We start from the raw sequence: 71532 nt of genomic DNA on the forward strand, positions 1-71532 counted from the left end.
CAACAGACTCTGGTTTTAGAGCACGGGACTGTAAGGGAGTCTCCTGTTTGGGAGATATATTCAAGGGAGAGGTCTTGATGTCTTTCAACAAATTAAGCCAGAAATATAGGATTCCTAATGGGGACCATTTCCGATACTTTCAGGTTAGGGATTATCGAGTTTTGAGAAGACTTGTAGCTCAGGTTGAGGTTCGCGATGTAGGTTTGCTTGCTTGCTTGCTGAGCTGGAAGGTTTGTTTTCAGATGTTTCGTTACCCTACTAGGTAGCATCCTCACGGAGTCTCCGTGCCAAGCATTGCTGATGATCCCTGCTTTTTATTTATAGGGATTAGGGATTACATACAGAAGAAGACCATGCTCTTCACTCAGGCCTACAAGTAGGATCTAGAACAGAGGGCTCCGCTGTTGGAGGTGCTCTCTCGGTTAGTACCATACACTATCTGCAGCAAGGGAACACCTTGGATATGGAGAGATTAAATGGGGTCTGGAATCAGGAGTATGGGGAAGAAATTTCATCAGACATTTGGGAAGATATATGCGGGAATGTAAAGAAAATCTCAATATGCAATAAAGCACAAGCTATGCAATTGAAGATCCTTCATTGGTGCCATATGGCACAAGAGAAGTTCGCAAAGTTTAAGACAGGATCTTCTTCGAAATGTCCCAAAATGTAAAATTACACAATGCTTTTGGTCCTGCTACAAGATTTGTGAATACTGGGGGGCCATAGTGAATGAGCCGGAGAAGATCCTGGGAATTGAAGTTAAGGCAGATCCGGTATCCCTTCTTTTGGGTCTACTGAATCTGCCCTCTCTGCGTGAGCATGGGAAGCAGTTATTTAACCTTCTTACACACTGAGAGGAAGAACATTCTAATGAACTGGATATTAGAAAAACCTCTGGGTCTTGAAAGGTGGCACAGAGTTGTGATGGAGCACGTCCCAAGATTACCTGACAAGTATGGTGCGCCATAGAACAGAACAAATTTTTAAGACATGGTAGCCCTTTCCTGAATTACATAGACACAGCCCTATCGGCGATACTGATTAGGGCCTTTATATAACCATGAGAGCTGTATATAGTGGTCGGAGGCCCCAGCAGGGTGCAGGCCCAGTAAATATGGGTATAATAACTACTGCTCCCGTGGACGGGAGCTTTGGTAGAGGTGTGGTGAGTGAAGGATTTAATTGTAATTTAATACTACTTCACTTAACCCAAATTAAAATAAATTTATTAAGTAAATGAGACAATTGTATCCTGAAGAATAGCAGGCAGTCTATTGTTAATATTGCTGTAACAAAGAAATAATATCACAATCTTCTTGTATTTCTGTGCTTTTATAAGTTTTACTCTTTTTAAAAAAAGGACCTCCCCTACCTCCTCCGGCTGTAGGCACAAGCTCCCCCCCCCCCACTATTCCTGAGCAGCCCTACCCTCTCTCTGGCCATTCTCATGTGATGGCAGAATGCCTTAGGGTTTTCCTTAATCCTACCCACCAACACTTTTTCATGCTCCCTTCTAGCTCTCCTAAGGCCATTCTTCAGTTTCTTCCTGGCTACCTTGTAACCCTCTAGAGCCCTGTCTGATCTTAATTGTTCTTCAAAAGTTCTGCTGAATCATTCTGGTGTTGAAAGAAAGAAAATTGTATAAGCATCCAAGTTCGTGATGTGACATTATTGATAATTCAACAGATTCTTTCATCTCCAACTTTGATAATACCTCTGGAGACCTCACATCTGTAGCCTGCCTTCTAATAAGTAGCAGCTCTCCTGTTCCTTGTTACATCTGGAGTTAGCTGTCCATTTAAAACAGCCTGTTCTTCAATAAACCAGTTTACTTCAGGGCATTCCTTATGCCAACAGACTTCATTAAAAATGGGTAATGAGGTAACATTATCAAGCATTGTTCGTTACGGTCTCCCAGGCAACAGCATGTTTATGTTCCTCCAACTCCTCCTTTTTGTGGATGGTTAATTCACACGTTACTTCAGTTCCTTTATAACACCTTCTCCTGGTCCCTTTCATCTCTATTACAAACAGAGTTATTGCTGATTCTTTCAAATCATGAACATTTAAAGTTTTGAAGTTTACACTGTCCCAGTTCCCTCATCTAAATCATTAATACACAGTGAACCGTTGGATTTAATCACTGCTCCACGCAGCACCCCAGTGGGGAGAGCCTAACACTCAGGGACAAAAAAAACACCCATTTATTCCTCCTGTATTTCCTGTTTGCCAATCATCTTACCAACATCTTCCAACAACCCATTATGAAAATGTAAAAACCATTCCATATTTCCAAGGTGTCCTAAAGTAAAATTCAAGATACTGGCAAGGAACACAGAAAATAGCTTTATATTAATGCCATTAAAGGGGTTCTCTCATTGAGAACAACCCCAACCCTTCTTACTAAAAATGCAGTTAAATTAGCAATTTAAAAAGTGTATAAAGAACATATTTCTGTGCATGATAAACTATGAAAGCAGCCATCAATATAAAAGATTAAAACACTGATGTCCAAGCATCTTCACAGGTCAATTTGGGAAGTTGCATAGAATTAATACTCCAGGTGTTGGGTTTCCTAGGATTGTGTCATGGGTTATACCCCGTTGCACAGTTATTACTTTGGTGTGTTGTAGTAATTCAAATATTTGTTGAAAGTCAAAGAATATATCCAGTTTAAAAACATTAAAATACATATCCAGCAGTAGATAGCATCATGTTCTGAAAAGTATTCTGTCATCATCTACTTCTCACAGCAAGAAAAGTCACAGGCTTCTGGAAGTGGGACCGGACGCATTTAGTGCACTATGTTGTACCTGAAATCATAAGGGACAAAAATAAAAATCAGATCAAGGCATCCAACTGATTGTAAACAAGTTGATAAATTGTTGTTTGAATTCATTTATGGGATTGGGAGTTGTTGGTGAGATCAGTTAATTTCTGGAGCAGTCCATGTGCTGTTCACAGTTGCATTATGGTGGCTCGAAGGAGCATGCTTTTATTTGAAATTCAGGGTAGGTTTTGAAAGTGGGCTTGAAGTAGTTGCTCTCAAACATCTACTGCCTGCTAATTCTAAAGTGTATGTCACTGCTCAGAGTATGCCATCAGAGAAGACCCGAGTGGTTGCTAGAGTGCATCTCAGAGATACTATGAATTTCAATCACTGTGTATGAGCAGAGGAGAAAGTGAATATTTTCTGTGGTGGATGGGATGCAGGTCAAGCAGTCTCTTTTATCTAAGAAGGTGTCAAGCTTCATAAATGTTAGAGCTACAATCAGCCAGGCAAATGAGAAGTATCTTATCAATGCAGATGGTCTAGAGATTTGGGAAGTGTCAGGAAGTGAGTTACGCATACACCATACTCAGCCTCTGTCCTGTTCTTTCAGCTTTGGTATTCAGATAACCAGTTAATAATAACGTCCAGGAATGCTGATAGTGGGCAATTCAGCACTCCATGACGTTACCATTGCTAAGTGGAGATGGATAGTTTCTCCTTTCAGAGGTGGTCATCATCGGACATTTAAACAGTGACCCAGAGAGCTCTCAACATTGATGCGGTGCTGCCAATGTTGGACTGGGTGGACAAAGTAAGTAGTCACACAACACCAGGTTATGTTCCAACAGGTTTATTTGAAATCACAAGCTTTCAGAGCACTATTCCTTTGGTAGGTGGATTCAGGTGAGCTCTGAAAGCTTGTGATTTCAAATAAACTTGACTTCTGACATTCTGAACATTTAAGAGGTTCCGGAATCATTCTTACTGCATCAAGTCAAACATGGGCATGGGACCTCCTGCTATCACTTATCACCCTCCTTTTGCTAATGAGTTAATACTTCTTCACTTTGACTATTACTTTGAGGGTAAAAGGGGCTCAGAAAATAGTGTTTTTCAATATCCACCAAGGTGGGCGGCACGATGGCACAGTGGTTAGCACTGCTGCCTCACAGTGCCAGAGACCCGGGTTCAATTCCCGCCTCAGGCGACTGTGTGGAGTTTGCACGTTCTCCCCATGTCTGCGTGGGTTTCCTCCGGGTGCTCCGGTTTCCTCCCACAGTCCAAAAATGTGCGGGTCAGGTGAATTGACCATGCTAAATTGTCTGTAGTGTCAGGTAAGGGGTGAGTGTAGGGGTATGGGTGAGTTGCACTTCGGCAAGTCGGTGTGGACTAGTTGGGCCGAAGTAAGTAATTACTGTAAGTAATCTAATCTAATCTAAAAAAAAAGAAAGAGTGACTCAAGTAGTACATGTGACAGTTAGCCGAAGCTTTTAGAATATTTCTACTGTTTCAGGACTGTGACAGATAGTATGAAAACCAAAATGAGTGTTTTTAAAAAAGAAACTTACTTGCTGTAAGGGCACCTATCAATGACTGAATTGGCAGGAGTGAGAAGACCATAATTTGTCTACAAAGTTTGTGCGAAGATTTGTAGCTCGGGTGCTTGTTGTAGTGGTTCTGTTCGCCGAGCTGGAAGTTTTTGTTGCAAACGTTTCGTCCCCTGGCTAGGCGACATCATCAGTGCTGTGGAGCCTCCAGCGAAGCGCTTCTTTGATGTTTCTTCTGGTATTTATAGTGGTCTGTCCTTGCTGCTTCCGGGTGTCAGTTTCAGCTGTCCGCTGTAGAGGTTGGTATATTGGGTCCAGGTCGATGTGTTTGTTGATGGAGTTTGTGGATGAATGCCATGCCTCTATGATAGTGGTGTTTTCCCAGTCGAATTCATGTTGCTTGTTGTCCGAGTGTGTGGCTACTAGGGATAGCTGGTCGTGTCGTTTAGTGGCTAGTTGGGTAGTCCATAAAATCTGGGGGTGTTGTTGCTTTCCGGTTTCATTCTTCGTAGGTCCGCTTTGGTTATCTGTCCGTTTTTTTGTAGATTCCTTAGTGTGTTATTTATTCTATTGGTGAGTTGTGGTGTGGGGTCAGAATCCTTCATTTGGGACTACCCAAAGTACACAAACCAGACATCCCACTCAGACCCATAGTATCACTACCAGGGACACCAGCATACAAACTGGCCAAAGAACTACAACAGAAACTGAAACACCTGGTCAGCGGATCCAAACACTCCATACAATCAACACGGGAATTCTTGGACGCCATCAGGAATACACACATAGACAAAGAAGAAACCATGATCTCATTCGACGTGACGGCACTGTTCACTTCGATTGACAAAACCCTAGCCAGAGAAACAATAGCCAACCTACTGGACATACAGAACTGAAAACAGGAGGCGGAACCTATCAACAAAGACGGCATACTTAAACTACTGGACTTGTGCCTCACTACACACTTTACATTCAACAATCAGATATACGAACAAATCAACGGAACACCCATGGGATCACCAATCTCGGGACTCATAGCAGAGGCAGTTATGCAAAGGTTAGAACAAACAGCCCTACCACAAATTCAACCCAAACTCTGGGTCAGATATGTCGATGACACTTTCGTAATCATCAAAAACACGGAAATAGAAAAAACACACCGGATCATCAACGCCATACTCACAGGAATCCGATTCACGAGAGAAGTAGAAAAGGATAGCCAACTCCCATTCCTAGACGTGATAGTACAGAGAACACCAAACAGAGAATTCACCACAAGGGTACACAGGAAAACAACACACACAGACCAAGTCCTGAACTATGAAAGTAACCACCCCAACACACACAAACGAAGCTGCATCAGGACACTATTCAAAAGAGCCACAATACACTGCAGTACACCAGAACTGCGAAAAGAGGAAGAGGAACACCTATACAAGGTATTCGCCAAAAACAGATACCCGCACAACTTTATCAACAGATGCCTAAGAGATAGACCACGGAACGAGGACATGACACAACCAAAAGGACTAGCCACACTACCATACATCAGGAGCGTTTCAGAACTGACAGCCAGACTACTGCGACCCTTAGGACTTGTAACGGCACACAAACCAACAGCCACGCTCAGACAACAACTTACTAGAACGAAGGAGCCAATACCCAACATGAGCAAAACTAATGTAGTTTATAAAATACCATGCAAGGACTGCACAAAACACTATATAGGACAAACAGGAAGACAACTAACAATCCGCATACATGAACACCAACTAGCCACGAAACGACACGACCAGCTATCCCTAGTAGCCACACACTCAGACAACAAGCAACATGAATTCGACTGGGAAAACACCACTATCATAGGGCAAGCCAGACAGAGAACAGCTAGGGAATTCCTAGAGGCATGGCATTCATCCACAAACTCCATCAACACACACACATCGACCTGGACCCAATATACCAACCTCTACAGCGGACAGCTGAAACTGACACCCGGAAGCGGCAAGGAGAGACCACTATAAATGCCGGAAGAAACATCAAAGAAGCGCTTCGCAGGAGGCTCCAGAGTACTGATGATGTCTCCTAGCCAGGGGACGAAACGTTTGCAACAAAAACTTCCAGCTCGGCGAACAGAACCACTACAATAATTTGTCTACAGTCCAGCCTTCACGGATAAGGACATTTTCCATTGTGTTGTGTTTCGTAGCATTAAACAAAAAAAAACAGAACTTTGGATTCAGGAAATCAGAAGCAAAAAACAGAAATTGCTGGAAATACTCTGCAAGTCTGGCAGCATCTGTGGAGAGAAGCTCAAGTCAGAGTCAATGTTGGGAACTCCCAGGGTCACTCCTTTCCCACTGGATATTACTGCTTTCCCAGCTCTGGTGGACTTAGCCAGTCAGTTAAGTAGTCGGGCCCAGATATAGTGACAAGGCAGCCTGGGATACTGAAAAAAAATTATTATTATTTGAGAATGATTGTCATATTGTGCTTAAGTCTGACTTCTCTTTTTTTTTACAAGTCTCTATATATGAGCAAGGATGAATTTGCATAGTTGACTGCATTTGCCCTAGGATGATAAAGATGGTCCATCCCATTTCATTCTAAGATTGTTGTAGTGTTCTTGATACAACTCAGGTGATTTGTAAGAACTTTGTGTGTGTTTCCAAAATCCAGGGAGAAGACAACTGCGCCATTTTGGATTGCCACATAATTATCAATATTAACACTAACTTGCATTATATCAGAATTAGAGAATGAAAAGTTTTTCCTTGATGCATCTTTGCTGTTCCAAGATTTTTAAAAAATGAAAACAAATAAACACCATATACTACTTACCAAAATACAAATACAAGTATAACCACCAATACGCCAATCAGTGGAATATAATAAATACCTTGAAAAGACAAAAGTAGATTATATTGAAACTCAGACAAAATATTAACTTTTAATTATATATCTTGATGAAATGATGCTAAGGTAATTGCTTACTCAGTTTCCAAAATCAACTTTTAAAAAGAGTTCCGTGACCTTATTTTAAATCCCCGTAACCCCTCCCCCTGACATAACAGCTCTCCATTTCAGAAATGCTGGGTAAAAAAGGAGATACATGCACAAATTGGAACTGGTCAGAAACAATCTATACTCTACTATACTCCAAAAGCATGAATACTCACTGTACGAACTACCAAGGTACAACTGAGTCTCAATGTACAACAGAATAACATTTACTGAAAACCAAAAAAACTTAAATCTGAATCATAACCCGAAATGTGCCAACTTCTGATAAACGGATGTCAAGCCAAATGAACTATGAAACTGAATCCAAATCCTTTACTGATACTGGGTTACATATAATACATTTCCCAATGAAGGGCTTATGCCCGAAACGTCGAATTTCCTGTTCCTTGGATGCTGCCTGACCTGCTGCGCTTTTCCAGCAACACATTTTCAGCTCTGATCTCCAGCATCTGCAGACCTCACTTTCTCCTCCTACATATAAAATACAACATACATGTGTCTACCCTCTCCCTGCTGACACAGAATATTCCAGAAGACTCTTTTGCACAGTGTATTAATTAACTAAAACTATCAAACCAGCTCAAACAGCAGGCTTTCTTTTCTACCTTGATTTGGAGATACCGGTGTTGGACTGGGGTGTACAAAGTTAAAAATCACAACACCAGGTTATAGTCCAACAGGTTTAACTGGAAGCACTAGCTTTCGGAGTACCACTCCGATCCACCTGATGAAGGCACGACGCTCCGAAAGCTAGTGCGCTTCCAATTAAACCGTTGGACTATAACCTGGTGTTGTGTGATTTTTAATTTTTTATCTTCTTCTCCCTCCAAAGTGCAATAGGACAGGAATAACTCACCTGACTGCTCCTTAAAAGGGCATTGTAACAAAAGATGAATAATCAAACAAAATTTACAAACTTTATGTTAAAATTTGTTTTTATGGAATATTCTTTATACTCTTGAAACAAATGAATCAAAATCAAATTAAAACGTAATAGTCACTTAAAGAGCACCAATAAAAAAAATCAAATTAACCAAAAATTTAAATTTAAAAACTTTCTTGGAGGGGGCCAGGAACAAGGGAGGACAGATAATGCATTCTTGTATTGTCCACAAATTGCAGAAGATTTCAAGTAAACGAGATTGTTCTTTTATCTGGCTTCAAGGTACGTAGTCAATGCTCTTTACCTGGATACCGTTAACCTTGATACATTTAGCATATTATTAAAGATTTCTATTTCAATTTGTTTATAGAATTGTTATAATAGGCAGTGTTTGGAAAGTACATTTTAAAAAGAGTTACTACTTTCTGTTTAGAAGTAGTGGTTACATTATCATAATTTTTAAAGTGGGCAAAAGGGAGGACTGAAGATGCTGGATACCAGATGAAGGGCTTTTGCCCGAAACGTCAATTTTCCTGCTCCTCAGATGCTGCCTGACCTGCTGTGCTTTTTCAGTGTAAATTTTTAAAGTGATAATCACCATAGGATTATCTTAATCTTCAAAACAAGCAAGCTAAAAAGGTCAATAATTTTTGCTCTTCAAAAAAGAACCCAAAATGTACACAAACAGAAATTAAATCATTCATTGTTACTCATGAAGAGTTCAAAAACTCCAGCCTAGCTATTGTTAATTGCAGATGAGTGGTATCATTTTATCATGTGTCATGAGCTGGGTCAAAGTTAGCAATAGATTGGTGTTGAAAGAAATTGGATGCCAAATGCATAGCATACTATAAGACTCCCCACATCTTTTCTCTGAGCGAGACAGCATTTCTGTTATTAGTAGGAATGAATGCATAGATAACCAAAACCAATTTTTTTTTTTAAAAATCAACATTTCAAACAAAAGTACTACTGTTTATACAAGTTGTACACTTATGAAAAAAAACCCAGAAAACAAGCGTAAAATAGGATTTCTTCAAATGAGATTAAGATCAGAGGTCTCAAAAATATGCACTCAACTGGGCTTTACATCAGATGCACGGTGACATGATCATTGCTGAAATTTATTGTATGGAATTAAGCTAAGAAGCATTTGGAGAAACAAATTATTTAAGACAAATTAGCATAGATTTTGAAAAGGAAACCCAAGCTAAAAAATAATTAAAGGAAAAAATAGGGGTTAAATGGATTTTTTGAAAGTGTCTGTTAGGATACAATATTAGGATATTGTGAAAAAGAAAATTGCAAAACTAAAGAGGAGGGACATAGATGAGATGATGGTTAGAGAACAGAAAGCAAAGGGGTGTGGCTGAAAAGTTTCTCAGATTGCAAAGGTGAGTGGTGTTCCATTGCACGAGGTGTTGAGAACACACAAAGCACAAAGAACAAAGAAAATTTACAGCCCAGGAACAGGCCCTTCGGCCCTCCAAGCCGGAGCCGATCCAAATGTACTGTCTAAACCTGTTGTCCAATTCCCAAGCATCTGTATCCCTCTGCCCATCTGTCCAGATGCATCTTAAGTGAATCTACCATGCCTGCCTCTACTACCAGACACCCACCACCCTCGGTGTAAAGTACTTGTCACGTGTATCCCCCTTAAACTTTTCACCTCTCACCTTGAAAGTGTGACCGCTCGTTATTGAATCCTTCACTCTGGGAAAAATCTTATCTCCATCTCTATACCCTTCATGATTTTGTAGACCTCAATCAGGTCCACCCTCAATCTCCTTTTTTCTAATGAAAACAATCCTAACCGACTCAACCTCTCTTCATAGCTAGCACCTTCCATACTAGGCGACATCCTCATTAACCTTCTCTGTACCATCTCCAAAGTGTCCTCATCCCTTTGATAATGAGGTGACCAGAACAGTAATCTAAATGCGGCCAAGCCACTGTCTTACACGTATTCAGATCATCTATTTTTTCAAATAGATTTGTACTTTGTTATGCTACTTCTAGTAGTGGTTAGCCCTGCTGCTTCACAGTACCAGGAATCTGGGTTCAATTCAACCCTCAGATGACTGTCTGCACAGATTTTGCACATTCTCCCTGTGTCTGCGTGGGTTTCCTCCCTGTGCTCTGGCGTCCTCCTACAGTCCAAAGACCTGCAGGTTAGGTAGATTGGCCATGTAAATTGCCAATGGTGTTCAGCGTGATGCAGACTAGATGGATTAGTCAAGGGAAACGCCGGGTTATAAAAGGTAGGGGGCCGGTCTGGGTGGGATGTTCTTCGGAGGGTCAGTGTGGACTTAAGGTTAGATTAGATTCCCTACAGTGTGGAAACAGGTCCTTCAACCCAACAAGTCCACACTGACCCTCCGAACAGCAACCCACCCAGACCCATTCCCCTATATTCACCTCACACGAGGGGCAATTTAGCATGGCCAATTCACCTGACCTGCACATCTTTGGACCGTGGGAGGTAACCGGAAAACCCAGAGGAAACCCACGCAGGCACAGGGAAAAAAATGTGCAAACTCCACACAGAGTCGCCGGAGGCTGGAATCGAACCTGGGACTACGGTCTGTGTGAAATTTGCACATTCTCCCAGTGTTGGCGTGGGTTTCCTCTGGGTGCTCCGGTTTCCTCCCACCGTTCAAAGATGTGCAAGTCAGGTGAATTGGCCATGCTAAATAGCCCATAGTGTTAGGTGCATTAGTCAGAGGGAAATGGGTCTGGGTGTGTTACTCTTCGGAGGGTCGATGCGGACTGGTTGGGCCGAAGGGCCTGCTTCCACATTGTAGGGAATCTAATTTAATCTAAACTGGAAAACCTCTTGGTGCAAAATAGCTACATATGTTCCAACAACATCTAGCTGTGTTTCCACAATCAAGGTGCTTAACAGAGACATTGTAGAACAATACATGACACAGTTGCATACGGAGATATTAGATTTGTGAAATAATAATTGGAATGAATGGGAGTCAGGCAGTCCACAAGTTTAGTACCTTGCCACTGGACTCCGTATCAAGCCCCTCCACCACTAGTGGATCTAGATGCTACAGTACACACTATCCATAGGCACCACACACTAAGTCAGCAAACAAATTTCAACATTACCTCAAACATGTGGCCTCTACCATCAATACTTATCAGACCAGATAAGAGCAGAAATTGTATGGCAATAGCATTATCTCCAATTTTATATTAGTCGTTGCTGGATCCAAATCCAGGAAAGTGCTTCCACTGTGGAAACAGCACTATCACAGGTTCTGCTGTATGTCAGGAACAATGTATACATTAACCTCTAAGTTATATTCTGGGTGAAGAGCAGGAGACATGGTTTCAGTTTTATTTTAGAGTGCATATGGGCTTTGTGTCTAGGGTCTGAATGCCTCTATGTTGGCATGCATTTTAAACAGGTTTACTCCTTTGATGTGTAGAATTGGGGGTTGGCAGTTCAGTAGAAATAGAAGGATGTGAGGACTGCAGATGCTGGAGATCAGAGTCGAAGAGTGTGGTGCTGGAAAAACACAGCTGGTCAGGCAGCATGGGAGGAGCAAGAAAAAAAATAAATCGGCATTTTGGGCATAAGCCCATCACCAGGAATGAGGCTTGTGGGCCAAGGGGGCTGAGAGGTAAATGGGAAGGGGTGGGGGAAATGTGATAGGTAGATGAAGGTAGGAGTGGAAATAATCAGTTGGAGAGGAGGGTGAAGCAGGTAGGTGGGAAGGAAGATGGACAGGTAGGACCATTCAAGAGGGCTGTGCTAAGTTGGGAGGTTGGGACTAGAATAAGGTTGGGGGGTGGGGGGAGGAAATTAGGAAACTGGTGAAATCCACATTGATCTTGTGTGGTTGGAGGGTCCCAAGATGGAAGATGAGGCATTCTTCCTCCAGGCATCGGGTGGTTCGGGTTTGGCAGTGGAGGACGCCCAATCCCTGTGTGTCCTTAGTGGAGTTGGAGACAGAGTTAAAGTGCTCAGCCACAGGGCGGTGGGGTTGGTTGGTGTGGATGTCCCAGAGATGTTCTCTAAAAAAAAAAATCTGCAAGTTGGCATCCTGTCTCCCCAGTGTAGAGGAGACCACACCGGAAATTTACCTGTACTTGCATACATGTCATCTACTGCATCTGATGTGGTCTCCCCTATATCAGGGAGACAGGATGCCAACTCGCGGATCATTTCAGAGAACATCTCTGGGACATCCGCACCAACCAACCCCACCGCTCGGTAGCTGAACACTAACCCCCCCCTCCCACTCCGCCAAGGACACACAGGTCCTGGGCTCCTCCATTGCCAAGCCCTAACCACTTGGACGCCTGGAGGAAGAACACCTCATCTTCCGCCTGGAGACCCTCCAACCCCATGGGATCAATGCGGATTTCACCAGTTTCCCCATTTCCCCTCCCCCACACCTTACCCCAGTCCCAACTTGGCACTGCCCTCGAACAGTCCTACCAGTCCATCTTCCTTCCCACCTACCTGCTCCACGCTCCTCTCTGAACTACCATTTCCACCCCCACCTTCATCTACCTATTACATTCTCAGCCACCTTCCTCCCCAACACCATCCCCCTCCCATTTATCTCTCAGCCTACTTGGCCTGCAAGCCTTATTTCTGATGAAGGGCTTATACCCGAAATGTCGACTCTCCTGCTACCTGACCAGCTATGTTTTTTCAGCACAACACTACCAACTAGAAATAAAACCGGTATGGCTGTGGTTACCTCGGGATAGTAATCCGGAAACACAAACTGAAACCAGTCTGGATGTTTCTGTCAGTCAGTTAGTCTCTATGTGAACATGCTAGAGAGTAGAGGCAAGACAACTGCAGGTGTATTTTAAAGAACTCAAGTGCTTGCTCCCAGGTTAAAGTATTAGCAAGTTTACTTTGTAGTTTGTCTTAGATGTCTAGGGCAGAGGTAACAGGTGAAAAAAAGTGAACGCATAGACATTCACAAAGGAAACTGGTTGCAGAGTATCAGCCTGGCCTCAGTGCAAAAGAGTGCTGGGATTAAACGGCTAATGAGAGTTTGAATTCTTTCCAAACTTTTCTGTCTCTTTATATAATTCAGGCTTTTCTTGTTTCATAAATGTTTTATTCTTTACGTAAACCATACACTGGTGGAGTCTCTTCTGTGCATTTAGTAACAGATCTCCACTTAAAATAAAACCAGATTTTCACTTTGGGATCGGACTTGCCCAATATGGATATCAACCAGATTATAACATGGAGCTCAAATAATCTCCCCTTCTTCAGGCAGATTGGCAATAAATAAACCCATATTGCATAAATACCATAATTTTTTTTTTACAAAAAAGTGTAAATTCTTCATGCAACATTATGTAATGGAAGTAACAATTAAGTTCTTCTTTGAAAAACAACCATACAAACATAAATTTTGTGAATTTTAAATAAAGTGTCTTGTGCTGAGTAGTACTTCATTTTTGTTCACTTACATACGTGATAGCGGGTGGTCGGATTCTTCTCTATATATCTAGTTTCTTCCCCTTTATTCAGTCCTTTGTTCCCAACATGAAAGAAAACGCAAATTACAAGTGATACAATTCAAAGATTTATTTTAATGTGCATGCTCAGGCTAGGTGGGCATAGTGGGAATTCAAGCACAGAGGTGTTGGATATTTCTGATGAAACCCAGTAAATTTCAACAACAAAACTGTCAACAAGTGAATTGGGAGGCTCCACAAATGGATAAAATTACTCAAAAAAAAAGTTGGCAAGACTGAGTTTGATTTTTATATAATCAAAAAGGCTCACTTACCAGAAAAAACTATTCTTTTTTCATAAACCTGTGAAAAACATCAAAAAAGTTAATAAAATCACACTGTCCTGTGAATAAAACGCACATATGTTCAGTGAATCTGTATATAGCATAAAGCAATTCCTGACTGCTACACACCATCCAAACCATTTTCTTCCTGAAACTCAACATCAGTTTGTTAGATGAATTAACTAACATAGCCATGGCTCTAACTAATCTGGAATAGAGACAAACTTAATAGGGGAACATCACATTGGAGCAACTAACAGAATACTTCAGCCAAGATCTTGAAATAAAGGGGACCAAATACCTCAAATATTCATCTGGAATCCTGGTACAAAATTCAGCACATCCAATGTGATCTGATCGAGTTTCTGTAGATTTTTTAACACTGGCCAGAAACATTCACACTACAAACCAGACACAAGGGATTCCAGACAGCGTGCACTCATATCAAACAGGGTGCTGTCATGATCCATCTGGGCATGTGCAGTTGCTTCCATGAAGTCACCCCAAACTTAGAAAGTGACTATTCCAGCTATGGTTTCTGTCTCTCATCACTGTACACAAATGGAATGCATTTAGTAAGCACTCTTCGTCTAATGGCAACTGATGATAGTGGTGGCTAGGAAAGTTATTTCTTAAAAAAAAATCACTTATAAAACTTACCACTTACTCGACAGAAGTTTGCTATTCCCCATGAAAATTTTATGTCAATAGGAAAATTGTTAAGACTAGTCATTATATTCTTGAACCATTACTCCCCTGAGGACTTTATTTATATTCATTTTTAGTTTTCTGCAAGTAGCACAGAGAGAGATATGGGGTGCTCCATCTAGTGGTGGCGTTGATCATAAACTCAACCTTTAATTTATAATAGGAGAACGTGAGGACTGCAGGTGCTGGAGATCAGAATAGAGTGTGGTGCTAGAAAAGCACAGCAGGTCAGGCAGCATCCGAGGAGCAGAAGAATCGATGTTTCGGGCATAAGCTTTATTCCTGATGAAGGACTTATGCCCAAAACGTCGATTCTCCTGCTCCTCAGATGCTGCCCATCTGCTGTGCTTTTCTAGCACCACACTCTTGACTTTAAATTTATAATATACAAACTTCACTGAAGGCTGTACAAAGAACCTCGAATATCCAAAGGGCATGGGCGGGCAGCATTTTGTTCAGTTAATTGAATGCTGGATAACAATTCAGCCGAGCATCAGGATCTTGCGATCTTACCGGATAATCTGATATTCGGATAATCTCATACCGGATAATTGAGGCTCTTCTGTATTTCATTGTAAATCCTTAAAAAGGTCTCAAGGTGGTGGTGACAAGTTGCATTTCTAGTAATGTAAAGCTCTTTGCTAGGCGAGTTAAAGCACAAAATTTAGTAGAAAGTGTAACTAAATTTACACAAAAATCCTTCAAACAAAAAAAATTATAACAAATTTAAAAAGTAAAAGATGCAGGATATATCTGGACAGCATCTGTGGAGCTAGAAACAGAGACTGCATTTCAGATGGATGAATTTTTAAAAAATCAAAACTCCTCATTAAAATTTTTTGCAGTCAATGGAGAGAATTTCATGGCGTTTGGTCAGGATTAAAGCAAACACCTTCCCCAAAGAGCAACACTCAAGTGATTAAGTGCCTTATGTATCTTCAATTTCCTTTGTCTTTTTCTATGTTTATAAGACTGTGCAGACCAGAATCTCAAAACAACTTCCAAAACTTCTCAGAATCTTCACCTCTTTCCCATCTTTAAAAATTCTCCTTGAAAACCTCTAAATTGACCTTGGGTGGCCTATCCAGCTTTTTTGGCTCTGAACCAGATTTTGTCAAGTAGGAATGTTCTACTGTATAAAAGATAGATTTATAAATCTAAGCATGGAGGTATAATGTAATCAAAATTCTGTTTAAGACAGCAGCTGAATGCATGCAAACATCTGTACTAAGTGTTGTCGTAGATTTAAACACCTGATTAGCAGTCATCCAGTAACATTTGTCAATACACAAGATACAAACAGCTAAAACTGACTTATTGCTGTAGCAAATTCAACTAATTACGGTAACAAGATAACTGACCCAAAATCCTCAACTTGGGATAGAATGGAACAACAAAGACAAAAAGGATTACTTTTTTTAAAAAACCTTCAGAATTAGATTGTTGTTTCTTTCTTCAAAGAAAGTTGACAAGCAGTACTGACCTTTATGTAAACACAAACGTAAAACTGACAAAACAAAACAAAGCAAAAGCTTGAACATCAATACATTTTGCCAGAATAATTTGTTTTATTCGTACGAGAGAATGAACGTGTTGCTGGCTGGCCCATGTCCTCCCCATCCCCAATGGCCCTGCTGTCTGCTGCAGTACTTCGGTCCTTGAGACATCAATAATGTTGCAAAAGGAATTTTAGGAGTTTGACAAAAATGACAGTAAAGGAACATCAGTGTAGTTTCAAAACAGGATGGTGAGTGGTTTTAAGGGCAATTTACACGTGGTGTTCACATGCAGCTACTGCCCTTTTAGATGGTAAAGTTCACAGGTTCAGATGGTGCTATCAAAAGGAGCCTTGGGGAGTTGCTGCAGTACATTGTATAGATGTACAGTGGAAGCAGTGTACCATCAATGGTGAAAAGAAGGACTACTCAAAAGTGGAGTCACTTTGGGTCATGATCAAGTATTGTCATTGTTTTGTTATGGATGGTGTCAAGTTTCTTAAATGTTGTTAGAGTCACACCCATTCCATCACACTTCTGACTACTGCCTATAGATGGCAGACAAACATTTGGAGACAGGGGGCAGGTTCCACAGAACTCCTAGCCTTTGACCTGGTCTTGTGGCCACAGCACGTATACATTAGTCAAGTTGGTTAATGGTAACTGCCAGGATGTTGACAATGGGAGATTCAGCAATGATAATGACATTGAACATTAAGGGGCAATGGTTAACTTTTCTGTTGCTGGAGATAATCATTGGCTAGCATTCATACGATGCAAAAATTAATTGCCACTTATCAGTTCAAACCTGGATGTTGTCCATGAACACAGACTATTTCAGTCACAAATAGTGCTGACTATTGTGAAATCAGTGAGCATTCCCACTTCTGACATTGTATGGAGCCAAGATCATTGAAGCAATTGATAATTTTTAGATTAGATTAGATTACTTACAGTGTGGAAACAGGCCCTTCGGCCCAACAAGTCCACACCGACCCGCCGAAGCGCAACCCATCCAGACCCATTCCCCTACATTTGCCCCTAACATTACGGGCAATTTAGCATGGCCAATCCACCTAATCTGCACATTTTTTTTGGATTGTGGGAGGAAACCGGAGCACCCGGAGGAAACCCACGCAGACACGGGGAGAACGCGCAAACTCCACACGGTCAGTCGCTTGAGGCGGGAATTGAACCCGGGTCTCTGGCGCAGTAAAGAAACAGTGCTAACCACTGTGCCACCCACAATGATTGCGGCCAGGACTCTGCCTGGATTTGTGTGGTACAGTAGTAGTGTTTCTGCCTCTGAGACAAAAGATCAGGACTGAAGTCCCACTTGCTCCAGTTAATTGTCATAATGTGTCTAAACCAGTTGATTGAAAATGCCAAGAGCTGACTTCCTTTAGTGGGGAAGCAATGGGAGCTGGCTCTGGATCAGGAAAAAAAGGGTACGTGCTCTTGTGCTGATCATCAAGTGTAGTGCTGGAAAAGCACAGCAGGTCAGGCAGTATCCGGGGAGCAGGAGAACCGATGTTTCGGGCATAAACCCTTCATCAGGGATTGATAAATGAGACGTGAAGCAAATTGCAGAGAATGGCTTTGATCCATTGACATCAATTCTCCTGCTCCTCGGATGCTGCCTGACCAGCTGTGGTTTTCCAGCATCACGCTCTCGAATCTGATCTCCAGCATCTGCAGTCCTCACTTTTTCCTGCTTATGCTTATCTGTTGCTTTCCAATAATATCCTGGGCTTTTGTAGCAGTGTCCCTGGCTCTGAGCTAGGAAGCCTGGGCTCAAGTCCCACCTGCTCTAGATTTATGTAACAACATCTTTGTACCCTGAAGAGCTGCTATAGCAATGCCCTGTGTCCAAGATCAGGGACAACAATCAGTTTTGCTGGGAATCCTTAATGTCATACTCAGGGCAGTTACCGTTAGCATAAATCCAGTTCTTTTATCTATGATGAGACCTAGGCCACAATGATATCAGGAGCCAAGTGGGCAGACTGGAAGCCAATGAGTATTAGCTAATAGATTATTCCTTTGCTGCTTAATACACTGTTGATGATCCATTCCATAAATTTGTTTATGATCAAAAGTAGACTGATGATGACAACTGAAACATAACAGAACAACAAATCATAAGCATGTCAGCAGCTAGTACACAAATCCGAGATTATACCTTACTTCATTCTTAACTAAGAAAATTAACAAATATCAATTACAATAAGAGCCGACTAACCTCATTATTGTCAAAACAAGAAATGATAAGCTCCACTTGCGAGCATTTACTGAGAGTTAGCTGTTTGCCAGACACGCCCACACAGGGGGGGCGACACTGGGGTTTTGAAGAAGTTGCACTTGACGCAATTGCGATTTTCTGGGAGGAAAATGAAAAGTACATAGCTTATAGTTAAGTTGAAAGGACAAAGTATTTGTAGAACTTGAACAATTCCATAGATATTGGTATATTTTCTACTTAAAAAGGAGATAGTTCACATAAATGTTTTATTGCTGAAGAAAAGCTCACCGTAGGTAATTCAGTCCATTCTGCTTTACAATTCTCACTGAAGTTCAAGTGTGGAGGGACATGTACAACTATTGGATCCTCACAGAAATACGTTTCATTGTAGGTCTCAATGTAGCAACTGGCAACTTTAAACAAAAAAAGTATTAATGTCCCAAAATCGATTAATAACTTTCAATATTTTTAAGTCCACAAGCATTTGTATCTGTATATGGTTACTACTGCCCTCACTTTGATTTTAATGAAATGCAAGTGTCCTTCAACAAAAGTATATGGATAAATATTCATAGGAAGTTACATGTTCTCTGGTCAAGATAGAGGTGGTATGAGTTTATGGGGGAATTCCATAGAATTCACAGTGACAGCATGAGCTGGCAGCAAACCATGGCATGGGAACAAAGATGCACATCAAAGAAAGCAAGACATATTTGGTAGAAATATACAATTGGAATTTTCAATGGGCAAGCCTTTGTTTCTGCCATGTAGATGGGAATTGTGCAGAATCCCAAACAGAACACTCCAAGGTGGGGGGGGTGGGGGGGGGGGGGGGGGGGGGGGGGCCTTTTTGATAAGGGATAGCATTACAGCTGTGCTGAGGGAGGATATTCCGGAAATACATCCAGGGAAGTTATTTGGGTGGAACTGAGAAATAAGAAAGGGATGATCACCTTATTGGGATTGTATTATAGACCACTTAATAGTCAGAGGGAAATTGAGAAACATACAGATCTCAGCTATCTGTAAGAATAATAGGGTGGTTATGGTAGTGGATTTTAACTTTACAAACATCGACTGGGACTGCCGTAGTGTTAAAGGTTTAGATTAGATTAGATTCCCTACAGTGTGGAAACAAGCCCTTCGGTCCAACAAGTTTAGATGGAGAGGAATTTCTTAAGTGCATTCAAGACAATTTTCTGATTCAGTATGTGGATGTACCTACTAGAGAAGGTGTAAAACTTGACCTACTCTTGGGAAATAAGGCAGGGCAGGTGACTGAGGTGTCAGTGGGGGAGCACTTTGGGGCCAGTGACCATAATTCTATTTGATTTAAAATCGTGATGGAAAAGGATAGACCAGATCTAAAAGTTGAAGTTCTAAATTGGAGAAAGGCCAATTTTGACGGTATTAGGCAAGAACTTTTGAAAGCTGATTGGAGGCAGATGTTTGCAGGTAAAGGGACGGCTGGAAAATGGGAAGCCTTCAGAAATTAGATAACAAGAATCCAGCGAAAATATATTCCTGTCAGGGTGAAAGGAAAGGCTGGTAGGTGTAGGGAATGCTGGATAACTAAAGAAATTGAGGGTTTGGTTAAGACAACGAAGGAAGCATGTCAGGTATAGACAGGATAGATCAAGTGAATCCTTAGAAGAGTATAAAGAAAATCAGGAGGGCAAAAAGGGGACATGAGATAGCTTTGGTAAATAGAGTTAAGGAGAGTTCAAAGGGTTTTTACAAATATATTAATGACAAAAGGGTAACTCGGGAGAGAATAGGGCTCCTCAAAAGATCAGCAAGGTGGCCTTTGTGTGGAACCACAGAAAATGGGGGAGATACTAAATGAATGTTTTGCATCAGTATTTACTGTGGAAAAGGAGATAGAAGATATAGACTGTAGGGAAATAGATGGTGACATCTTGCAAAATGTCCAGATTACAGAGAAGGAAGTGCTGGATGTCTTGAAACGGGTAAAGGTAGATAAATCTCCAGGACCTGATCAGGTGTACCCGAGAACTCTGTGGGAAGCTAGAGAAGTGACTGCTGGGCCTCTTGCTGAGATATTTGCATCATCAATAGTCACAGCTAAGGTGCCGGAAGACCGGAGGTTGGCAAACGTGGTGCCACTGTTTAAGAAGGGTGGTAAAGACAAGCCAGGGAACTATAGACCGGTGAACCTGACCTCTGTGGTGGGTAAGTTGTTGGAAGGAATCCTGAGGGACAGGATGTACATGTATTTGGAAAGGCAAGGACTGATTCGGAATAGTCAACATGGCTTTGTGCGTGGGAAATCATGTCTCACAAACTTGATTGAGTTTTTTTGAAGAAGTAACAAAGAGGATTGATGAGGGTAGAGGGTATATGGACTTCAGTAAGGTGTTCGACAAGGTTCCCTATAGGAGACTAATTGGCAAGGTTAGATCTCATGGAATACAGGGAGATCTAGCTATTTGGATACAGAACTGGCTCAAAGATAGAAGACAGAGGGTGGTGGTGGAGGGTTGTTTTTCAGACTGGAGGCCTGTGACCAGTGGAGTGCCACAAGGATCGGTGCTGGGTCCTCTACTTTTTGTCGTTTACAGAAATGAGTTGGATGTGAGCATAAGAGGTACAGTTAGTAAGTTTGCAGATGACACCAACATTGGAGGTGTAGTGGACAGAGAAAAGGGTTACCTCAGATTATAACAGGATCTGGACCAGATGGGCCAATGGGCTAAGAAGTGGCAGATGGAGTTTAATTCAGATAAATGAAAGGTGATGCATTTTGGGAAAGCAAATCTTAGCAGGACTTGTACATTTAATAGTAAGGTCCTAGGGAGTGCTGCTGAACAAAGAGACCTTGGAGTGCAGGTTCATAGCTCCTTGAAAGTGAAGTTGCAGGTAGATAGCATACCAAATGCCTCCTTCACTATCCTTTCTTTTATTGGTCAGAGTATTGAATACAGGAGTTGGGAGGTCATATTACGGCTGAACAGGACATTGGTTAGGCCACTGTTGGAATATTGCGTGCAATTCTGGTCTCCTTCCTATCAGAAAGATGTTCTGAAATTTGGAAGAATTCAGAAAAGATTTACAAGAATGTTGCCAGTCTTAGAGGATTTGAGCTATAGGGAGAGGCTGAACAGGCTGGGGCTGTTTTCCCTGGAGTGTCATAGGCTGAGTGATCTTATAGAGGTTTATAAAATCATGAGGGGTATGGACAGGATAAATAGGCAAAGTCTTTTCCTTGGGGTGGGGGAGTCCAGGCATAGGTTTAGAGTGAGAGGGGAAAGATATAAAAGAGACCGAAGGGGCAACCTTTTCATACAGAGGGGGGTATGTGTAGGAAATGGGCTGCCAGAGGAAGTGGAGGAGGCTGGTACAATTGCAACATTTAAGAGGCATTTGTATGGATATATGAATAGGAAGGGTTTGGAGGGATATGGGCCGGGTGCTGGCAGGTGGGACTAGATTGGGTTGGGATATCTGGTCGGCATGGACGGGTTGAACTGAAGGATCTGTTGCCATGCAGTACATCTCCATGACTCTATTGAAATCAGGTTAGAAATCACACAACACCAGGTAACCTTAACCTCCACAACTACCTGATGAAGGAGCGTCGCTCCGAAAGCTAGTGCTTCGAAATAAACCTGTTTGACTACAACCTGGTGTTGAGTGATTTCTAACTTTATCCACCCAGTCCAACACCGGCACTTTAAGTCATTTAAATCAGAGAATTCTATTGCAATTAACTATGTATTAGATCAGGATATTTAGATTAAAATCCTAGTCTAACTCCTGGGTAATTATTAAACTGGCCCCCTTTCTGCTCCCACAATACTACACACTTTCCCAACTACAATTCCCTCAGACATCTTATAACCTTCAGTACAACTTAGCTGTAGCTCTCCACCTCAGAGACCTGAAACATCCCTGACACCATACCAGATACTCAGCTACCCCTTGTGACTCTCTCTTCACCAGATGACAACTACTTTCTGCCTGGGATTAGACATCACTCCTCTGACCACCTCCACAGCAGAACCTCACACCTCTCCTCAACCAAACCCTACCTGCTTCTTGTCTTTTCTTCTCCATCTTTTCTAAACACAATGTATTCAGGAATATTTAGTACGCAATCCTGCCATTATGAAGCCAAATCTCCAGTAATGCGTGCCTCTACCGTACCATGTGAGTATGTGTGAACGCAGCTCACTAATCTTACTTATTATTCATTTTGTATTTTCACACAAGCAATAAAAACCACCATAGATCTTGTATACTTACTAAGAGTCTACCTAATACCCACTATTTCTTACTCCTGTTCTATCAGTACTTTGTGCACCTAGTTTCCCTTTTCTACCATGAGGCCCTTTTGCCCCTCCCATTTAAATTTCTGGATGGCATGAGTGAACCTTCTTTGAATGCACTGGTCACAGATCTGTTGAGGTGCAACACATTCAGACCTCCACCTCTCCCAGAAATGGTTCCAAAGCTTCACCTAATCTAAAACCTTACGTTCAGCATTTATCTGTTATATTTTCTTATTTCTTCAATTGGGGTGCACAGCACTGAGAGCACTCCAGTAATTATAATCAAACATTCCAAAATCATTTCATGTCAAAGCATGCCCAGGTCCTATAGAAATGCTTGTTTGCTAGTTCTTTGCCTCCTTACTGCAAAAATATTGGTAACCATTCTAGGAGATATTGCATTATAGGTCTCTTTACTAACCCATTCACAAGCACTTTATATTACCTCATTCATAATTCTTTATTAACCCACTCACAAGCATCCTATATTTAATAACACTGCTTTCCTGTTTCATTCATAACTCCCTATTTTAACAATTTCATTCATAAAACCTCTGAACAAGCTTGATTTGGAGATGCGTTGCTTTGAAAGCTAGTGCTTCCAAATAAACTTGGCACTACAACCTGGTGTTGGGTGAGTTTTAACTGAACAACACATTCAGAACAATACTAACCCTGCCATCAGATCTCCACAATGATCAGCCCTTACCAACCATCTTGCAGGATCTGAATAAATACAGAACATCAAACAGATCCCCAACAGCCATTGTCCCCTTTTTAAACAAAACTTACTATCAAGACAGTGTTTCCGTGAAATTGCAGGAATGAATGAAATTCAAACCGGCAAATAGGAAACAAAATCTTATAACACCACTGTGGTAATCAGTTTAATATCTGTTATTCTTTTAAATACAGGTACAATTTTTAAATTATTTAAAGCATATAGGCGTACTATTTTTAGTAACATTTACTAACTTAAAGACAAAGGACTAACACCACTTAATTATGCAAGCAGACCGAACAGACACTTTAATCTCATCACAACTAACAGCCACCATTTAACAGATGTTAAACCCATCTCCTTTCCCCAGGACAGAAGTCACTTGAACCTTTGCGTGCTATAGAGAAAACAATGTAACACCATAGTAATGGCATTTTAATATACGCAAGAACTGTATGTAAAGATGCGAGTGTAAGAACTGGATTTCGGGATTCTGTTACCACCTCAGTGGTGCATGTGATTGCTGAATAAAGGAGGCTATTTTTGCCACTTATTGGTTTCGGTCATTATTTGTACACAATCCCACCTCATCCTCCATTTCTTTCTGACTCTTCAGTGGTAAGATCACGTACCTACACTATAATTATGATGATTTGATTTCATTGGCTGGGCCAGCATTTATTGCCCATCCCCAGTTGCCTTGAGGTGGTGGTGGTGAGCTACCTTGTTGTACCAGTATAGTGGGAGGCAGTGCTTTAGCAGTAGCATTATTAGATTAATACTCCAGAAATCCAAACTAATATTTTGATGATAATAGTTTGAATCCCAATAAATTCAATAAAAATCTGGAATAAAAAGCTAATGGTGACCACTGATTAGATTTCTCATTCCTTACCAAGGGCTTTTGCCTGAAACATCGATTTTCCTGCTCCTCGGATGCTGCCTGACCTACTGTGCTTTTCCAGCATCTCTCTAATCTTGACTCTAATCTCCAGCATCTGCAGTACCTACTTCTGCCTAATGGTGACCACTGTCGATGATCCCAAATGGTTCACTAAGGTGTGACTTCAGACCCACAGCCATAAAGGTTCCAGTTGCTACTGTTACTGCTACAGCTACATTTTCTGCATGTAGACCCACAGTGCTGTCAGGGCATGAATTCCAGGATTTTGACCTAGCGATCCTGAAGGAATAGCAATACATTCCCAATCAGGATGGTAAACAGCTTGTTGGGGAACTTGCAGGAGGTGAGTGTTCTTATGTATCTGCTGCCCTTATCCTTCCAGATAGAAATGATCGTGAGTTTGGAAGGTGCTCTCTCAGGAATACACTGGTGTCAGTGGTTGAGGGAGTGGATGTGATACCAAATCAAAAACAAGCTGATTTGTCCTGGATGGTGCCAAGTTTTGTTTTGAGTGTTGTTTGAGCTGTACTCATTCAGGCAACTGAGGAGTTTCTAATCAAACCCCGGTCTTGTCAGAGGCAAAGGATAGCTTTGGGGAATATGGGGAAAAATAATGCACTGCAGGATTCCTAGCTTCTAACCTGCTCTTACAGCCAGAGAGATGTACAACATAGAAACAGACCTTTTGGTCCAACTCGTCCATGCCGACCAGATATCCCAACCCAATCTAGTCCCATTTGCCAAGGCCCGGCCCATATCCCTCCAAACCCTCCTATACATATACCCATCCAGATGCCTTTCAAATGCTGCAATTGAACCAGCCTCCACTACTTCCTCTGGCAGCTCATTCCATACTCTCTGCACGAAAGAGTTGCCCCCAGGTTCCTTTTATATCTTTCCCCTCTCACCCTAAACCTATGCCCCTTAGTTCTGGACTCCCCCACCTCTGGGGAAAAGATTTTCTCTCTTTATCTGATCCATGCCCCTGATGATTATGAATGGCTACAAGGATAACCCTCAGCCTCTAATGCTCCTCTTGTTGTCACTATATTTAAATGACTAGTCCAGTTCAATTTCTGGTCAACACTACCCTCCAGCATGTTGACAGTGGGGGATTCAGTGATGGTAACACCAGAGAATAATCACAGGGTGACGATTAGATTCTCTCTCATTAACGGTGGTCATTGCTTGACACTTGTGTGGTGCAAATGTTACTTTTACTTACAGAAACAGTTAATTGTTTAATGCTTGGGCTGTGTACAGATTAAATAACTAATGACAATACACAGCTGTTTACATACTCTACTGTCTGGTGGTTCCATTTCTAGGTAAAAACAATGACTGCAGATGCTGGAAACTAGAATCTGGATCAGTGGTGCTGCAGTTCAGGCAGCATCCAAAGTGCAGCGAAATCGACATTTCGGGCAAAAGCCTTTCATCAGGATCTGGCTATACAGGCTTAGGAAAATCTCAACTTTACTGACAATGTAATGTTTCAGCAATACATCTACTAACTTTTGTTAATAAACATGATAAAATGCTTTTTAAATAGTCCATGAAATATGCATTAATACATTTTACTTATTTATTAAATATTGGTTAGTTTTAACACAGCCTCTCTTGTTCCTACACCAAATCTAAATGCAGGAAGCATTTCACCAATTTAAAATACATTTCTACATTTTTCTACTTTGATTTTCAAGACCATTTAATGAGACAACTCACTAAGCTTATTATTCCTAAAATGCATTCCATTGTTACCTAAAAAACATAAAACAATGTATGACGTGTCTCAAGTCATTTGGAATGTATCCTTCAGTCATTTCTAATCCTGCTCTGCCAAGGATGTTTAGATATTCTATTGTTACTCCAACTATTTCAAGAGCTTTTCCTGGACTCAACTTCAGAATTTTCTTTACCTTTGATATCAATGATTTTCAATTGATTATCTCTATCTTGTGATGAAATGAGGTAGTTATTATGAACCCTTGAAACTAGATTGACTGCTGTGAGAATATTGTATCAAATTAGGGCCACTGCACTTAAAAAAACGCTTTGAAATGTTTTTCAGAAAATGATTTACTTTTTTGAAAAAAGGCCCCAGAAATGAGTGTCTTCAGTTTTGTAAGCAAACTGAAATCAGGCTGCTCTAGCCAGGAGAAAGTAGAAGAGTCCAAAAAGTTTGGTGGTGAAAAATAACTGGAAGTGATTACACACCTTTAAATGCCTTTATTTAGATACAGATTACCAGCAAGCAAATCAAATGTTACTTATACTCCATTTCATCTGGCTCTTCTTTGAAAATGACCAAACACCTATACGTAACAAAAGCTAAACACTTGGAAACTCGAGTAATCAAATTCGGTAACCTTTCCAGATGCACTACGATCATGACCATGTACTCATCAATCACAGAAAGCCTTCAGTGTGCTTCAGGTAACACATGCTCAGGTACACAGCCATGGAAAAGGCCCTTTGAATACCCTCTGCTTGAATGCATCAATGGTTAACTTAGCTCAGCCAAGGAATAGTCCAAAAGTGCGCTCTAAATCAAGTATCCCTCTTTCCACCTCACAACCAGAGGTCAGGAACATGGGACTCAAGTATAGCCAGAAATTAATGTGCAGCCCTGATTCATATTGAGAAAGAGGAGCTGCAACATTCAGGTAGAGGCAGCCATATTCCAGTCACTGATTGGAAGATGGGGCAGGAACCACAAGGAGCTATGGAGAGCATCAAGTTCAGAAAAACAGGATCTACAAGTTGCAATTGAGTCATTTGGCTGACAAACTAACATGCATTACACTGTATCTGGCTGCTCCACGTACAGGCAATTCTGCAGGGTCTCAGGGGAAAACTTGGTTTTGAAGATACACCATAACCTGAGTGCCCTCAAGCACTGCTGCAGAGATCCCCTGCACCTTTTTGTTCTAGAAGGTGGAAGACCTGAAGTCCTCCAGCAGGGTATTCACCTCTTAGATTAGATTACTTAGTGTGGAAACAGGCCCTTCGGCCCAACAAGTCCACACCGACCCTCCGAACAGCAACCCACCCAGATCCATTCCCCTTCACCTCACACTGCGGGCAATTTAGCATGGCCAATTCACCCGACCTGCAAATTCTTTTTGGACTGTGGGAAGAAACCAGAGCACCCGGAGGAAACTGACGTAGACACAGAATGTGCAAACTCCACACAGACAGTTGCCTGAGGCAGGAATTGAACCTGGGTCTCTGGCGCTATGAGGCAGCAGCGCTAACCACTGTGCCACCTAAAAATAGTATACAAGATCCTCCAAACTGTAAGATTACCCAGAGTGTGGAAACAGGCCCTTCAGCCCAACCAGTCCACACCGACCCTCCGAACAGTAACCCATCCATCTCCCTGACTAATGCACCTAACACTATTGGCACTTTTAACATGGGCAATTCACCTGCCAGCACTTATCTCCCATTTGATTCTGGGAGAGGTCACACTGGAGTATACCTACTAACACACTCACATTCTTTCAAGATCAACAGGATCATAACCATCACAAGTCAAGAGGATGACCTCCATGCCCAACTCACTACTGAAAGTACAGATGCTGTAAATGAGAGACAGGAATAGAAATTGCTGGAAAAGCTCAGCAGATCTGCAACATCGGGGAGAGAAATCAGTTAATGATTCTGGTCGAGTGGGCCTTCCTTAGAACACACTAGAATCAACAGCTTCGGTGGGAGGTGCAGGACCCACTCAGAGGCCATATAAAACTAGCCAGAGATGGATACCAGTGATGCACTTCTTTCACTCCTGCACTTGTTTACAAAACATGACCAAAATCTGAATTATTCATCTGGTAAAACTGCATCTGACGAAAAGCTGGAGCTTCACACAGGTTTACTCACAATTAACTGCTTGGCCTTAGTGTATTTTTATTCACAGACACACCCAGACAGAAACTGGTTCTTAAGTATGTGGCCAAACCTTTTTACAACTACAGCATGTACATAATCATGAAGTCAACAGACACTGCATTTGCAACACTGACAAAAGCCTTCATAGGTATTCACGTGATTTTTCCTGATCTTGGGAAAGGAAGGTGACTGACAGAGCGGCCCTCTGAATGGTGGTTCAGGTACAATATTAGATTACTTAGTGTGGAAACAGGCCCTTCGGCCCAACAAGCCCACACCGACCCGCCGAAGCGCAACCCACCTATACCCCTACATTTGCCCCTTATCTAACACTATGGGCAATTTAGCATGGCCAATTCACCTGACCCGCACATCTTTGGACTGTGGGAGGAAACCGGAGCACCCAGAGGAAACCCACGCAGCCACGGGGAGAATGTGCAAACTCCACACAGTCAGTCGCCTGAGATGGGAATTGAACCCGGGTCTCTGGCGCTGAGAGGCAGCAGTGCTAACCACTGTGCCACCCCGCACCATGCCGCCCACTGTGCCACCCACATCCTGTCACATCCAGACTTGCTTATTTCTTTATGCCTGCCCCACAAAAGTTTGAAAAAATTCAAATAACTTGCTGCCTTTTCCTAACTTGAATTTTCCATTCATTCTTTAAATTATGTTTGCTAAATGTATTTGACCTAATTCTCCTATTCAACCACCCTCCAATGTAAAATTCTTGCCCATGTTCAAATGCCTTTGTGCACCTCTTCACCATGTCACCACTTCCAATTCATACTTTTCCAAGGAGTTTTGGAATCCTTCAATATTTGCCTGTGATATATTCCCCACTCTCTGTACTTGACCATTGGTAACCATGTTTTCATCCACACAAGTTGCATGCTCAGGAAAGCCCACCGAAAATTGCTGCATTAGCCAAAACCATGGAAAGTGAAATTAAAGATTGAACAAAGTGAGAAGAAAACATGTGAAGCCTGGTGATCACCTAAAAGTGAGAAAGGCCACTGTTGGCTGAAGGAATGCGCATGTTTATTTACATCAGGACTTTTAACACAGCTATAACTGACTGAACGGTCATAGTAATTCTACAAAAGCTGAAAAGTTATGTTTAAAACACAGTGAATCAGATGTGATAATGTGGACAATTTATCAGCTTAACGAGATTGTGTGTAAATATCAGATGATCGATTGATTAACAAAAGTGGAGAATAGTGAATGCAAGTTAAAGCTTTCTGTCAAAGTTCATTAAAAGAGACATGTCTTTCCCAGGACAGACAGAGTTGGTTGATTAAACCAACAAGGGAAACATGACATGTTTGTATTGTTTGTCAGTTGTCAAACTTGATCATTTGCTGGAGACTGGATAGTGCAAAGAGTGCCACTTCTTTGTTTGGAAAGCGTATTAATAAGCCCTTGGAAATAACAGCCTACACTGTACCCACCAACCCAAAATCTTGCCTCAGATATAGGAGCAGAATTAGGCCATTCAACCCATTGCCTCTGCTCTGCCATTTGACCATGGCTAGTATGTTGCTCAATCCCATTCTCCTGCCTTCTCCCCTTGGGCTTTTGATTGGTAAGAGGAGATCAAGAGTTATCTCTGTCTTAAATATATTCAGTGAGTTGGCCTCCTAACCCTCCGCAGCAACACATCCCACAGATTAACCAGACTCTGGCTAAAGAAATGCTCCTCCTCATCTCAGTTCTGAAGGGTCATCTGTTCACTCTGAGGTTTTCTCCTCGAGTCTAGTCTCTCCCACTAGAAGAAACATCTTCTCTAAATCCTGTCTATTCAGCCTCTTAGTATTCCAGCTTCAAATGAGATCCCTGCTCATCCTTCTAAACTCTGAGTACAGACCCAGAGTCCTTAACCAATCCTGATATGGCAAGCCTTTTAACACCAGGATCATTCTTGTAAACCTCCCCTCTGCATGCCCTCCAAAACCAGCATATCCTTCCTTAGCTATGGAGCCAAAAACTGTTTGTAATATTCAAAATGTAATCTGATCAGAGCCTTATACAACCTCAGCAATATATTTCTGCTCTTATATTCTAAGCACCTTGAAATGAACGCTAGCATTGCATCTCTCTTCCTAACTACCAAATGAACCTGAATGTTAACCTTCAGAAAATCTTGAACTAGAACTTTCTCTCTCCCTTTGTGCTTCAGATTTTTGAAGGTTTTCTCCATTTAGAAATAGTCTATGTCTCAATTCTTCCTACCAACGTGCATAACCTCACACTTTACCACACTGTATTCCATCTGCCCCTTCTTCTAGCATGTCCAAGTCCTGCTGCAGCATCCCCACTTCCTCAACACCACCTATCTCTCTACCTACCTTTGTCTCATCTGCAAACAGAGCAATGATGCTCTTAATTCCTTCATCCAAATCATTAATATATAACGTGGACCCAACATGCACCCCTGCACAACTCCACCAGTCACTGGTTGCCATCCTGAAAAAGACCCATTTATCCGTACTCTCTGCCTTCTGCCAGTAAGCTAATCCTCTATCCATGCCAGTACCTTGCCCCAAACACCACAGGATCTTATCTTATTTTGCAGTCTCCTTGTCAAAGGCCTTCTGGAAATGCAAATACATCATGTTCACTGGCTCCCCTTTGTCTAACTTGCTTGTTACCTCCTTAAAGAATTCAAACAGATGTGTCAGGTTTGATCTCTTTAGATAGTGGAATATCCCTTTGAAATAAGTAACACCTCTCTGGGACACAAAGTGACATTTGCCAACTGAAGGGAAGCGAGATAGTAAGCCATACCTATCGGGCCTGATCCAATTTGACAGTGAATTCTGCATGCTGGCTTACTATCTCAGTTCCCTTCTATGATTCAGCTTCCTTACTTTTTAAAAAATGTATTGTGTTAAATGTACAAATATGATTTAAGTAATAAATATGATTTCAACCTTCATTTAGGCTGTGCTATGCTTTGTATGATGTTTGAGCAATCACGAGTGATTTGTTTTTGTTGGTCACCCCACTTTTCCCATAGGCCTTATTAAAAAAATGCTTAATGTAAATAATAAGTAAGGTTTCACAGGAATGCAACTACAGCATTATAGGAGAACTACCTATAACTGAATTGTGCTTATTATGTTGCATCATACTGCTGTAGCTACATAAGAGGAATCCACATCGGTTACCATGCCAACATGGTAAAAGATAGTAAGCTGCTGTAGTTGGGAGTGAACCGAAGAATTGTATTTGAAGGAGCCATTCTAATAGAAGGACTGATACTCCAGTGAAATCACTGCCATCAGAAGCAAGTACTTTGGGAGTGAGAAGAACAGCCTCAACCTCAGTTTGGCTAGCTGTAGTCTTGGTTGTACAAACTTCTTTACTATCTTGTGCTTCCAAAGATGATTGCAAATCAGTGACAGAACATTATAATTTAAGAACTGTAAAGAAAACTAGAGGGAGCTGCACAGAACTGTATATATATCTTGTGTTTCAGCAATAATACACCTCATCTCATTAGTGGCCCACCTGTCAATCTTCCTTCCCACCAATCCACTCCACCCTCCCAACCTATCACCTTTATCCCCATCTCCATCCACCTATTGCACTCTCAGCTACCTTCTCCCAGCCTTACCCCTCCCCCCGCCTTACCCCTCCCCCCGCCTTACCCCTTCTCCCTACCACCACACCGCCCCACCCCCACCCCCTTACCCCCTCCCCGCTTCATTCCTCCAAACTCTTACCATCCTATCTCTTGGTCTTTAATCTCTACTCAGTCACAGATGTACAGCACAGAAACAACTCTGTCCAACCCGGCCATGCCGACCAGATATTCCAACCCAATCTAGTCCCACCTGCCAGCACCTGGTCCATATCCCTCCAATCCTTTCCCATTCATATACCCATCCAGATGCCTTTCAAATGTTGCAGTTGTACCAGCCTCCACCATTTCCTCTGGCAGCTCATTCCACACATGCACTACCCTCTGTGTGAAAAAGTTGCCCCTTGGGTCTCTTCTATACCTTTCCCCTCTCATCATAAACCTATGCCCTCTAGTTCTGAACTTCCTCCACCCCAGGGAAAATACTTTGTCTATTTATCCTATACATGCACCTCATGATTTTAAAAACCTCTCGGACACTGCAGGGAAAACAGCCCCAGCCTATCCAACCTCTCCCTACAGCTCAAATCCTCCTACCCTTACAACACCCTTGTAAATCTTTTCTGAATTCTTTCAAGTGTCACAACATTCCTGATGAAGGGCTCTGGCCTGAAACGTCGAATTTCCTGTTCCTTGGATGCTGCCTGACCTGCTGCGCTTTAACCAGCAACACATTACCAGCTCTGATCTCCAGCATCTGCAGACCTCACTTTTTACTCAACATCTTTCCGATAGCACGGAGGCCAGATTTGTAATGCAATATTCCAACAGTGGCCTAACCAATGTCCTGTCCAGCCGTAACATGACCTCCCAACTCCTGTAATCAATACTCTGACCAATAATGGAAAGCATACCAAATGCCGCCTTCACTATCCTATCTACCTGCGACTCCACTTTCAAGGAGGTATGAACCTGCACTCCAAGGTCTCTTTGTTCAGCAACACACCCGAGGACCTTACCATTAAGTGTATAAGTCCTGCCAAGATTAATTCCTACTCACGTTTGCCTTCCTTGCTTAATCTCAAACCACGTTTAACTTTAATTCTATGGGGGTGGGGGGGGGGGGTGGGGAAAGAGATGTTGATTAGATTAGATTCCCTACAGTGTGGAAACAGACCCTTCGGCCCAACAAGTCCACACCGACCCACCGATGAGCAACCCACCCAGACCCATTCCCCTACATTTACCCCTTCACCTAACACTGCGGGCAACTTAGCACATTTTTTGGATTGTGGGAGGAAACCGGAGCAAACCCACGCAGACACGCTGGGAGGATGTGCAAATACACAGACAGTTGCCCGAGTCGGGAACTGAACCTGTGAGGCAGCAGTGCTAAACACTGGGCCGCCTATTTGTACCTGCTGCTACATAAGGCATGGTTGCGAGTACTCGTTTATGCCAGGAATAAACCTTGCATTAAAAAAATAGCGGAAACTCCAATCATGTTTTTAAAAGCATTAGATAATCTGATTCTCTGTCTACAGCAATCAATAGAAATAAACATTTGCATTTATTATTGAACCTTTCACAATCTCAAAGATCCCGAAGCACTGTGTCCTGGCCAATACAGATCCCCCGATTAATATCTCAAAACTACATTTATTAACAACTCTCCCATTGGCGATGACGGCTGCTTGCTGTACCCACAGTGTGTTTCTGGCATTACAGCGACCACAACACTTCACTATGTAGTTCATTAAGACAAACTTGAGAAAACCAACAATCCTTAAATGACTCATGCTGGAGTTACTGAGACAGTCACGTGCCTTACGGATATACCGATTGGTTCAACTGTGCAAATGAATTTAACAGAAGAAACAAACTAACAAATTATTGAAGTGTAAAACTCTTGGTTCAAAACTCGCCTAAAGCACTAAAATTTCTCTAATTTAGCAGAAATAAATTGAGTTATTTTTCATACATTGCCTTCAGTTAACGCAACACCACACACATTTCTGACCCCATCTCCCCGAGATTTTTTTTCGAAGTAACATTAAATCAGAAGGACTTTATTCCGGTCGTCTGGCGAGGATTAAAGTGAATAAAACAGCGTATTTTAAAAAAATTAATAATATTTCTTATCAAAATAAATCTACAGCGTTGTTGACGCGAAATCCCGTTAACTTACATACAAATAATGAGAAATAAATAATACTTGCGGGAGAAGAAAACAATTGCAGAGTAATACTCGGAGAGAGGAATCATACTCATGCACTTTTTTAACAAATGAAACAACTCCGAATGAAGCCAGACTTACACTCTATCAAACGCCAACACACAAAAATTCAACCTTGTACTCCAGCCCTAACTCAAGTTTCACACTCTCACCCCCACCCAAACAGACCCGGACCCCAACCCAGCTTCCCCACTTACACCCGGCTAAAAGCAGGAGCGGTGACAATTTTGCACGCAGCCGTTCCATTACTCGAATACAAAATGAAATGAACGCTGTGCTTCCAGAGCTTAAAAACGTGTGGCTGCACAGGCGCAGGTCATCCAAGGAATAGCGGAAGCGACATATCAGGGATGAGCCCTTCATCAGGGTAGGGGGTGGGACCGGAGATTGAAGGTCAAGAGGGCGGTGCTGAATAGAGTTGGGTCTGAGATGGGAACTAATGAGGAAGATGTAGATATCTACCTTCATACTGTGTGGTTGGAGGGTTCCTAAGCGGAAGATGAGGCGCTCTTCCTCCAGCCATCATGTGGCCAGGGTCTGGCGATGGAGGAGACCAAGGCCCTGCATATCCTTGGCTGAGTTAAAATTAAAGTGTTTACCCTTCCCTTTCCGCCAAGGACATGCAGGTCTTTGGACTCCTCCATCGCCAGACCCTGGCCACACGATGGCTGGAGGAAGAGCGCCTCATCTTGCACCTAGGAACCCTCCAACCCCACAGTATGAAGGTAGATTTCTCCACCTTCCTCATTTTCCCTCCCCCCACCTTATCTCAGTCCCAACCCCCGGTCTCAGCACCGTCCTCTTGATCTGCAATCTTCTTCCAGACCTCTCCGCCCCCACCCCCTCCCAGGCCTATCACCCTCACCTCCTTCCACCTATTGTCTTCCCAGCGCACCCCCCTTTACCTTAGCCCGCTTGGCACACCAACCTCATTCCTGATGAAGGGCTTATGCCCGGGATGTCGACTCTCCTGTTCCTTGGATGCTGCCTGACCTGCTCTGATCTCCAACATCCGCAGACCTCACCTTTCCTCTAGTTGAATGTACTTCTGGACTCAGTTCACCCCGTCTTTCACAACAAAAAATTAACAAAAATGAAACACTTTCACAAAATAAGTAATACGTTCAATAAATAAATATCTTCATCGAGTGAAGCCAATTATTCAACTTTCAACTGTCAGTGGATTACATTTCCTCATCAGCGCGAAAACAGGAAATGAACTTTACCCAACGTCAGCTGTTTGTGGCGGAGCTTTGGCTTTCCCGGAGATTAGCCCCCAAAAAAACCTTGCTGTTTCTCCACATAATGTTTTAAAAGAATGGCGGTTCATTTGAAGCAATATTGGTTTCTAGCTGTTCAAGGTAAATGTCTGACTGCGGAGTTCTAAGAAAATAATTATTGTAGACAGTGGCCGCACCCTGTCGCTGGGTACAAGTGAAACAGATAGGCTCAACTCCGAGTCGTTCTGAACGTCAGCTTCCTGATCAATACTATATAATGCTAAGTTTATACGAGTTGTGTACATTACCTGAGCTTTGGTATTCCTTTATTCTGCAGGACTGGTGTTTGTGGCGACGGAAGGCGTACTCGAAGTCACAGTAAAATGTGGAGAAACAGCAAGGCTGCCATGTGAAGCTGAGTATGAAGTTGGAGTTCAGTACAGGGCTCTCAGCTGGTATAAGGTGAAGATAATGTACTCATGTCAAATTTAAGCTGTTCGTCTGCAGGGTCTTATGATGTTTTGCTGCGTTTTATGTAAATACACGCCGTCACAAGAAACAGCCCTAAACTATTAACTCCTTCCATTTTTATTTGGCGTGGGGGGTGTCCCGGTTGAACGAGAGGGGACAAAGAAATCAGTCACACCAGGTTATAACTCAACACGTTTATTTGAAATCACAAGCTTTCGAAGCGCAGCCCCTTTGTATGATCTACCAATATTTAGAATCGTATGGACCAGGGCTAATCTGTAGATCGGTAAGCGATCAAATACGGCAGTACATTGGGGTAATTCCGACTGCGCTGTTTCACTGCACCAGCGTTCAGGCCCGAATTACTGGGCGTTGCACTTCCTGTAAAAAATGAGGTCTGCAGATGCTGGAGATCACAGCTGCAAATGTGTTGCTGGTCAAAGCACAGCAGGCCAGGCAGCATCTCAGGAAAAGCAAAGCCTGCTGTGCTTTGACCAGCAACACATTTGCAGTTGCACTTCCTGTGTCGAGAAGAATTAATATTGGTCCTACAACAGTCAAATAACTTCACCCCCCCCCCCACCCCCTCCAGCAGATTTACAGCCCCCGCGGTGAAGGTAAAAGTGTACGTCGTGTAATTCAGTAAAACAGATAAAAATTTGAGGCGGGACGGGACAGAATAAAAATCTCAACCGGGCTGAAGTGCAGGGAGAGAATCCAACCCAAACTGGCAGGGACTGGGCAACAAGGTCACAACAGCCCCGGAGTAATAAACTGCACAGATAAGGAGTAACAAACAGTACCAACGACAAGGAACAATATGGAGGGAGAGAGGAGGAGGAAGTGCAAGCACAGACAGACTTCAATCTACGCGTTCATGGAGTTGCTGAATGTCAAGCAAAAACTGTCGAATCAGGTTATTGTACTAGTAGCTACAGGGAGACCACACAGACTGGAAACAAAACAGTGCTGGCGACAGTACGCTCAGGGGGATAAGGAATGAAAAAGGTCGGTCATGGTGATAATGTCACCCAGTTCTTCCGAGATTCCGTTTCTGCTTGCTTAATGCTGCGGACGGGGTTCCACATTTTTGGCCAGAACTTGCAAACCTAGCCTCTTCAGAAATGCGGAGTGTATCTGCATTCTCAGTAGCGCAGGATTGACGAGTCTTTACTACCTTACATACTGAAAAGCTTTGAGGCCTCGCGATACTTACATAGCGTTTTAGTATGTTAGTGAATGAGGCGGGTTGCTCGGGTGATCAGATTGGATGGTTGGTTGGTTGGTGGAAATGTTGGGTTTTCTAAAAGTTGGAGATGGTTTCATATAATTTTATGAAGAAAAAATAGATTTTTAAATATTACAAATACAAAACAATGCAATTCAAAACAGTACAAAACTAAACCCAAATAATAAAAAAAATCCCTAACCCACTCTTCTATACGAATGTATAAACATATAGACAAGTATAAAATTTAAAAAAAACTTAAACCAGCTATTTAACGAAATAAATAAATATCTAACAACAAACAAATAAATAGTAGTAACTCAGCCCAGCCAAACAAAACACTCATACATTCACAGCTCCTCCTCCCTGGATATTGGACTCATGAAGCACAATCGTTACGGCTATATAAAAGCCCTTGTGTGGCAGATAAATATGTGTCCAGGTATTTCAAAAAGGGTTGCCATGTCTTGTAGATATTCTCAGTTTTGTGGTGTACCATATTTGTGAGAAAATCCGGGGAAATATGCTCCATTATAATCTTCCGTCAGGCCTGGGGTTTTTCGGATATCCAACCTAGCAAGATATTCTTCCTTGCACAGAATGTAAGAATATTGAAAAGTTTTTTCTTATGTACATCTGCAGGAAGTACAATGGGTCGGCCCAAAAGGAGAGAAATAGGGTCCTTCTCCCCCCCTACACCTAAAATCCTCTCCATTACACCCACCACAGCGCTCCAATATGTTTGAAGCCTGTCACAAGACCAAAGACAATGGGTAAGAGTGCCCATACAGACCTTACACTTGGGACATGCTGAAGATACCCCTGGTTTAAATTTTGACAAACGGTCTGGGGCTAAGTGGACCGTGTGGAGAATCTTCAACTGTAAAGCATGGGTCCTATTGCAAATTGATATCTTCCTTACATTCTCCCAAATATCCTCCCATGCCTCTGAAGAAACTTCAACACCCAGCTCTCTTTCCCACATCTTGCAGAGTCGATCAGACTCATCTGAGGTGGCACCCCCTAATTGGTGATATAGAGTACTGACAGAGAGTGTACTCTTAGCCCTTAGTACCCCTTTTTCTATGTCAGATTTGTAGGGATCAGTCAAAAGTGTGGTCTTTTTTTGAATAAAATCCCTAAATTGAAAAAAACGAAAGAGGTCTCTATTAGGTAACTCGTACATACATACTAACTGATCGAAGGACATCATTACGTCTCCTTCAAATAAATCACCCATGCAATACATACCCCTAGCTGCCCAACGTTTAAACCCTGAACCTAACATATCTGGTTGAAAACCCGGCATACCCACTAAAGGTGTAAACAAAGATGTTTTGCCAATATTACCTTCCCTCTGCCGAATTGCCCTCCATGCTTTAACGGTATTGATGACCATTGGGTTATGGCAATATTCCCTAACTGTCCTCACCTTGTCCAAAAACAGCAAACTGGTAAGGGGCACCTTGCCTGGGAGGCTTCAATATCTAGCCATATTGAAAGAGGGTCCCCACAAACCCAATCACTCACATAGGTCAAAGCGAGCTTCATTGGTCATTTTTAATGTCCGGAAGGTCTACTCCCCCCAGTCTGTGAAGCAACTGCAGTTTGGCTAATTTAATGAGGGGCCGTTTACGGTGCCAGATAAAGGAGCTGAACCAACCATTCAGTCTCCTGAGTGTTTGTTTATTTAAAATCGGGGGAGCATAGAACATAGAACATAGAACATAGAAGGATACAGCGCAGTACAGGCCCTTCGGCCCTCGATGTTGCGCCGACCGAATCCTACCTAGCCTATACTAGCCCAATAACTTCCAAATGCCTATCCAATGCCCGCTTAAATGACCATAAAGAAGGAGAGTTCACCACTGATACGGGCAGGGCATTCCATGAACTCACAACCCGCTGTGTGAAGAATCTACCCCTAACATCTGTCCTATACCTACCACCCCTTAATTTAAAGCTATGTCCCCTAGTAACACCTGACTCCATTAGCGGTAAAAGGTTCTTAGTATCTACCCTATCTAAACCCCTAATCATCTTATACACTTCTATCAGATCTCCCCTAAACCTTCTCTTCTCCAATGAGAACAGCCCCAAGTGCCTCAGCCTTTCCTCATAAGATTTTCCTACCATTCCAGGCAACATCCTGGTAAACCTCCTCTGCACTCGTTCTAAAGCTTCCACATCCTTCCTATAGTATGGCGACCAAAACTGCACACAATACTCCAGATGAGGCCGCACCAGAGTCTTATACAACTGCAACATGACCTCAGGACTCCGGAACTCAATTCCTCTGCCAATAAAGCCCAGTACACCATATGCCTTCCTCACAGCACTATTTACCTGGGTGGCAACTTTCAGAGATCTGTGTACATGGACACCAAGATCCCTCTGCTCATCCACACTACCAAGTAGCCTACCATTAGCCCAGTAATCCATCATCTTGTTATTCCTACCAAAGTGAACGACTTCGCACTTAGCTACATTGAATTCCATTTGCCACATTTCCGCCCAGCTCTGCAACTTATCTATATCCCGCTGTAACTTACCACTTCCTTCCTCACTATCCACAACTCCACCGACTTTTGTGTCATCCGCAAACTTGCTCACCCAGCTTTCAAGTCCTTCCTCTAGATCATTTATAAAGATAACAAAAAGCAATGGTCCCAAAACAGATCCTTGTGGTACACCGCTAGTAACTGCGCTCCAAGATGAACATAATCCATCAACTACTACCCTCTGTCTCCTTCCAGCCAGCCAATTCCTAATCCAAACCTCTAATGTATCCTCAATGCCATACCTCCGAAGTTTTAGCATTAGCCTACCATGGGGAACCTTATCGAACGCCTTACTAAAATCCATATACACAACATCTACTGCTTTACCCTCATCCACTTCCTTGGTCACCTTCTCAAAGAACTCAATAAGGTTTGTGAGGCACGACCTGCCCTTCACAAAACCATGCTGGCTATCCCTGATCACGTTATTCCTACCCAGATGTTCATAAATCTTATCCCTTACCATTCTCTCTAAGACTTTGCCCACCACTGAAGTCAGACTCACTGGCCTATAGTTGCTAGGGCTATCCCTACTCCCTTTCTTGAACAATGGGACCACATTCGCTATCCTCCAGTCCTCTGGTACTATTCCTGTTGACAACGACGACATAAAAATCCAGGCCAATGGCTCTGCTATCTCCTCCCTAGCTTCCCATAGGATCCTGGGGTAAATGCCATCAGGCCCAGGAGACTTATCTATATTCATCCTTTCCAATATTCCCAAAACCTCTTCCCTGCATATTTCCAGGGCATCCATTCTAATTATTTGTGATTCCATATTCACATCAGCAACAGTGTCCTGTTCCTGAGTGAATACTGATGAAAAGTACTGATTTAATGTCTCTCCAATCTCCTCCGCCTCCACACACAACTTCCCACTACTATCCTTGACTGGACCGATACCTACCCTAGTCATCCTTTTATTCTTGACATACCTATAGAAAGCCTTTGGGTTTTCCCTAATCCTACCAGCTAAAGACTTTTCATGTCCCCTTCTCGCTTCTCTTAGCTCCCTCTTTAGCTCCTTCCTGGCTACCTTATAACTCTCAATCGCCCCTACTGAACCTTCACGCCTCATCTTTACATATGCCGCCTTCTTCCCTTTCACAAGGGACTCCAATTCCTTACTAAACCACGGCTGCCTCACAAGGCCCTTTACACCATGCCTGACTGGTACATACCTATCGAGGACACGCAGTAGCTGCTCCTTGAACACTCCCCACATCTCATTAGTGTTCTTCTCTTGAAGCCTGTTTTTCCAATCCACACATCCTAAGTCATGCCTCACTGCATCATAATTTCCCTGCCCCCAGCTATAGCTCTTGCCCTGCGGCGCACGATTATCCCTCTCCATCACTAAAGTAAAAGTCACCGAGTTGTGGTCACTGTCCCCGAAGTGCTCACCTACCTCCAAGTCTAACACCTGGCCTGGTTCATTACCTAGAACCAAATCCAATATAGCCTCCCCTCTTGTTGGCCTGTCGACATATTGTGTCAGGAAACCCTCCTGCACACATTGTACAAACACCGACCCATCTAATGAACTCGAGCTATAGCTCTCCCAGTCAATATCTGGGAAGTTAAAGTCCCCCATAACAACCACCCTGCTACCTTCACTCTTTTCCTGAATCATCCTCGCAATATTATCCTCTACTTCTCTAGGACTATTAGGAGGCCTGTAGAAAACACCTAACAGGGTGACCTCACCTTTCCTATTTCTAACCTCAGCCCAAACTACCTCAGATGGCAAGTCCTCTTCCATCGTCCATTCCACTGCTGTGATACTGTCTTTGACAAGTAATGCCACGCCTCCCCCTTTTTTACCCCCATGTCTGATCCTACTAAAACATTTGAACCCTGGAACGTGCAACAGCCATTCTTGTCCCTGTTCTACCCACGTCTCTGTAATGGCCACAACATCGAAGTCCCAGGTACCAACCCACGCTGCAAGTTCACCTACCTTATTCCTTATACTTCTGGCATTGAAGTATACACACTTCAATCCACCTTTCTGGTTACAGGCACCCTCCTTAGAGATCGCTGCATTATTCCTAACCTCCCTACACTCAAGGTCCTGTACCCTAAAGCTACAGTCCTGGTTCCCATGCCCCCGCGGAGTTAGTTTAAACCCTCCCAAAGAGCACTAGCAAACCTCCCCCCAAGGATACTGGTGCCCCTCAGGTTCAAGTGTAGACCATCCTTTTTATAGAGGTCCCACCTTCCCCAGAAAGGACCCCAGTTATCCAGAAACCGGAATCCCTCCCTCCTGCACCATCCCTGTAGCCACGCATTTAACTGCTCTCTCTCCCTGTTCCTCGACTCTCTATCACGTGGCACGGGTAACAAACCAGAGACTACAACTCTGTTTGTTCTAACTCTGAGCTTCCAACCTAGCTCCCTGAAAGCCTGCCTTACATCCTCACCCTTCTTCCTACCTATATCGTTGGTGCCAACGTGGACCACGATCTGGGGCTGCTCCCCCTCCCCCTTAAGGACCCGGAAAACACGATCAGCGACATCACGTACCCTTGCACCTGGGAGGCAACATACCAAACGTGAGTCCCTGTCGCCCCCACAAAACCGTCTGTCTGTACCCCTCACTATCGAGTCCCCAAGAACAATTGCTCTACCTTTCTCCACCCTACCCTTCTGAGCAACGGGGCCAGACTCCGTGCCAGAGGCCTGAACCTCGTTGCTTGCCCCTGGTAAGTCATCCCCCCCACAAGTATCCAAAACGGTATACTTGTTCTTGAGGGGAATGACCGCAGGGGGTCCCTGCACTGGCTTCCTCCTCCCACTCCCCCTCACTGTCACCCATCTATCTTGAACTTTCGGAGTAACTACTTGCCTATAGCTCCGATCTATGACCTCCTCTGCCTCCCGAATGATCCGCAGTTCATCCAACTCCAGCTCCAGTTCCCTAACACGGGTTTGGAGGAGCTGGAGATGGGTGCACTTCTTGCAAGTGTACTCAGCAGGGACGCTGATGGCTTCCCTCACCTCATACATGTTGCAAGAGGAACATTGCCCTCTCTGCACTGCCATCCCTCTAAAAGTAAGCTTTCCTTAAAAAAAGAAACAAAAACCAACTAAATCTAAAGAAACAAACAAGGAAAATGCAGCACTTACCCGCTAGTCACAATTGGTCTTATTATTAGGTTAGAGCATCCGTATAGGGTATAGCAAACGAGGGAGAATATTTATCTTAAACACAATCCGACCCAACCACGAGACTGAAAGTGCCTCCCATCTTTGGAGATCTTGTTTATTTTTTCTCAAATAATTGAGTAAAATTGGCTTTGAACAGCCAATCCAGAACTGGAGTAATGAATATGTCCAAATACACAAACCCCCCTGTGACCACCTAAATGGGAATCTATAGTCACTCTCTAGAGCCAACTCTTTTGTAAGACCACCCATAGGCATAGCCTCTGATTTAGCAAAATGAATCTTATACCCTGAAAAAGCGCCAAATGCGTGAATGCATTGTATCAGGCAAGGCACTGAAACTGCTGGATTTGTCAGGAAAATTAGAACATCGACCGCATACAGCGAGATCTTATGTAATTTTGACCCCACTTCTGGAGCTGATATATTGAGATCCCCACGAATGGCCTCTGCCAACGGTTCAGTCACCAACGTAAAAAGTAATGGTGAAAGGGGACAGCCCTGCCGGCTGCCCCTAGAAATATTAAAATTGCTTGATCGTACCCCATTGGTAATGACCCATCTTATGAAAACTTCGCTCAGACCAAACTGGTATGGCCACTCAACTTGGTTAAATGCCTTCTTCTGCATCTAAAGAAATCACCAATCCCTGTATTGACTGCTATTGGCATGCTGTAATTACGTTAATCAGCCTCCTAACATTATTGGAGGATCTGCGACCCTTTATGAAGCCTGTCTGATCCTCTTTAATAATAGAGGGTAACACAGTCTCCAGCCTTAACGCGTGAGCCTTAGAGAGGATCTTAAAGTCCACATTTAAGAGCGAGATGGGCCTGTATGAAGCACAGTCTTCCGGATCCTTCCCTTTTTTTTAAGGATAAGTGAAATACTGGCATCTCTGAGATGGTGGGAGACAATCATGACTGTATGAATCATTAAACATATTCAGCACTGGGCCTGACAGTATACTTATGAATTCCTTAGAATTCACTGGGAAGTCCGTCAGGACTGGGTGCCTTTCCACTCTGAAGCTGCCTCACAGCTTCCTGCACTTCTTGCTCTGATAATGGGGCATTGAGAAAGGGCTGTTGTTCGGGAGTCACACCCGGGAGCTTCAGATCTCTAAAAAAGGATTCCATTTTGGCCTGCCCCTCCTCACAATTCTCAGACTGATACAACTTCTAGCAGAATCTCTGGAACGCCACATTAATCTTTTTAGAATCACATGTTAGGTTCCCAGACCCTTCCCTAATCGCTGTAATGGTTTGTGGGGCACTTCTCTTTCTGGCAAGGTATGCTAAGTATTTGTCTGGCTTGTCACCATGCTCATATAACCTTTGCTTTGCAAAAGCCAGGTCCTTCTTTGCTGTCTGCGTGAGCACGGAATTTAGTGCAGACCGCAGTGCCGTAATCCTCTGTAGTTTGACCAACGAGGGTCTGTCAGAATAGGCCTTCTCAGCTACCTTCAACCGTGCTTCAAGGAGACATTGCTGCTCACCCTTCTGCCGCTTCCTACTGATGGAATATGAAATAACTAACCCCTGGCATAAGCTTTAGCAGTTTCCCAGAGAACAGATGAGCTATCAATCAAGCCTATGTTGATGTCTAGGAATGCCTGAAATTCCCTGGAGAAGTACTCCACAAACTTGCTGTCCATGAGAATAAAGGGGTCCATTCGCCAGTACCTTGAATCCACTGTAACATCCTTAATCTTAACCATGAGGTACATTGGAGCATGATCAGAGATGGCAATATTACCAATCATACAGGATGCCACCAGATCCAGGGTTACCACAGGGGTCAGAAAAAAAAATCAATCCTCGTGTGATATCTATGCGGATTGGAGAAAAACGTGAAATCCCTAACTATAGTGAGGTGGAGACACCTCCAGATGTCCACCAACCCCAATTCCCCACACAAACCCAATAACTATTTAGTTTGTGCAGAGGATATCGAGGGACCTTTAGGCAATCTGTCTAATGTGGGGTCCATGAGGCAGTTAAAATTTCCCCCTATAATGATGTGCCGAGACTTGAGACTTATCAGTTTAGAAAAAGCATCTACCAAGAATTTAAGAGGATGAGCTGGGGGACAATAAACATTTAAAATACCATATTATTCCCCACTTATCAAGGCTTTAAGAATTAAAAACCTCCCGTATGTGTCTTTATCACATTCAACAATTTAAATGAGAGATTTTTCCTAACCAATATAGCCACTCATCTACTTCTGGTATTAAATGATGAAAAATAAACTCGGTCAAAGCCATTCTGCCCTAATTTCAGATGCTTCTTGTTATCCAAATGTGTCTTCTGTAACAAAGCAATATCCACCTTCTCCTTTCTCAGCCTCAAGAGTAGCTCTTCCTCTTAATTGGTGAGTGATTTCCCTTGATATTCCAGGTACACCATTTAATCAAATCATTAGCCATAATCTTCTGCAATTACATTTAAATTCCATAGAGGAGGAATCCGAACCACAAATTGCTGAGCCTTCGTGTCGCATGGTCCACCAAATATAAAAACTACATAAACTAAAACCACTACATTTAACAAACATACAAAATTATTAAAAATAAAAACAACAAAAAACAGAAAACAAATGAACATATAAAGCGCCAATAGCGCTGAGTAGGGGAACTCGCCCCCTGCCCGAAGGGTGCAACTACCCGTCCCGAACTGCCCATAAATTGGCATCTAACCATCTCCACCACCTTCACTTCTCCCAGCTAGAGCCGCATCGCAAGCACATGGGCGGCACGGTGGCACAGTGGTTAGCACTGCTGCCTCACAGCGCCTGAGACCCGGGTTCAATTCCCGACTCAGGCGACAGACTGTGTGGAGTTTGCACGTTCTCCCCGTGTCTGCGTGGGTTTCCTCCGGGTGCTCCGGTTTCCTCCCACAGTCCAAAGATGTGCGGGTCAGGTGAATTGGCCATGCTAAATTGCCCGTAGTGTTAGGTAAGGGGTAAATGTAGGGGTATGGGTGGGTTGCGCTTCGGCGGGTCGGTGTGGACTTGTTGGGCCGAAGGGCCTGTTTCCACACTGTAAATCTAATCTAAATCTAATCACAAGCTAAAAAGAATAAACACCCCATAGAATATGAATAAAAAAACATTCTTTCATAAATAAAAGCGGAATAAATACCCCACCCATCCTTTGGTATGTCCTAACTTAGAAATTTAAAATGTACATCTTAACTACCACCAGACATAATTTGAACCAAATTATTATCAATAGAGGAAAACAAAAGGGGGGGAAAACAAAGCTCCATCCAGATTTCCTCCATTTCTTTTACAAAATGATAAATGCATACCCAAGCAACAATATTTATACATAGTACAATTGTTTAAATTAGGTTAGTTTGTCCACAAAGTTTCTTGCCTTCTCCCATGTGTCAAAAAGATGCATGGATCCATCTAAGGTGATCCGAAGCACTGCCAGACATCTCAGGGAGTACTTAATCCCAAGCTCCTTCAATCTTCTCTTTACACCATCATACGATTTTCGTTTCTGGATCACCGCTGCTGAAAAGTCCTGAAAAAACATGATCTTAGACCCCTCGTAAATTAGGGCCTTTGGATCCTTCCCCTGGAGTCTGGAAGCCTCCATGACACTCTCCTTATCCCGCACCAGGAATGGACAAGGGTGTTGACCCAGACCCGACCTCCGCGCTGCGACCCGGTGAGCCCTCTCTATCTTCAATCCGCTCATGCCAGCCTCCAAGTCAAGGAATTTTGGAAGCCAATCTTCAACAAATTCCACAGGCTGCTCACTTTCCTTACCCTCAGGCAGACCGATGATCCGAATGTTTTTTCTCCTGCTCCTGTTTTCAAGATCATCCACTTGGTCACCCAAATTACGAACCTGCGTCTTCAGGGCTTGGATCTCATCCTTGAATGAACTGGCGTCAGCTTCCACCACTGTGACCCTGTGCTCCACCTCATCCATCCTCTTCTCCAGGTCTCCCAGCTGCTGCTCATGCTTTTGCAGCATGAGAGAGACTGGAGCCAGCTTCTCTTCAATCTGTTTCCCCAGCATCTTGTGAGATTTCGAGAGCTGGTTCACCAGGTCCTGGAGAGCAATCGGCTCCGAGGCTGCTGCAGGCCGAGCTGCAGACCCGGCCTCGGATGCTCCTCCTCCCTTTTTAGGCATTTCTGGACAGCTGAAAATACAGGTAGGTCAATTTTTAAACGTTTCTTAGGGCTCCACAATCTTTCCAACACCCCAAGAAATCCTGATGACCTGGGTTGGGCGGCTTAAAGGACTGTCCTGCTCCTGCTGCGATGCGAAGCTCTGCAGTATGATCTTCTCAGATCGCCGCCATCTTAGATCCCCAGAGATGGTTTTAGTCCGTCTCACATTTTCTGTGTGAGGACCCAGGGAAGCAAACCCGAACCTGTTAATATTTATTGCCGATTCAGAGGTTTAAACTTCCTGGGCATTTTGGAAATTAATTCACAAAATATGGGTGTCACTGTCTGAGCCAGCATTTATTATCCATTCCAGCTTGTAATGAAATCAGGATCTGAGTGGGTCTGGCAGAACTAAGTGCTGCTTGATAGCATCGTCCTCACTTTCTCTTCAGAATCTATTACCTTCAGTGACAGACACCAAGGTGCTGGAAGAGATCAGAAGCACAGAGTCTGACGACTCCATCCCTTTTCCTGAATTTCACAGCATACATTTCAACTTGTCATGGCGCAACACTGGCTTAGCTAATGGTACCTACAAGCTGTGAATGAATATTAAAAAAAAAATAATTCTGATTAAAACGCTTCTGTATTTTATAGCTAATTCTGTTAAATATAACCTGTGAGCTACTCACCCAGAATGGACACCTTTACCTAGCTTGGTGAACTTGGACCAACATAATATTGCAACAAGGTGAACCAGGATGATAACGAGGGAGGAGAACTTGGTTGCAGTTTCCCAAATTACTTCTATTTTCTACTTCTGCTCAATTGACCCTAAAAATATGATTTAAAATTCATTTTACAGAATCTCTTTGCATTTATTATTGGTATAAAATGGTAGTGAAGTCATGGCACATATTTTTCTTGTTATATACTAGATAGGAATTGGAGTTTCTTTTTTATTAAATGGGGGCCTCTGTCTGAATTGGCCTATGGTTTCTCTGCCTTAAAGTAGGACCCTGTAAAAATGGTTGTCAGAAATTAGGCATTATTCACAGGTAAGTCTACTGAATTCATTTTCAGACTGTTTCTGCCCCTTGAAAAATCATTTTGGTCCTTCTGTTTACCATGATGAGTACTGTCAAATCTAGTCCCGTTTGAGTGATTGTACATTGCTGCCATCAGAGATTTCACTTTCAGGCTTTTTCACTGGATAGAACCAAAATGCTGTTTAACTGGTTTGGTACAGGACCAGTTTGCACCCAAATTATTTGATTTGATTTATTTAATGTCATGTGTGTTTTGTTACAAAATAGAGTGAAAAGTGTTGCATAGTGTTGCCATTCTCCAGCACCATCTTAACTTGCTAAAAAATAAACCAAACATGGAATATAAAGGCAGCAGAACAAAGAAAAAATGTTCAACTTTACAGTTCTTCTTGTTAAGTGCTTTGCAAGGACCTGGCAGCCAGCCAGGAGTTCCCTTCAATGTGTCACTGGAACAAAAGTCCCCATTCTATGGTGTCATCTCGCCTCCACTGATCCCCTCACCACTGAGTCCTCGTATCTTGTCAATGCAGACTCCATTGATGCTGTCAGGTATTGCACTGGCTCAAATTCAACTCTGTCACCACCATGAGTCCGCTTTGGGCCCACCGTGCTGAGGCAGCTGCTGCCACCGGATCTTTTACCAGGCCCAAACTCGCCTCCATCTCCATGAATCCACAATGGATGCAAAATCCGCCGGGAACCCAAACTTGCCTCTGCTGCAGCAGCCGTGAGTTGGAGCTAGGATCTCCTTGATAATGCAGAAGCTGTCGGGAACCCAAACCTGCCTCTGATGCCCACACCGCGAGCCTGCCTTTCTGGGCCCAGTCACAACCATTGATGACATTGCTGCAACCGAGCTCCTCAACAAGAGTTAAGTAAAACAAAAGAAAAGAAAAGAAACTAGAAAGTGAAGCAGATGGACATGGATGAGCCCCAAGCTCAGAAGCCCAACTCCAACATCCGATGAGCAGGAGTAAGTGATTCAGCCTTTTGAATTTGCTCAGCTCCAATGCAGTTAGATCATTACTGATTATTTCATATACTTTCCCTATACGCACTGATGTTTGTAATATGTGGAAATCTATTACTATCTGTCCTGAACATGGTCAATCATAGAATCCCTAAAGTGGAAACAGGCCCTCCGGCCTAACAAGCCCATATTGACCCTCCAAAGAGGAACCCATCCAGACCCATTCCCCTATCCTATATCTACCTCTGACTAATGCCCCTAACCTACACATCCCTGAACACCAAGGGCATTTCAGCATGGCCAGTTCACCTAACCTGCACATCCTTGGATTGTGGGAGGAAACTGGAACACCTGGAAGAAACCCACGCAAACACTGGGTGAATGTGCAAACTCCACACAGCCCAAAGGTTGGGATGATCCCTGGCACTGTGAGGCAGCAGTGCTAACCACTGAGCCCCAGCACCGCAGATACTGACAGGATCTCCACATCTCTTAAGTCAAAGAATTTCAATGGTTCACCACCCTCTTAAGTGAAGAAATCTGACTTCAGTCCTAAGTGACCGATCTTGTTCTGTGACTTATCCTTGAGTTCCAGAACCACTTTCCCCACCCATTGCAGGGAAATCATCCCACATCTCCCCTATCAATCTCTGTAAAAGTTTTGTGTGTTTAATAAGTTTACTTCTCTTGGTCTCCAATATTTGACAAAGCAGTCCCCTTGATTACCACTATATCCACAAGCATCTTTTCCCTCAACCATTTATGCTCAGCAGCAGCAGTATGTACTATCTCCAATACACACTACAGAAATTCACCTAAATCCTTAGATTGCACCTTCCAAACCTACAACCATTTCCATCCAGAAGGACAAGGGCAACCGATACATGGGAAAACCACAACTTGCAAATTCCCCCCCAAACCACTCACCATCCTGACTTGAACATATATCGCCATTCCTTCTCTGTTGTTGGATAAAAATCCTGGAATTCTCTCTGAGGGCATTGTGGGTCTACCTCCAGCACATGGACTTCACCATTTCAAGAAGGGTTACATCCAAAACATCACCTTCTCCAAGTCCTGGCTTGCTGTGTTCTCCCAGCTCCCTGCTTGTCTCCCTTGGATTCCAGCATCTGCAGTTTGTTTTTTGTCTCTAATCGTTTCAAGAAAGCAGCTCAATATCACCTTCTCAAGAGACCAGCAATGCCCAAGACCCATGAGTGAATCTTAAAAATTCCAGAGAATAAAGACCCATTTCCTTTTACTTTGGGTTTCATTTGACAATGTAACTAACTACAAGTTGCAAACAATTTAGATTGGAGTTGGATTATTTTTCATCCAGAATTTTCCTATGTCTGCTCACTATTCATCTTAAGGTTTTACAGTACCATGCCCTAAGTACTTTACAGCTTTTAGAAACTTATTGTAATTTGAGAAAATACAAAGGACATGACGAGGCCAAAAGTGATTTTCAGTTTAGGAGGGTTGGGCATACGAAATCTGTTTATCGCTTAACTAAATCAGTTCTACAAGAACATGATTATCATTCACGTAGTGTACAGTATTGTTTTGAATAAGTGATTTAAGGTGATTGAACTTGCATTTTTAATTAAATAGTATTCAGACTCTTAAAGTTTGACACCATAATTCCCCAATGGAAAGGAAAATTGGGCAGAATCTAACTCAATATGGTTTATGACCATGTGGGTTAAGTTAAAACTAATCACATGACCTTAGCATAGGACCTGATATATTTTATATAATCTAAGTAACTTACAATCTTATCCTGTACTAGTTATTCATCAACTAATCAATGGACTGTCTTAAGAAAATAATGTTAAAACAATATGACTATGTTAAGTGCTGATGATAATCTTCAGACTGTAGTTTCTGGTCTCCAAATATTCAAAGCTGGTATTTTTATTATTAGGTTTGCCAATGAACTGCTCGTGAATATAATTATTTTACTTCTACAGATCACTGATGATGGAGTTGGTTTAACAGGAATCATTCAAAAGGATTTCAGAGAGAACGTTGCCAGGAAATATCTGGGTTTTAACAGATCAGTTGAATTAGCTTCTGAACTACCCTTTTCCCTGATTATTCGCAATATCTCCAGCAAAGACTTTGGAACATATCAGTGTTCATTGTGGGCGCCTCTTGGGAAACGAAACAGAGAAGCAGATATCACCCTCCGGGAAGTGGGTCAGTATATTGCTGTGCTTTGATTATGAATTATCCTATTGTGGCTTGCCTCTTTCTGTATTTACTATCAGTTACCTGATCCTGAAGTAGTTTTAAAGATTTAGACAACTTTACAGATAATTTAAGATTTTACAGTAATCCACAATGTCATGTTTATTTTAGACGTTTTTTTGTTGGATATGTGCATTGGTGGCAAAGGTATATTGAGCAATCAATTCGGCTACTTTGAGAAGTGTTGGATGTTCACCTTGTACAGGTGATGGTACTGCTTCAAAATTGTTGAAGTACTTCTGAAGTGTAGTCACCACTCTTAAGTAGAAAATGCAGCAGCCAATTTTAGCATAGTGAAGTCTCAGCAACAGGAATGTGAAAGAGCAGTTTTGCATAGAATTACTTCTAATGTGACATCATGATATTGCAATTCAGAGAAATGTGCCAAAAATAGTGTTGACAGTTTGTTTACTCTGCATTAAAATTATGGATACTTGATGATTGCAGTCAGCATTTTCCTTAAATACCACCAATAATAATCTCCAGCAAGTGTTAATATATGCAGCCAACACCACAGGCTGTTCTGTTATTAAGTAGCCTAATGTGTGGTATGTTATCAAATGCCTTATGAAAATCTGAATATTCTACATTCACTGTTTCGCCGTTATATATCCTTATTGTTACCTCCTCAAAAATTCTCATAAACTGGCCAGGCATCATTTCCCTTTCATGCAACCATGCTGATTCTGCTTAGTCTTAATATGTATTTCTAAATGCTGTAACATTTCCCAATAAAAGGTGTTAGGCTAACTGACTTCCAGCTACCTCGGTTTAGTTTCCATCTCTTTTCCCACTTGTCAGGTTGATGTTGAGGATTTTCATGTGTCATAGAGATGTACAGCACGGAAATAAACACTTCGGTCCAACTTGTCCGTGCTAACCAGATATTTTTGGATCATTGGGATCTCATCTGGGGTAGAAGTAACCTGTATAAGAAGGACGGGTTGCATCTGAATTGGAAGGTGACAGTACAACTTAGTACAAGCCCTCCGGCCCTCAATATTGTGCCTGCCCTTTATCCTACTCTAAGATCAGACTAAACTACATACCCTTCATTGTACTATCATCCATGTGCCTATCCAAGGTTGCTTAAATGTCCCTGATGCGTCTGACTCTACTACCACTGTTGGCAGTGCATTCCACGTATCAACCACTCTGAATAAAGAACCTAATTCTGATATCTCCCCTAAACCTTCCTCCAATTACCCTAAAATTATGCCCCCTCATGATACACATTTCCGCCATGGGAAAAAATCTCTGGCTATCCACTCTATCTATGCCTCTCAACATCTTGTACACCTCTATCAAGTCACCTCTCATTGTTCTTCGCTCCAATGAGAAAAGCCCTAGCTCCCACAACCTTTCTTCATAAGACACACCATCCAGTCCAGGCAGCATCCTGGTAAATCTCCTCTGCACCCTCTCTGAAGGTTTCACGTCGTTCCTGTAATGAGGCGACCAGAACTGAACACAATATTCCAAGCGTGGTCTAACCAGGACTCTGTAGAGCTGCAGCATAACCTCATGGCTCTTAAACTCAAGCACCCTGCTAATGAAAGCAAACACACCATACACCTTCTTAACAACCTGATCAACCTGGTGGCAACTTGGATTGATCTTTGGACATGGTCCAAAGTCCCTCTGTTCCTCTACACTGCCAAGAATCCTGTCTTTAACCCTGTGTTCTGCATTCAAATTTGACCTTCCAAAGTGATTGACTTCACACTTTGCCAGGTTGAACTCCATCTGCCACTTATCAGCCCAGTTCTGCATCCTGTCATTATTTTGTTGCAACCTACAGCAGCCCTCCCACACTATCCACAATTCCACAAAATGTCATGTCATCAGCAAACTTTCTAATCCACCCTTCCACTTCCTCATCCAAATCATTTATAAAATTCACAAAGAGCAGAGGTCCCAGAATCAATCCCTGCGGAATACTATTGGTCACCGAGCTCCAGGCTGAATACTATCCACCTACCATCACCCTCTGTCTTCTATGGGCCAGCCAATTCTGTATCCAGACAGACAGACTTCCCTGTGTCCCATGCATCCTTACTTTCTGAATGAGCCTACCATGGGGAACCTTATCAAACACCTTTCTTAAATCCATGTTCTACCTTCATCAATGTGTTTTGTCACATCCTCAAAGAATTCAATAAGCTTTGAGGCACGGAATGCACAAAAGGGACAGGGAATTAGAATGGTATTAGACAGGAGCTGGGACACCTAAATTAGGAACAGGTGTTCTCAGGGAAATGCACAAAAGACATGTGGTGCTTCTTAAACAACCTCCATATGTTTTTTGTCCATTTCCCTGAGGACACCTGTACCCAATTTAGGCACCCCAGTTCCTGCCTGATAGCATTCTAATTCCCCCTTCCCCAATTAAATACTTTCCCATATCGTATGCTCCTATTCCTCTCCATGTGTACAGTAAAGATCAAGGAGTTGTGATCACTATCACCAAAATGCTCTCCTACCAAGAGATCGGACACCTGGCATAGTTCATTGCCACGCACTAAATCCAATATGGCCTCCCCTCCAGTCAGCTTATCTACATATTGCATCAGGAACCCTTCCTAGAAACACCTGACAAAAACTGCTTCATCCAAACTATTTGAACTAAGTAGGTTCCAATCAATATTAGGGAAGTTAAAGTCACCCCCGAGAACACCCTGTTCTACATATTTCCAAAATTTGCATTTGCAAATTACAATGGAAAAACACAGCTTTCAAAGACTGCCTTATTATCTTCTGGGGGCTAGTGCCAAAATTATGAGATCCGTCTCACAGATTAAACAAGTCACTGTCTGACAAATTCGTATTTGCGGAATCACACTTTATAGTCAACATCCCAGATACCACTAACACCATCCAGGCTTGAGGAGCTTACCTAGATAGAGAGGAATTTTAAAACAAGGTCTTTGTTGTCATGGTTTATGGAAGGTTTAATTGGGCAGCTGGTCTGGTGTCCGATCTTTTTGCAGTGGTGACCATTTGACAAGGGGATGGAATTTGCTCAACATATTTCAGAGTTTCTTCTTCAATACATTTGGGATGTGGAATATTTGGCACTTGGAATAATATTTGAATAAACTTAACAATAGCAATAAATGATCTACCACTTTTAGATGCACCAAGTGCCACTGTAAGGATCTAACACCTATATGCCATTTCTCATTTTGAAAGTAATGTATAGGAGAAAGTGAGGACTGCGGACGCTGGAGATGAGGGTCGAGAGTGTCGCGCTGGAAAAACACAGAAGGTCAGGCAGCAATTGAGGAGCAGGAGAATCGACGTTTCAGGCATTATGCTTCTTAGATGCTCCCTGACCTGTTGTGCTTTTCCAGCACCACACTCTTGACCTTGAAAGTAATGTATTGCCTAGTATTCTTTCATATAACATAAACCTCCATAAAAATGGACAGTCTTATTGATTTTCAAAGAGGCCATTCTGCCAACTGTTGATTGGTAATTGCTTTATATTAAATATGCTAGTAAAATACAACCTTTTAATGCAGGCATCCTTCAAACTCCAAAGAGTTTTGGACAACAGAAAACTATCTTACAAGTTGTTGTGATCACCCTGGGTACCACACTCTTAATACTTGTGGTTTTTCTATCCATTGTAAGTATTCAAATCGTGTTGAAATATAAATTGAGTGAAGCTTTAATTTTTATTTTCACTAATACAGCCAGTATATCTTTAGTTAAGGACCTGATCAGGTGTACCCTAGAATTCTGTAGGAAGCTAGGGAAGTGATTGCTGGGCCCCTTGCTGAGATATTTGTATCATCGATAATCATAGGTGAGGTGCCAGAAGACTGGAGGTTGGTTCACGTGGTGCCACTGTTTAAGAAGGGTGGTAAGGAAAAGCCAGGGAACTATGGACTGATGAGTCTGATATCGGTGATGGGCAAGTTGTTGGAGGGAATCCTGTGGGACAGGGTTTACACGCATTTGGAAAGGGAAGGACTGATTAGCGGTAGTCAGCATGGCATTGTGCCTGGGAAATCATGTCTCACAAACTTGATGAGTTTTTTGAAGAAGTAACAAAGGTGATTAACGAGGGAAGGCATGATCTATATGCACTTCAGTAAGGCGTTCGACAAGGTTCCTCATGGTAGACTGTTTAGCAAGGTTAAATCTCAGAGTACAGGGAAAAGAAGCCATTTGAATACAGAACTGGCTTGAAGGTAGAAGACAGAGGGTGGTGATGGAGGGTTGCCTTTCAGATTGGAAGTCTGTGACCAGTGGTGTGCCACAACAATCGGTGCTGTGTCCACTACTTTGTGTCATTTATGTAAATGAGTTGGATGTGAACATAAGAGGTATAGTTAGTAAGTTTGCAGATGACACCAAAATTGGAGGTGTAGTGAACAGCGAAGAATGTTATCTCAGAGTACGACAGGATCTTGATCAGTTGGTCCAATGGGCTGAGGAATGGCAGATGGGGTTTTAGATAAGTATAAGGTGCTATATTTTGGAAAGGCAAATCAGAGCACGACTTATACACTTAATGGTAAGATCCTGGAGAGTGTTGCTGAACAAAGGAACCTTGGAGTCCAGGTTCATAGCTCCTTGAAAATAGAGACGTAGGTAGATAGGATAGTGAAGGCAGCGTTTGGTATGCTTTCCTTTATTGGTCAGAACATTGAGTATAAGAGTTGCAAGGTTATACTGTGGCTGTACAGGACATTGGTTCAGCCACGTTTGGAATATTTTGTGCAATTCTGGTCTCCCTCCTATCGAAAAGATAGAAGTTGTGAAACTTGAAAAAGTTCATAAAAGATTTACAAGGATGTTCCCAGGGTTGGAGGGTTTGAGCTACAGGGAGAAGCTGAATCGGCTGGGGCTGTTTTCCCTGGAACGTCGGAGGCTGAGGGGTGACATGAGGGGCTTCGATGGGGTAAATAGAGAAGGTCTTTTCTCTGGGATGGAGGAGTCCAGAACTAGAAGGTATAGGTTTAGGGTGAGAGGAGAAGGATATAAGAGGGACCTCAGGGGGACCTTTAAGTTGCAGAAATTTTTAGAAGTTTAAATGACTTGACAGTTCAAAGGAAATTTAAATGAGTTCATCCACTTATTTTACAAACATTCATAGAGTCCTACAGCCCAGAGACTAGCCCATTGGCCCAAAGTGGTCCATGCCGACCAAAATGTCCATCTATGCTAACTCCATTTCCCTGCACTTTGTCCACATCCTTAAATGCCTTCCTATCCAAATATTTGTCAAAATGCCTTTTAAATGTTAATGTACCCACCTCAACCACTGGCTGCTCATTCCATATGCGTACCACCCTCTGTGTAAAAATGTTGCCCCTCAGGTTACCTTTTATTCCTTCCCCATTAACCTTAAACTAGTCTTTGATTCCCCAAGCCTGGGAAAAAGACAGAGTGCATTTACCCTACCCATGCCTGTCATGATCTTACACACCTCTATAAGGTCCCCCTTGGTCTCCTACATTCTAATGAAAAAAGTCCTGGGTTGTCCAACATCTCCACCGGCATGGTGGCTAGCACTGCTGCCTCACAGCGCCAGAGATCCGGGTTCAATTCCTGCCTCAGGTGACTCTCTGTGTGGAGTTTGCACATTCTCCCTGTGCCTGCAGAGGTTTCCTCCAGATGCTCCGGTTTCCTCCCACAATCCAAAAATATGCAGGTGAGGTGAATTGGCCATGCTAAATTGCCCGTAGTATTAGGTGAAGGGGTAAATGTAGGGGAATGGGTCTGGGTGGGTTACGCTTCGGCGGGTCAGTGTGGACTTGTTGGGCCGAAGGGCCTGTTTCCACACTAAGTAATCTAATCTAAACTAAACTCAGACCATTCAGTTCAGGCAACATCCTTGTAAATTTCTTCTGCACTCTTTCCAGTTTAATACCAACCTTCTTATAAGCAAGGTGACCAAAACTGAACACAATACTCCAACTGCGGCAATGTCCTGTAAAACTGCAACGTAACTTCCTAACTTCTATTCTCAATGCCCTGACTGATGAAGGCCAGTGTGCCAAAAGCCGCCTTCACTGCCCTGTCTACCTGTGACTTCACTTTCAGAATCTTTCCAAGGTCCCTGTGTTCCACTACACTCCTTAAGGCCTTACCATTCACCATGAAACTCCAATCTTGATTTGACTTTCCAAAATGCAAAACCTCACACTTATCTATATTAAACTCCATTTGCTATTTCACAGCCCACTTCCCAGCTGATCAAGGTTCCACTGCAATTTCTGATCATCTTTCTCACTGTCCATGATAGCACCTATTTTAGAATCATCTGCAAACTTACTAATGGTGTCTTCTACATTTTCATCCAAATCATTGATATAGATAACTAACAGAATTGGGCCCAACACTGATCCGAGGCACTCCATTAGTCACAGGCCTCTAGTCCAACAAGCATCCTTCCTCTCTTTCCCTCTGCTTCCTATCATCCAGCCAATTGATGATCCAGTTTGCGAGCTCCCCCTGGATTCCATGTGATCTAACCTTCCAGAGCAGCCTAACCCTATCCAAAAAAGATATCTTGAAAAAGATGTGTTAAACCTAGATCTGATGCTAAGAAATGTAAAGGTCATGACTCATACCATGAACATTGCATTAACAAAAACTGGATCTATTTGAAGGCAACTACACTTCTTGTATAGAGGTGCCTACCAATCATTGAGGTGCAATCAACAGTCCGCCTTCATTTGCCATTCAAATAGGCAAAACCATTTTCTTAAGGGAATACTTACTAGGATTCAGATGAATAGTTCAGAATATTTGCATTTAGTCCTGTAAACAAGGATGATGTAGCATACTTATTAATATCATGATATAGGGATCTTTGTGAAATGATCAATAATTGATTGTAACTTGATTTACTGGAGTTTTTTTTTATATTTGGCTCCTTTCTGCTGAAGTACTAATCAGTCTGCGTTTTGCAAGTGAAAGGCGTTTTTGCAGTCCATATAATGCAGATAGATATCAGTATTATAGCCACCAACATGTCTAGATGTTGAGCCGTAAATATAAACTCCTAAATAAGGATTTCTAGGCAAGCTAGATTAGTGGCTGAACCTGAGACAAGATTTATAGGTCTAAAATACGTGACAGTTGTGAATTTAAAATTGTCTTGCTAACTTCTCTTTTTTTTGTCCTGTAGATGTATACAAGAAATCATAAAATGGCTCCAAATTATCAGAAATTTACTGCAGTACAAGCAAAACCAATGTTCTGTGGAAAACTCTTCAGTGCTTAAAAATAATGTGTAAAAACAATAGGTTAATGTTTGTAAAGAGCAAAACAAACAGATGTTGCATTTTATACAAAATTTTTTACTAAAAACTTAACCTTTTATTTTTGCATTGCTCCTGCGACCAATTCCTGGCCCTCTCCTCCTGGACAAGCTCCCAATTTAGTATGATTAGGTAGGATTGAGATCTGAGCATTTTCTGTTAGAAATTTACAGGGACAATTTCAAATTCAGTAACTGCTGATGAGACCTGAACACCTTTGTGGGCTGGACCTCTTTTGCAGCTTGCAAAAACCAAGATGACATCCCACTGCCATTTCCTGTTTATGTTCGAGCTCTCATTTTGGGCCAGTGGTTCCAGGCCATCGCAGGTGCACTGAGAGCTACCTGTGTGCACCAGAAGACCAGTTCAGACTGGACTCCATCATGACGACTGAGACTTATCCCATAAAAATCCCAGAGTTCCTCTATGGAGATGAGGTTGAAGTCATTGGGGGAATGCCAGGGAAGCCAAAACTTTGCTGGAGGCTGACTCAGCATCACATGAGCTCCCATCACCGAACCCAGATCCACCTCCAGGCGATTGTCCTCAGCCACCAGCTCCTCTCGTAGTAAAAAATGAGGTCTGCAGATGCTGGAGATCAGAGCTGAAAATGTGTTGCTGGTTAAAGCACAGCAGGTCAGGCAGCATCTCAGGAATAGGGAATTCGACGTTTCGAGCATAAGCCCTTCATCAGGAATTCCTGATGAAGGGCTTATGCTCGAAACGTCGAATTCCCTATTCCTGAGATGCTGCCTGACCTGCTGTGCTTTAACCAGCAACACATTTTCAGCACCAGCTCCTCTCCCATCATGAAAATGGAGGTTGGCCCAGTGCCACCAATTGACTCTATCCTCCATGTGACACCAACCCCAGGGTCACCAGTAGGGGCTTCTTTGGTGGACTTCAGCAGGGCATATCCTTGTTCTGTGTTATTGGGAAGCAGAGATTCAGGGACCCACTCCTCTCCTGAGAGAGAATCGTGGCCCGTCGGGTGAAAAGGTCCTCTCCCATGACCAAAGGACCCAGTAAGAGAGTCTAGGAGTGAGAAAACACCTTCCTCATCTCCACCATGCGATGACCAAGTAAGGTTTATAGTACCCACACCATGACCCCCCCAGGGTGGGTGGTATTTCAGCAGCGGGAAGTCTTGCTGCAACCCGCAAGCCTCTGGACCCAACAGGCTATGATGCGAGAGGGGCAAAAGGCACCGTGGATTCTTCTCTTGCAGGGAACGGCGCCTCTTCATCATGATGATGGTCTGCTTAGCCCTGCCTCCCCTGGTGTTCTTGAGAATCTCATGCCTTCCCATCAGCCACTCAACAAATACAGTTGGCTGGGGATGGGGAAGGCTAGAACGTTGATGAGGTCAGGGAGACTGTTCTGTCACTACTTGTTTCCCAGTATCCTGGTGATCAGATGACAAGAGTTGGGGGGGGGCGGTGAGGGGGTTTGGGATTGAGAAGCGATCATAGGATTGGAAGTTTTGTATGTGGAAGCAGGCCTACAATGCTCGGGCTCAGGACTGAGCCTACCAATCTTGCACGAACAGGGATTGGGCTCAGAATCCCATGGCTCAGTTGCACAGGACTGGGGTTACCGTGCGCAACCATCGAGCTCAGCGTTCCTGTGCCACGGCAACACAGGCGCAGCCACAGGGACATTTTCAGACTGGGGTGTGCATGCTGGGATTGTGATGCCAGGGCAATGAGATGGGCTCTGGGGCAGAATGGGACACATCCAGAGAGGCAGCTGCCAGGTGTCTGATCTTACACCATGCCTTCTTTCCACCCGGTGCCCAGAGGTCATGGGAATGGTGACCACGGGTTCAGGATCCCTTTGCAGAGCTCTGGCTGTTACTTGTGTGGCAGTGCCTGCAGTGGCTGTTGGTGTAGCTTTGGCAGCCTTTGAGGTGGGGCACATGCCCCACCACCTTATACAAGTGACACTGTTCAGAAATCACAGTTGACCGACCCTTCATGGTGCACAATAAATGCCCCCTCAGCCACCTCCTCCAAGTCTAAGTAAATAAACATCATGGCACCAGAAGGAATAGACGTATCACAGGCTGCTTTCCCCAAGACCAAGCAGGAATGCACAATACCTGACCTTGCTGCTCCTACAGCTGTAAAATGAGAGAGGAGAAGCTCACTAGCAACAGGAATATTGGAGATCATGATTCTCTGCGCCTTGAGCTCCGAGGGATCCACTGGCAAAAGGTCTTACCCAAAGTAAGCCCTCTCTCCAAGGCCATGTTCAGCACTCAGTCTTAAGAAAAAAAATTACCTTCCTGTACAGCTTGGAGGTAGCGTGATCGTTGAGCAGCCGACCATAACAGCCATTGCCTTAATGCGTGTCCCCCTGGTCATGTTTAGTTAAGCATAAGATTTGACCCCCAGGCTTTTTGTAAAGTCCTGAAGGATGATGGGCCCACAACAGGGCCGGAACAGCAGCTAATCCAGAGCTGGGCCCTGCTACTGTGATTGTGGTATTGATGTCACCATTTCGAATGGAGCAAAAAAAAGGGGTGTAGCTCAAGGAGGACAGAAGTCCCCGATTGTGCTAGTGAGTTCAAAAGGTGGTTGCCCCAGGAGCACTATCAATGGTCTAAAGGTGGGGCCCAGGCAGCAGGAACATCAGCACACAGTCACAGGGCAGCGCCTAACCAGCAGCACCAATTCAGGACCCCCAGTCCATTCTTCTCCCTTCAGAGTCTCGACTCGTCTCCCCACCTCTCCCTCCCAACAGTCTATATCCACTTCTACTTCCTGTGGATGTGATAGATTCCCCACAACTGCTTTCAGTTCAGGGGTATGGACATTACCACTGCGCACAAGAGTACCTACAGTTTTTTTTTAATATAGAAGAGGGCCCCATTCTGTTTAATCTTCTTCTGCAAAGACTACTACTCAATTTTCCCACCACCAGGAAAACACCCATGTGGCTAATGAAATGTTAACATTTAGAGCCTGTTAAGGGCAATACTGCCATTCAAAAATTTAGGGGGGCTCTTTAGGGAGAGAAGGAGGGGACTAATTCAAAATGGTGTTGGACGGCAAAATAAAGCATTCTAACCCCCGCAGTGCCCACCTCTCCCTGAAGGCATAGACAGCATTGGTGGACACTGCATGCTTCCTCTCCAAGGACAAACAGGCTCAAACTTAACAGAAGAGGGCAGGCAGTCAGCAGAAATGTTGTCCTCCACAGCCTGTTTATTAGGCCCAGGAGCACACTCATGAGGACGTCCTCTGATCTGCCCAAACGCCTTTGCAACGGATGTCCAAAGATCAGAAGCATTGGGCTGAAGTACAACCAAAAACACAACAGAAGGTTTTTCAAACAACTAAAAGCCCATGACCAATATAAACATGGTCCATGGATTCCACAACACCACCAAATAAATAGTTGGGCTGGGAGTCTGTGAAATGCCATATTCTGCATTTATATGGGGGCTGATGTATGCAATCCCCTTCACCATAGGTCCCTGACAGAAAGATGGAGTTCTCCTGCAAAGACAGCCCTCCATTGGAGATTCCTGGCAGCAAGTAAGTACGCCAAGATGTGTCCAGGTCATGTACGGTGTGCAGCAGCAGTCTGTACAAAAACCACCTCTTTGCAAGATGAACAGGCACACAACACATATTCAGGACGCAGTTCAGATTGTGGGTTGCAGAGAGATTCTGGATCTTCGGGCCCATGTGAAATTCCATCTGAGCAGCGGTATGCACAGTCAGGAATCCACCACAGCTGAGCATCCTCCAACTGGTGTACGATGTTGGGTCCAGGCACTGCCATTTTCCAGTAACGGATAGCATCGGCTGCAAGCTAGACGTCCACTGCTACCTGCCTGCCAGCCAATTCCTGCAGCTACGTACAGCCGAGGTCTCAGCCACTGAACAACTGAACACGTCAGTGATTCTGGTTAAACCTCCCCCGCCCCACCTCCATGTCGTGGTCCCCTGACCCCACTAGCCACTCAAACTCATGATGGTAGAAGTGTGGATTCCTGAGCAATGGTTCTGACGATGGCAGGAAGATCCGGGTGTGAATCAACCGTGCTCCAGACATCGATCAAGTTCTGCTAAAAGACAGGCAGCATCCAAAGAACAATTTGCAGACCCTTGCAGTCAATAAAGGATTGATGTCACATACCCTTCAGAAAAAAAAATCACACTGTCTGAGAGGAGGCTCAACTTGAAGGTATTGCCTCAGGGTCTGAAGGCAGCAAGTTGTCATCTGGGTGCAGAGGTACACTAGCGACTGACCACCTTCTTCATTAGGGAGATTCAGAACCTGTGCACAGCTGCATTGGGCCAGAGACCAAGGTTACCATGCTCAATATTCCTGTGTTGGGGCAGTACAGATATGGCTACAGGTATTTTTGCACGAGGGTGTGGTGGGCCATGGTTCCAAGGATAACGCTACGGGTTTCGGGGCACAAGGGGACACATCCAGGTTGACCTCAAGATGCTTTGTTTATTTCTGCAGCATTTTAAGTTTAGATTCCCTACAGTGTGGAAACAGGCCCTTGGCCCATCAAGTCCACACCAACCCTCCGAAGGGCAACCCACCCAGAGCCATTCCCCTACTAATGTGCTCCAACAAAGATTATCATCCTTTACAGCATAGAAATAACTAGACTAGATAAGACATTATTAGCCATCCTAACTAACCTTGCAAATGCAGGTGGAGAAAATAGTTTCAGGAGATAAAGGTGTTTGGATGTATAAAGCAAGGTTGGTTTGCAGCAAATATCATTGGGCTAAGTTGCTGTCAATAATATCATTTTATTAAATTTGATAAGTGTGAAATCTGACAGAACTATACTGAATTGCTAGTATTTATTGACTGATTATGGAAGAGAGACCGACTCGCCCCCCAACTGCCTTTATTTCCACCTTCAATTACAGAGTCATAGAGATATATAAGACAGAAGCAGACACTACAGGCAAACTTGTCTACTCCCATCAGATATCCTACATAAATCTAGTTCCATTTGCCTCTATTCGGCCCATATTCCTCTAAACCCTTCCTATTCCTATACCCATCCAGATGTCATAACAGCTGTAATTGTACCAGCTTCAACCACTTCCTCTGCCAGTTCATTCCATACACGCACCCCCTCTGCAGGAAATCGGTGCCCCTTAGATCCATTTTATATATTTCCCTTCTCATTTTAAACCTATGCCCACTTCTTTTGGACTCACCTACTTCAAGAAAAGAATTGGTCTATTTATCCTATCCACACCTCTCATGATCTTATAAAACTCTATCAGGTCACCCTTCAGCCCCTGACGCTCCAAGGAAAATCAGGCTATCAGCCTCTCCCTATAGCTCAAACCCTCCAACCCTGGCAACATCCTTGTAAATATTTTCTGAACCCTTTCAAATTTCACAATTCTTCTCCATCCAAGACCTTAACACTATGGCAGATCCAGTCTATGTTTGGAAAATTAAAATCCCCAACCATAAGCCCAGTGCATTCCAGAAGGGGCAGAATGGTCTCCTTCTGTCCTGTAGAAATCGATGATTGTAGAGAATTGGCTAATGAACAGGAAACAGAGGGTCTGGAGAAATCTGTCATCTTCACGTTGACAAAGTATAGTTTTTGAAGCACCCAGTCTCAGTGATTGGGACTCCTCTATTTACGAACATATGAAATAGGAGCAGGAGATGACCATTTGGCTCCTAGAGCTTGTTCCACCATTTGATAAGATCATGGCTGATCTCCTCGTGTTTTGAATTCCACATTCACAACAGTCACTGACAACCTTTGATTTCATTGCTGAATGTGAACTACATTCATGCTTTCGATGAAAGGATGGACTGTATTATAGCCAAATTTGCTGATGACACAAAAAAGGTAATGAAGCAAGTTGAAAAAAGGATGCTATGAGTTTTCAAAGTGATTTGAACTGATTACATCAGTTACATAGGTTACATGATTGGGCTAATACTTGGCAGATGTAGTATGATGAGGTTGTACACTTTCTCTGGAATAAGCAGTTTATGCTTTAAATGCAGCATAACAGAGGGTTGGGGTGTCCTTAGAAATGAATTACAAATGCTTTAGAATGCAGGTACAGCAAGTGATTGGAGAGGCAAGTTGAAAGTTAGCTTTGCTTCAAGGTCTTGCTAAAAATGTGAGGGGCACATAAAGTAATTTGCTGTTTTGGTTTCTTTATTTAAGCAGGGATATACTTGCGATGAAAGCAGTTAAGAAATAGGTTCATGAGACTGATTCTTGGGATAAAAATGTTGTCTTATGAGGAAACATTGAACAGGTTGGGCCCTTGTTGGAGTTTAGAATAACATGGAGGTAATTATGTTGAAACAATCAAGATTCTTAAGAAATAAAAGAGATACAGATGCTAGAAATCTGAAACAAAAATAGAAATTACTGGAGAAACTCAGCAAGTCTGGCAGATGTACAGTTAACATTTCGGGCCCAGTATCCCTTCTTCAGTAGTCTCGAGGAAAAGGTGGTTTATACGCCGAAAATAGAGACTGAGATGATGAGCGAGGTAACACGTTAAGTGATGGATGGAGACAGAATCCAGAGAGAGAGAGAGAGAGAAAGAGACAGACAGAAAAAGGAATGGATAATGGTAAGTTAGGAAGAAAAAGGCTACTCATGGGAATTATAAGTAGATGAAAATGGGTTGGGCTGTGCTGAAAGCAGCTTATGCAATAACAAGGCCTAGGGTGTGGGGGTGGATGAACAATCATGGAAGAAGGTGTTCAGACCCTAAAATCATTGAACTTGATATCGAGTCCTGAAGGCTGCAGGATCCCTAAGTGGAGCATGAGATGCTGTTCTTCCAGATTGCACTGAGCCTAGCTGAAACATTGCATCAGACGTGGGACAGAAACAGTCGCCAGTGAACACGGTCATGTGTTGAAGTGGCAGGAAACTGGAAGCTCAAGGTCACCTTTTTAATGGACAGAATCTATGTGTTCCCGCGTTTCATCTCCCCAGTGTAGAGGAGACCACATTGTAAGCAGTGAATACAATAGATGAGGTTGAATGAAATACTACTAAATTTCTGCTTCATTTGGAAGGTGTGTCTGGAATCTTGGATAATGAGAGAGGAAGCAAACAGGCAGGAATTACACTTTCTGTGATTGCATGGCAGGTTGTCATGGGGTGTGGAGCAGTGTTGGGAGCAGGAGTGGATCAGGGTGTTCAAGAGGGAACAGTCCTTTAGAATGCTGACAAGAGAGGGAGAAAGAAATATATCTTGCTGGAACAGTACAGCACAGGAACAGGCCTTTCAACCCACCATATCTGTGCCAACAAGATATAATGTTTAGATTAGAAATTGCCCGTAGTGTTAGGTGAAGTGGTAAGTGTAGGAGAATGGGTCTAAGTGGGTTATGCTTCGGCAGGTCAGTGTGGACTTGTTGGGCCAAAGGGCCTGTTTCCACACCGTAAGTAATGTAATCTAATCTAATCTAATCAGAATCCCTGCAGTGTAGAAACAGACCATTTGGCCCAACAGTGCACACCGACCCTCCGAAGAGTAACCCACCCAGACCCATATCCCTCTGACTAACGCACCTAACACCATGGGCAATTTAGCATAGCCAATCCACCTGACCTGCACATCTTTGGATTGTGGGAGGAAACCAGAGCACCCGGAGGAAACCCACGCAGATATGGGGAGAATGTGCAAACTCCACACAGTCAACCGAGACTGGAATCAAACCCGGGTCTCTGGCACTTTTGAAGATCTCGATCCACGGGAGGGGTTCTTCAGTTCCGCGATCGGTCAAATAAGCACTAACAATTTGGTTTGGTTCTGCACGATTTCAAACTTTATTTTCACGGCTGGGCTTAGGTTGTGTAGCAACACCGATGTTCTGTGTTCCTAGGAGAAAGCTGCACAATTGGCTTAAAACAAAGATAATTTTTATAGTGTTTTTGAAAAATAGTACAGCCTTAATTACAGAGCAAATCAAATAAAATTTAATAAAATGACATTATAGACATAAGGTTAAGCCACTGATATTTCCTGGGAACGAACTTTGTTTTGCACATTTTATCTCTCGGCACCTGCATTTCCAAAGTTAGCTAAAATGATTAGTAATGTCCTATCTAGCTTAGTTAATTCCATACTGTGAAGGAAGCATTGTCTGCTAATTTTTGGTTCAGTTAGTTAAAAGCCATTTTAAACAGCATTGTCAATTTGTAGCCTCAAAGCAATTTTGTTATGTTACTTGCATTAAGAAGCCATTTTGTTGTTAATAAGGGCACATATTAAATGGTTGCTCCTGACAGTAGCCTAAATCCAGATTTTAGATCCTCGCTGTGAGGCTGCTGTGAGCTACTGTGCCCCCTCCATATTGTTCTAAACTAATTAACTGTCTGCAAATAGTCTGTATCACTCTATTCCTCGCCTGTTTGTCAGTGATAGAAACGGCAGCTTGTGATCCACTGGATGCAAATGCTGGTGGGTGGAAAGTGAGGACTACGGGGATCCTATAGTTGTTGTGAGATGGAAGAAAAGGGGTGAGGGCAGAAATGTGAGAAAAAGATAGGTTACAGGCTGAGGGCCTTGTCAACCATCATGGTAGGGAATTCCCTATTGAGGGAAAAAAATTAACATTTATGAGACCTGTCTGTGTCAGGTATCATTGTCAGAATAGTATGGTGGAGACTGAAAAACTGAGAGAATAGAATGGAGTTCTCATGAGAGGCAGACTGTGAGGATATATCGTCCAGGTAACTGTGGGACTTGGTGTGTTTGCAGTAGATATGAAAGACTAGCTTCTAATCTTTTGCTCTCTGCTCAAGCAAGGTCTTAGATTTATCCTTCGCCGCAATGAATTTTGGACAACGCATGACGTTGAACTCTATTTCAGTCACCTTTATGCCTATTTCTTTGAATAAGAGTCTTCTCCCTATCTCTTCACCTATCTCCAACACTCTCCCTCCACTTGGACTCCTCCCTCTGGCCTTTTACCTGCAGTTGACCTGTTCATTGAAAACTTATAGAGTCACTTATAGAAAGCTTAGAGAGCATGGAAACTGACCTTTCAATCCAACATGCCATGTCGACCAAGTTTCCCAAACTAAACTAGTCCAATTTGCCAGCGTTTGGTCCATATCCCTCTAACCTATTCATACACCTACTCAAATATGTTTTAAATGTTGTAACTGTACCTGAACTATCATTCCTCTGGCAGCTAATTCCATATATGAGCCATTCTCTGTGTGAAGAAGTTGCCCCTCAGCTCCCTTTCTCCTCTCACCTTAAAGTTATGGCCTCTAATTTTGAACTTTCCAACTATTCGTGTGACATCAGTTGCCTTAGTTTTTTTTGCCCCATCACCCATTTGAACCTATCTCCCTCTGAACTGACTGCTCTCCATGCTCTCAAAACCCCCAACTCTGACTTTGTAATCAAGCCTCCCAACAAGGTTGTTGTTGTTTGGCATACTGACCTCTACATTACAGAGACTGAGCGCCTGCTCTAAAACACCTATGTCCCCAGATCATGGGCTCACCATAAACATCATAATGTCCACAACAATGACCAATCTCATCCTATCTGAGGGTATCCCCCAACAGATTCTGACTTCAGACTGTCCACAACAATCGCAAATCTCATCGTATTTGGGGTTCTCCCCCAACAGATTCTGAGTTCATAGTCCCTCAACTGAATACCTTCTTCCCAATATCCACAAACAGGACTGACAGAACTACAACACTGACACAGTCTCCTGGTCATCGCTTTCCACCCCGCTGCATCTGCATCTCTTGGATCAATAACTGCCATTTACTCCACCACCAGCAGGATGTCACCATCATCTATGCCACAGAGACAAAACACAGACTAAAATGACCCTGGGCTTCTAGTTCTCTGCCACTCAACACATCACTGTGTTCCCTGGTCAACATTTCTATAACGAACCTGCTATAGTACTCCAGCAAGGCATAACACAAGCTGGAGAAACAGCATCTCAGGTCTGGCTTTGGGCACTCTGCAGCCTTCAGGACTAATATTGAGTTCAGTAATTTTAGAACCTTCATTCATGTGTTTTATCCACTCCATACTACAGACCTCAGTCATCCTGTGGGCTGCCTGCAGCACAGCCAACCCATGGTCTCCATTAGCAGCCTCTCTTTCTTCCTGGCTTACTATTATCCATGGAGAAAGTGGGGACTGCAGATTCTGGAGATCAGAATTTATAGAGTGGTGCTGGAAAAGCACAGCAGGTCAGTCAGAATTCAAGGAGCAGGAGAATCCATGTTTCGGGCATAAGCCCCTTATCATTTTCCATCCCTTTCTCTGCCTGTTTTTCTCTCCCTCTGGGCTCTGTTCCCATCAATCATGTTGTCTTTATCCTCACCTCACTACATCTCCTATCGGCAGCATATAAACTACCTAATCCTACCAATACTAGTTCTGAAGAAGGGTAACTGGAACTAAAACATTAGCATCTATGGAGAGAAAGCAGAGTAAAGTTTCTTTAGGATTCTGAGGAGTTTTAACAGTTATAGAGTCTTTTTTTTCTTTTCTGCAAGCATCTAGAACAAGAAAGCACAGTGTAAATATAATGGATCTCCCATTTAAGATGGAGATAGGGAAATCTTTCTTCTCTCAGAACATCATCAGTCTTTAGAAGTATCTTCCACGGGAAGCAGTGGAAGCTGGATCATTTGATACCATTATAGCTAAGGGAAGCAAATGTTTTATTCACAAGGCCAATGGGCACAGGCAGGAAAATGGAGTGAAAAATGTGATCTCAGTGAATGGTGGAACAAGTCAATTTGGCTGCAGGTCATACTCCTGCTCCAATTTCTTATAATCTTCATAAATCATCTTGTTATTGAATCTCTCCTGCCCTTCAAACCACCCCAGACATTCCCTTTCTTAAACTTTTCTGTTTCTAAACATGTGACTTTTCAATTTTTTTCCAATTATACAGAATGAAGAACAATACAGCACAGGTACAGACCCTTCAACCCACCATATCTGCACCAACATGAAATTGTTCTAAAGTAATCTTACCTGCCCGCAAATAGTCTGTATCACTCTATTCCCAGCCTCTTTAAGTGTCTGTTCAAGTGCCTCTTAAACACTGCTACAGTCTCTACTTCTACCACCTCCCCTGGCAACGCATTCCAGGAAACTATCTGGAATGTGGAAAACACTTAGAAATAAATTCTCCTTATGTTACTTTTAAATGGAAGATACCTGATTTTTAAACAGTGTCCCATAGTTCTAATCTCCTCTATTTAAAGGAAATACCTGCTCAGCATCCACCCTTTCGAGTCACTTTATGTTCTTACAGGATTTCTTATTTCATTCAGTTTAATTGTTCTAAATTCCATTCAGTTCAATTGTTCTAAATTCCATTCAGTTCATCATCCATCCTTCACCAAGATGACACCATCGTCCCCAGGAATTTTCACATCTTGACTTCAGCAACAGATGACATGTGGTGAGCTGGTTGTTTGGAATGTCAAATTAAATCCACTGTATATTGTTCTGAAAGGGTTGATATTGGGAAGTGCCATATCTGATAGCTGCTCAGAGCACAAACCCTGTGATGCTTAGTTCTCACAACACCATTACTTTATCTTGATGGTAGAAAAAAAATTGATTATACATTGGGTATCTGTTTTTAATACCTATTCTCATGGTCTACGTATTGATGGACTTGATTCAATGGGCTTTGATATATTGGATGATAGGCACTAGACTTCCGGTAGGTATTTTGTATGAGCCATAGATTTTGTTATCAAACCTTTGAAAATAATGTCTGTAACTAACATGAATAATTTCCACTTCCAACACCTCCCACTCCCCCACCATGCAAACACAAAAGGTCCAACACCTGCCCATTTACTTCTTCCATCCTCACTATCCACAGCCCAGGACATACCTTCCCCGTGAAGCAGTGATCTACCTGCACTTCCCTCCTAGTATAATATATTTGCTGCTTACAATGCCTTCTGGTCTACATTGGTGAGACGAAACACAGACTGAGCAACTGCTTTACAAACACCCATGTTCTGTTTGCAGAAATGACCCTGAGCTTCCAGTTGTCTGCCATTTCAACACATGACCATGTTTCAAGGCCAATATCTCTTTCTCAGGCTTGCTACAGCGAAGCTCAGCACAAGCTGGAAGAACAGTAACTCATTTTCTACTTGGGGACCCTGTAGCCTTCAATAATTTTATTCGAGGTCAATCATTTTAGGCCTGAGCACCTTCTCCCACATCCTTAACCCAACTACCAGACACCAGACCTTGCCATCACTGGGCAAACCCACTGTCAGCCTCTAATCATGCTCATTAGCAGCAATTAATTCTCTCCGACTGATCTTTACCCATTCCTTTGCCTGCCCAGTTATTTTTCCTCTCTCTCTGGCCTCCACCTATTGTTTACTCTTCCACCTTCCATCCACCCCATCTTCAACATGTACACCAACCCTTCCTTAACTAAATCAGTTCTGAAGAAGTCACTGGACCTGAAATGTTAACTGTTTTCTTTCCGCAGATGCTGCCAGAGCTGTTGATTTTCCAGCAATTTGTTTTTGTTTCAGATTTCGATCATCTGAGATTCTTCAGTCTGTATGAATGATTTTCAAACTGTAGTAATTCCCTCTCTAAGTTCACTACCTGAGCTGTGATCATAGGTCTGTGTTTAAACTTACCAACCCTTTAATTTATGTTTTCTCCAATCTAACATATTAATTTAATGATCGGTGTGTCTGTCCTTGCACTAACAGTTTATTTGACCTTAAAATTTATCTTCTTCAATATCAGTAATGTAATTGAGATATTAATGTGAGCAGAGAATCATAGAGTCATATAGCATGGAAAAAGACCCTTTGTCCAACTCGTTCATGCCAAACAGGTTTCCCAAACTGAACTAGTTCCATTCATGTGCATCTGGCCTGTATCCCTTTAAACCTTCCTATTCATGCATATGTCCAAATGTCTTTTAAATGTGGTATTTAATCTCACATCTACCACATCCTCGGGGTAGTTCATTCCATACTTTCACCACCCTCGGTGTGAAAAAACAATTGCCCCTCAGGTCCCTTTTAAATCTTTTCCCTCTTACTTTAAACCAATGCC

At 42.9% G+C, this 71532-nt stretch overlaps 1 protein-coding gene across 1 annotated transcript; it reads left to right on the top strand.

The window, feature by feature from the left end:
* The first annotated feature begins 35303 nt into the window (after positions 1 to 35303).
* On the top strand, positions 35304 to 58504 carry LOC132832292 (CD83 antigen-like). Its single transcript, XM_060850171.1, has 5 exons — positions 35304 to 35465; positions 35662 to 35786; positions 50879 to 51107; positions 54683 to 54789; positions 58306 to 58504. Exons 1-5 carry the CDS (start codon positions 35423 to 35425, stop codon positions 58399 to 58401), a joined length of 600 nt encoding a protein of 199 aa, XP_060706154.1. The 5' UTR covers positions 35304 to 35422; the 3' UTR covers positions 58402 to 58504.
* The last annotated feature ends 13028 nt before the right edge of the window (positions 58505 to 71532 follow it).

The sequence above is a fragment of the Hemiscyllium ocellatum genome, chromosome 34 (assembly GCF_020745735.1).
Source record: "Hemiscyllium ocellatum isolate sHemOce1 chromosome 34, sHemOce1.pat.X.cur, whole genome shotgun sequence".
NCBI lineage: Eukaryota > Metazoa > Chordata > Chondrichthyes > Orectolobiformes > Hemiscylliidae > Hemiscyllium > Hemiscyllium ocellatum.

What these genes read in the sequence shown, in the direction of transcription:
- LOC132832292 (XM_060850171.1), top strand. Translation starts at nt 35,423, where the DNA reads ATGGCGGTTCATTTGAAGCAATATTGGTTTCTAGCTGTTCAAG. An exon ending in TATCACCCTCCGGGAAGTGG is followed by an intron (nt 51,108 to 54,682) that starts GTCAGTATATTG and finishes CTTTTAATGCAG; the next exon opens with GCATCCTTCAAACTCCAAAG. An exon ending in TTGTGGTTTTTCTATCCATT is followed by an intron (nt 54,790 to 58,305) that starts GTAAGTATTCAA and finishes TTTGTCCTGTAG; the next exon opens with ATGTATACAAGAAATCATAA.